Source organism: Mesoplodon bidens, assembly GCF_964165515.1.
Source record: "Mesoplodon bidens genome assembly, chromosome: 1".
NCBI classification, from domain to species: domain Eukaryota; kingdom Metazoa; phylum Chordata; class Mammalia; order Artiodactyla; family Ziphiidae; genus Mesoplodon; species Mesoplodon bidens.
Window position 1 is genome coordinate 179,675,143 of NC_138176.1, and position 63,779 is coordinate 179,738,921.

The 63,779-nt window shown below is 37.6% G+C and overlaps 1 protein-coding gene across 1 annotated transcript; it reads right to left on the reverse strand.

Moving 5' to 3' along the window:
* Positions 1-1,607: 1,607 nt before the first annotated feature.
* On the reverse strand, positions 1,608-38,363 carry GC (GC vitamin D binding protein). Its single transcript, XM_081234709.1, has 13 exons — positions 38,162-38,363; positions 24,331-24,400; positions 23,620-23,752; positions 21,097-21,308; positions 19,822-19,954; positions 19,427-19,521; positions 15,426-15,555; positions 14,144-14,346; positions 13,275-13,404; positions 12,743-12,840; positions 11,029-11,161; positions 6,141-6,192; positions 1,608-1,791 (listed from the first exon to the last, which is right to left on the reverse strand). The coding sequence occupies exons 1-12, from the start codon at positions 38,217-38,219 to the stop codon at positions 6,160-6,162; spliced, it is 1,428 nt and encodes a 475-aa protein (XP_081090835.1). The 5' UTR covers positions 38,220-38,363; the 3' UTR covers positions 1,608-1,791; positions 6,141-6,159.
* Between the last annotated feature and the right edge of the window lie 25,416 nt (positions 38,364-63,779).

Below are 63,779 nucleotides of genomic sequence, written 5' to 3' on the forward strand. Positions count from 1 at the left end.
GTGAAAGGTGTTCAGGGTTTGCTGGAAAATATATCCAGGGGAACCATGACAACACTACTTCAACCAATCATGTAATATTTATTGAATACTTAGTGATAAAAAAAACCCAGTTCTGCCTAGTCAGACGTAAAAATACTTGACCAAAATGGACCAGTTTGTAAGCACTTCATGAATAATTTGTAAATGTGACCTCTCAGATAAGAGCAGAGCAGAAGTTTTCAAAATTAATTTCGCAGAGCCATAATTCTGGGCCATATTGAAAGGAAATGAGATCACTGGTTAAACATAGACTGTAATAAATTGTATACCGTAAGTTGTAACTCTTCAAGGGACATACACTACATTGTGATTCCAAAACTAATTTGATCAGTGAGCACATTCTTCAAGTATGCCTATGAATCTTTCCTGGTGTGCTAGAAATGAAAGCTAAGTCTTTGTTTTTTACTAACTCTGCTACCTTGGGCCCTTCGCCCCCCTTTATGGAGTCTCATTCCTCTTATATCTTTTATCAATGCTGTTTACTTCTCAGAGTTGGTTTTGAAGCTTCAGCAAGTTAATTTTAGAAATGAAAAATAGACTTTAAAAGGTCTAAAATGCTGCCTACAAGTGAAGTGGGTAGGTTGCTGCTTTTTTACTTCATGGAATCATCTAAAGAACTACCCTGTTCGAGGTTAATTTTCCCTCTTGGAATCTTTGTGGGAGGATAGAACTGCATATTCTGCTGCAGAAGCTGCAAGGGGCAGGCATTGGCTTTCCCAGTTCTTGGCAGCTGAAGTCTTGAGCACCTGATCTTGGTTTAGTTAATGAAATGCAACCTGCTGGGACTTAGAATCTTGAGAGGGGACCAGGTATGATTTTGGTTAATATGACTCCAGTTATATTTGCTATAAAACATGCTTCGTCTCTACCATAAAACTCTACATCTACCACGAGATGAATTTCAATCCCTTGAAGCAGTTAACTATAAATATAGAAGGCTTTCCTTGGCTTGCATTGGTTTCAGAGGAATATTTATTCTGAAAACATAATCTTTCTTTCAAAGCAAAATCTGTTGAGTTAGAACACCTTCAGTTTCCATGGGCAAATCAAGCACATAGAAAGAATACCTTATAGTGTATATACGGTAAATTGAATTCAGCTGAAATCATTGTATTGACAACTTTGACCCAATAAATTGCTCTGAGGACTCGTCTTTAGCAACAATGAACTGGTTCAGGCTCCACAGATTTTCTTTTTGCCAGGCAGATACTACCTAATTAATGGCATACAACTTGCAGCTGGGAGCAAGAAGGTATCCTCAGGAGGTTGCTTTTTCTTTAATTAAAAACAAATTTTTTCTTTAAGAAGTGAGCTATTCCAGGCTATTTATAGTAGAAGGCTGTTAACTTTTTCTTAATGGTACATATTAAGCCTGAGAAGCGATCAAGGCATGGAGCTCCGTGTGCTGGGAAATGTAAAGTGGATGCTTATGCCATGAATCTTTTAGGACACAGCAAATCTAGAAAAAAGCAGGGGCTTGTGAGGCTGAGGCTGCCTCCTGTAGTGTCTTTGTGAAGGTCACAGGAATAGTGCTGGAGATCAACATGGTAGCATCATGCTCAGTAGCATTTATGGTTTGCATTATAGTTCAATTTATTTTGTTAACAGATCATCACACTTAACATTAACAATAGTACGAGGCTCTTGCAGCTGATAACAAGCAGGGAGTATCCTAGTTGTCTCCCTAGGAGCTCTGGTTTTGCTTAGGTTAGGCCGTCAGATGTCATTCCCAGAGTGGTTCCAGCTTTAGGTCTGTGGGAATAATGGAAATAAATGTTAGAAAACCAGAGCTAATGGGCGACAACCATCCTACAGTTCAACAGATGCATATAAGGTCAGGTTATTATGCATAAAGATAAACCTGTCTAGCGTGACCCGTGTATCCACTACAGCCCACCGGATGGGTCCAGAGTCAATGTAAGAAATTCCCAAGGCCTGAATATAAAGCCATCACTGTTAAGCTAAGGTACATCATACAGTTTTTTTTTCTTTGAACAAATGGTGTATGTAAGTTTCTGAGGTATGAGTATGAATAATCACTGCCAGAGCGAAAAAAACCAACCAATGCACATGAGGCCCCTCAGTCATGGGACTGAGATAATAGTTCAGTCGTTATTTTAGTAACTCACTGAGTGTAAGGTTTTAATCAAATCACCTTCTACTTTGTAATGAAGCAAATGTGTCTCCCCCTTGTTTATTTTCTTTTCCAAGACACCACAGCAGAGTTGTATCATAATTCTATTTGCACAGTGCAAGAAATTCCATCTTTCATTGACCTCAATGAGTTTATGCCTTGGAGTGAGGATGAGAAAGGAGACACCTCCAGGCTTCCCTCATTTGTTTCTCTCGTGGTGTCAGCACCTAGTTGTGCTGAGTGTGATTCTAGTAGTATTTTCCCTCTGACTCGATTCTGCAGCATGAGCTAACTCCTTTATCTATTGGCAACTCAAGGAACACTAATTGTTTCCAAAGCTGAAGGAAAAAGATAACTGGCTTTGTGTGATTTATTAAAAGACAGTAATTCCTTCTCCAATGGGGCATGCAAATATGGTCACAATCAACTTGGGGGTTAGAAGAAATTGATCAAGGGGCCCAATAACTGTCAAGATAAGTCAGTTTTATAAAAAGACTTTAGTTAAGAATGAAATAGCATCAAGCTGTTGAGTGAAAGACATGAATTGTGGGTGTACCTAAGGATGGGAACACCTTGAGACAAAGGCTTCAGCTTCTACAAGCTGTTCAAATCTCTAGAGTGGGGTAGGCTTTCAGTGAAAAATACATAGCCAGCCAAAGTTAGTTTAATGGATTTAGGAAATGCTTCATGCTAAATAATGTGCCACTTCTGTCATCAAGAGCATAATTGTTAGAGTAAGAAAAACCATAGAAGAACTTGGATATATTCTACAGCAATTTAAGATATGAAGAAAAGGCTGGTCTATGGGGAGAGGGAGGAGGGAAGACAAGTGCTCACTACTTAGTTTGGAATCAAAGTCAAGTGCTGGATTCAGAGTAGCTCACAGCTGCTGATAATTAAATGAATCCAGGATAGTCCTTCAGAGCTACAGAATTCTACCTGGAACCCAAGAATCATAATCTGCTGGCTGTGTTCTAGAAACCTAACAGAACTTTTAGGTTATGGCATCATTATTTCTAGACTTCAAGTGCCCCAGTCCCACAACCTTGTGAACAAGGTATAATTTGCTCTTTCAAAGCCACAATTGTTCCAAATATAACAACCCTTTATAATTGCAGATTGTGATTATAATAAACAGGCAGTGGGTAAGATAGAGCTTGAAACCTGTGGAAGGAATATGTGAGTGATTTTTAGGGCTTCCTTCTAGCGGATCAAAATGTGTTTGGGTGGCCAAACAATTGGGTGATGCAGAAATTGAAGGACTAATTAAAGGCCATAGAAAAATATTGACTAATGTGAGAGAAATGATAAAATATTTATAGAAGATAATGACTAGAACCAGAAGAATCAGTACATTAGAACCCTGCATTAATCTGTCACTGAAAAACACAGTTTACCTGTTGACTTAGCTAGCATTAAATATTTCAGAAAGTTGTTAGGTTAAAAAAAAAGTCTCTTAATCTATCAGATTAGTGTTACCTCTCCTTCAAATACCCTGTTTTTCAATTTGTGCTCCCAGGGACTGAAAGAATATGAATATACATGAGACACCAAAAAATGCACTGAGTTCTTAGAGAATAACATAATGTGGTGAAAACAAATTCAAAGGTGAAGTTATATGGCTTTCCAAACAACCCGAATTCTTATTAAGGCTAGGGATACCTCAAAGGGTGGGAGGTGAGATAACTGTTGTGTATTGGGATTTTAACTCTATATAGATTATATGTGGATTGAGATGAAGGGAGACTGAATTAATTTAAATGAGGGAAAATGATTAGTTTAGCAGCAACAGAGACCAGATACTATTTTTAACTCTAGAATAGTTATACTCAAGTAACTTCGCTTTTAATTTTTTTTTTTTTTTTTGCGGTACGCGGGCCTCTCACTGTTGTGGCCTCTCCCGTTGCAGAGCACAGGCTCCAGACGTGCAGGCTCAGCAGCCATGGCTCACAGGCCCAGCTGCTCCGCGGCATGTGGGATCCTCCCAGACCGGGGCATGAACCCGTGTCCCCTGCATCGGCAGGCGGACTCTCAACCACTGCGCCACCAGGGAAGCCCAACTTTTAATTTTTTAATTGAGGTATAAGTGACATAACATATTAGTTTCAGGTGTGGCCTTTAGCCTTTTTCTCCAGAAATAGTTCAGTGAACTTACTTTCCCTTTAAGACACAATATTCATATGCAAAACACAAGAATATATAGGCAGGGAAACTTGTTTAGTTTAGATTCATATTGCAGACAAAGAATGTTGCCTGCCATGCCAATAAACAATAAATGTTGCCTGCCATCAGACACTGCAGCTGTCCTGACAGTGTGCCCTGAGGGGAATTCAGGATGGAGAAAAACAGAAAACTTTCGGTGCTCTGGATTCTGGTCCTATGCATATCTAAAGCAATAATTTCAATGATCCCAGATTCTTGCACCTTCCCATATAATAGAAAAGAACTAAAATCATTAACTTGAGATGTCTGTTCTTTGTGATTAGCAATAATCTTTGATGTTCAACTTCATGTTTGTTTTTTCAGCAAAAAAACTCCTATATATCCTGGCTCCTCCCTTACCTCCTCAGAGCTATCTGAGAGGCTGTCTCCTGGGCTGTAGTCCTCAGTAAGGTCCCCAAATAAAACATAATTCACAACTTTCAGGTTGTATGTTTTTCTTTAGTCGACAGTTGTATCAGTAGTAGAAGCTGCAGCAGTAACAACTTTGCTAGTATTACTGCTATTTTCTAGGAATTTTATATGCATCATCATTTCACTTAATCATTACAACAATGCTGAGACGTAGATATTACAATTTTCTTCTTACAGAAAAGGGAACTGAGCTCTAGGCCGTACAATTTAAGTTTATAAAGATAGACGGAGAGGGGATTCTAATCCAGATTGGGTGACTCCAAAAATGAGTTTCCTTGATCATCTCCATTGCAGTGCCTCTCAGAATGTTAATTTTCTTTTGCTGTTTCTAATGATTCATATTGTTGATAGTTGGAAGCTTGAATTTCATTAGTCAAAGGCTTTTGCTTCCATATCATTTTAGGAAAAGGTATCAGTAAATCAGCAAAGTTAAAATTTTACATCATTGAAAAGCCTGGTTAAGATCTGAGATAAACCAAAACCACTTTTTTTTTTTTTTTTTTTTTTTTTTTTTCTGTACGCGGGCCTCTCACTGTTGTGGCCTTTCCCGTTGCGGAGCACAGGCTCTGGATGCGCAGGCTCAGCAGCCATGGCTCACGGGCCCAGCCGCTCCGCGGTGTGTGGGATCTTCCCGGACCAGGGCACGAACCTGTGTCCCCTGCCTCGGCAGGCATACTCTCAACCACTGCGCCACCAGGGAAACCCTAAAACCACTTTTTAAAATCATTTTTTTAAATTTCAGAAGCAATATCTTTAAAATGAATACAATTAAATCTAGAGAGGAAATATTTTTGTAGAAATGTGCACAGTTGAGGTCACCTTCAGTTTAAAGTATGGAGTTCTATTGAAATTATTTTATACTTTTAATATCTTTATCAGGCATTTTTTAATGGGTGAAAATATAATATCTGAAAGAAGCAAGTGGTACTATTTCAACAGTGTTGCTTTAATTTGAGGAATGCAGCTTTCCTTCTGAGAATCCTGCCATGTTATCTTCAAGACTTGATGGTCTCTGTCTTCAAACTCAGTTTTTTCTATTGAATGCATTAAAATCCCTGAAATGATCTCTATACTGTCATTATCTTAGATGTGAGGTTAAGATGGATATAGTACCAGGCTGGGGATCTGAATTCTAGTCCTAAATTTGTCAGAAGTTGGTCGTGTATACTTGCGTAAGCGCCTTGACTTTTCCATATGCTTAATATTCTCGTCTCATAAAATGACTTTAAATAATTGTTAGAATAATTTGGACAAATAGTCTCCTTCCCATTATGATTTTAAAGATACATTGTACAAAGCTGGGTTCTTTGCTGCCTTTAAAAACCATACTTACCTAAGACAATACACATACATCAGGACTGTAGGGTATTCATTTCAGCATCAATCTGAAATGAAAAAAATTATTTAAATCATGGAGTGTTTTGTTTGTAGACTGGTAGGTCATTTCAGAAGGTATAACAAATTTTTTTGAACCTTGTTTAGAGGAAAGGATTCTTGTCAAAATGCAGTTTTATATTGAACTTTTAATTGACCATCCTTCACATCCTTATTTAGTTTTACAGTGTCCCTGCTCTTGAAGAGTTTACAGTATTCCAGGAAAAAAGACAAGGAAGAAATGATAATAGTTAATAGGTGCTAATTATTGGGTGTGCACTGAATGTTAAAGCATAACAGCTTGGGTGCCAGGGAAGGATTCCCAGAGGAGGTGGTGTCTAAATTGAATCCAGAATCTTGATGAAAGATCGAGCCATGTTATAGGGTGGGAATAGGGCAATCTGGGATGAGTCATTAGGTGCAAAACCTTGAGGTAAGAGCAACTTTAATGTACTTGAAAAATTGCAAGTAGTTCAGGAGAACCAACACAAGAGGAGCAAGAAGTAATGATCAGTTTGGAGAGGAAACCAAGGGTCCAAATTCTTTGATTAAAAAAGAAAATTGGACTTCAATTTAGAAGCAACAGAGAGCAATTAGAATGTATTAACAATTTTGTGCTTTGCAAAGGTTATTTTGACCTCAGTATAGAGATGGAATTGGGTGTGAGGCACTGGAGGAAGACTGGAGATGGGAGACCAAGGGTGTAATCCTGGCAAAAGATTGCCTAAGAGTACTGACAATGTAGAAGAAGGTATCTACTGAGAGATATTGAAGAGTTAGAATTGATAGGATTTGGAGTTTAGTTGAATGTATATAGAAGTCAAGGATTCCATTTTAGACAATGTGTGAATGATGATAATATTTACACATTTAGGAAATAAGAGGGGGTTTTAAGGGAAAGACTTTGGGCATGTTGAGTTTGAATTTCTTGTGGGACAAGAGAAGCCCCCACAGGGAGTTGGATAAAAATGTTGGTGCTGAGGGGAGAGATTCTGGCTAGAGGTAGAGATTTGAAGATTGAAGGCATGTCCATGGATGAGAACACTCAGGGAAAATGTCATGTCATGAAAAATGAAAAAGATCAAGGAAAAACTCTGGAAAACATGGAAACTTAAGGGATAGGTAGAAGAGGAAGACAATACTAAAGAGAGTAAGAAAGTAAGAGTCAGAAGGAAAAAGGTAGAATATGATAATGCAGATGACAATTGTTTCAAGAAGAAAAATAATTGTGGGTATCAAGTGTTTTGCAGAGAAGGCTGGTAAGATAAGGACTGAAAAATGTTTATTAGATTTAGCAAGAAGATTTCAGTGTGACTTTGCCATTGGTGGTATGGTAGCATCAGAAGCCGTACTGCAAAGGGTAGAGGAATTAATAAGAGGTGTAAGGAATGAGAGTATATACTGTTCTTTCAAGAATCTTGGCTGTAAGGGAAGGAGAAAAGTAGCTAGGGAGTAGTGTCTAAAGTTCTTAGTTTTTTAAGATCAGGAGATAAGTAACTTTAAATTAGAATCATTAAAAAGGTATTGTTGAAACAAAAGAGTATAACTAATGAAAGAAGATTCCAAGGAAGTGGGATGAATGGAATTCAGAGTGATACTACTGACCTGGTATCATTTTTGCTATTTTAACAATAATTTTGGATTTTCAGTCAGTAATTAATAGTCTTCTGGTATCGGTAATTTGCCTTTGTCATTATTAGCTAAATTAGGGCTGAATTCTGACAATGACATGGAGTGACAGTAACAGACTCATGAAATAAACTTATGATTTTCCTTATATAATCTCTGTATATCTCACTCAACCCATGTGTAAAGGGGAATTATAATGTTACCTAACATTTAGAATTGTTTTAGATCATTCTATAAATACATGTAAAGCTATTAATATTCTGCCTAACAAATAGAAATGGTTTAATAATTGCTAACTATGACACTGAGGATTATAAAATCTACTTATACTGAGAGATGTAACAATTTTTCCTGAAGCATGAGAGAGAAGAAAAGGGGAGGGAGAGAAGGAGGTGAAGGGAATGAGAGAGGAAGAGTCAGTCTCCTCTTTGCCCAGCTTCTCTTGGCTATTTGCATTTGACTGTCTTCGAAATTTTAATGATCAACTCCAGCACATAACAGTGGCTTTCTGAAAACTTTGGGAAATCTGTTGGGACATCTTAGGGATAGCATAGTAATGAGTTTTCAGAAGAATGAACAGGGATGCCTTGCCTGAATGATGGAGAGAAATTAAAATCAAGTCTAATTTTGCAGCTGTAAGTTTTTCTACAGTCAGTGGGCCTCTATGGAATATAAAAATGGACCAGTTCTGAGTGCCATGGTAGAGCCAAAAGAAAATTACACTGATGGTTCTATTTCCTGATCATTTCAAGATCAGGGTGAGTGCAGGTAGGGGTAGATGACCACACAATGAAACACTGATTTAGTATGGTTCAGAGGCCCCTTCTGCCACTCTTCTAGCAACTGGGCCAAGTATATTTAGAATGGCAGACAGAAATGGATCCCTGGATATAAATGACTTGGAGTGAATGTAGTAGATGGGCACTACTTATAAGGAAAAGAAACTGTCAAGCATTTGGACAAGGAGATTAAATGATAAACTAATGATAAATTATAATCCAAATTATAGGGTAAATGGGACAAATATTTACACTAAGCATTGAGAATTAAAGTGAATGCTGTTCTAGCAGATTGAAGTCAGAAAGCAGAGGTGAGCACACCTACCTCACAATGAGATTAATGTAGAAAGACAATCAAAAAGGCTAACAAACACCAGAGGGTCTAATGTCCGAGGGCTCTAAATAATCAAATGTTCATGAGTATCTCAACTCCATTCCTCTCACTGTTCTTTAGCAATTACGGGAAGTCTGGCTACTCAGCAGCAGCACTGCTATAAATTTACTGGTTATAAAGCAAGAAAATAGAACATTACAAAACTGCCTTCTCATCATGGTTGTTGAAAATAAAGTTTTAAAATGGCAATGTGTTATAATGAAACATATAGTGAAAAGCAGATTAAAGAAATGAAAAGCAAGAGGCTTGAAGGAAGCATGTGCTTCGTGCATAAAGCTCAGTTTGTCTTGTATGAGGTCAAAAAGAAAAGTGTGTAGCTGGATGAACAGATGATGGGACTAGAGATGGGTTACAAAAGTGGTATTTTTGACAGAATATAAGAAAAGAATTTAGGCTTTTTTTTTTTTTTTTCTTGATGACTGCATGAGACTGTCAGAGCAAATTCTGCTGATAGAAAACACCTTTTAGGTAAGGTGACTTTTTTTTTTTTCCCTTCTGGAAAAGGCAGCCTAAGCAGCTATTTATATTACACAAAGCCAGTTGGTAGTCCAGGAAGGAATTGTTCGATTTAGTTGCCTTATCTAAATGTTTTAATGCCGATAATGACCAAAATATCCTAATACTCCAAGTGTTTCAGTTTTTTAGAATCTTACTTGTTTTGAATTTTAATGAAAGGTGAACATGAGATATTTCTCAGCAGAATTTACAGAACAGGCTTTTATTCTGTTGTACCCTTTTCATCTGGAATTCTGACTTTACAAATTATTACAAACAAGGTTGGCAAATAGGTTTGGGATTGGAGTGTATACATTGAAATTGGAGGAGAAATCAGAATCTTCAAGGGTATAGAGAAGAAAGACAAACAATATGATGTAGCTCGATTTGTTAATTTAAGGCTTTGTTTGGCAGTATACGGTGAAAAACAAAACTTCACTAAAACGTTAAGAGAATTGGTACGTATAACCCAAAACTTAAAAGAACAAAAACAAAGGCACAAACAGCTTTTCACAGTCTAACTTTCCAAAAACCACTTCAAATATAAAAGAGCCTCTACTGAGAAGAGAGAAAGACATTTTCTAGTTGGTAGAGAAAGCCAGACTAGACTCAGTAGAAATTATGAGGAGAATATCATGGTTTAGTTTATAGAAAAATGTTCTCATAAATGAAGCTACTGGGCAGTGAAATAGTCTACCTGTAGAAGAAAATAAATCGACTGTATTTAAATGGAAGCTGAATGACCTGTGGAAGGGATTAACAGTAAAAAATTACACTAAATGAGCTTCAAGGTTTTCTTCTGACACATAAACTTTTGTGATTTTTATTATTAAGTTTTTGGATATTATCAGATGTGCTGTGATAGAATAGAAATAGAATAGAAAAATAAGAGAATAATAAAATGAAACCAGGCTTTGTTGCTTTCATGGTTTAGATGAACAAAAATTCATGTAAGTTCTTGAAAAAATTCTTTAACTTATAGAAAGGGACTTCTGATTGGCATTAAATCACTGGCCTAAGTAGTATTAACTTTTACACTATAGTTAAATTATTTTTATGTAAAGGCAAAAATGATGGGTCCAAAATGGATCATATATGTTTCCTTCCCAATAGACAACAAAACCAACAATAGTTAAATCCGGCCAAAAGGGATACAACTTAATATCATGAACTTTAGAAAGAGGTGAGCAAAGGAAGATACTATTTTGGTATGGCATAGAGTTATTCTTAACCCTGCCTCTATATTGCAGAAATAGAATGGGTGAGACATCAAAATTCTTGGAATTGTCACTAATACCTCCAAATTCGCTGTAAAGTGAAATGGAGTGCACTCTTTATCTTTTTTGACTATTCTAATATAGCATCCTGAAATGACTGCTGGAGAATAATGGGTCAAATGGAGGATGTAAATAAATGGATTACTGCATCTGAAAAGGCCAACAAAACATTTCTCCATGAATAGGACAGGCAATCAATAACAAATGAGTAAATCTTACTATATAAGTTCTTAATACTATGCAGTGATTAAGTAGAGGGTTAAATTTTCTTACCTCTGAATTGCAGTAGAGAGGAGGTGAGTTTATAGAACAACACTTGGAGGCAAAGTCTGAGCGCTTGTCAACCAGCTCTTCGAGTTCTGTCTCTGTGGCATCAGGCAGTTTTCCTCTTAGCCTCTCTGCCAGTCTGAAAGGCCAATTTTATGTAAAGTTTTACTAGATGTGTGTTATAAACATGTCTAGTGCAAAATGATAGCCACTTCAGATCTTTAGCAACAAAAAAGGAAAATATAGTTGCCCTTCTTAAGAAAACTTAATATCTGTGGAATGATTTTTAGTGCCTCAATTTGAGATTAGAAAGTGAAACCTGTCTCTTGAGATCATGAAAGTAAACATACAAACTTGCTGAATTTGAATTCCCGCCTTTCCCCTTTCATTCGCTCGGTTGCATCAGTCAGCATGGATGACTTCCTCCTCTATTCTCCCTGACCTTTCATCTTCTCTCAAGTTCTAGATTTCAAACTCCTCAAAGAATACTTCCCTTACAGGACTTTGTCACCTTCATGTATACTCCCTCATTTTATGTAATTTTCCCTTCAGTTTGCCTACTTCTCAACTAGCTATACTAGAAAACACAAAAAAGGTTAAAAACTTAGGCTCTTGTGTTTAGCTCTACTATTAACTAACTCTCTATCTCCCTTTCAAGACGGTGCTAGGATCTGAATTCTCTTGATTCTCTCCCAGTTTGATTGGTCTATGATCTTGGTAACTCTCTACCCTCATAATGGTTTATGACTCCGCCTGGTTTACGACTTTCTCCAAGAAATACTTGCCAGCCCAGTCAGTAGTGGGATTGGGAAGTAGTAGAGACCCAAGTTTTTTTTTTTTTGTTTTGTTTTTACTCCAGTGGTGTGGATGGGTTTTTGGGCCCTGGGAAGAAATAGGTGGGTCCCCGCTAGACCCAAGTTTATCTGGAGTTGGGATTAGTAAGATGGATACAGGGAAAGGACAAGAGGGTAAGGAGGACTAGCTTGCTTATAAAAGCGTTATTGAAAAGAGTTTGTCCCAGCTGAGAGGGAAAGCAAGTCAGACCAGAAGGAACTCACAGGATAGGGAGAAAAAGGGCATGTATGGGATTGTAAATACCTAGACTCAATCTTCTCTACTTTCAAAACTCAAAATGTCAATTTTACTGCATTAACATTTTTAATGTATTGAGATTATATAAATTATCACTCAGTTGCCCCGTAATCCTGGAGTTCAAAACTGTTGGCAGAGAACTTAATCTTGCATTATCTGTAACATTCTATAACGCCTCCATAATCTATTAATTATGTAATTTCTTGATAACTGGGAAATAACCATTTTGAACTTAAGGATTTCACAGCTTTTTTTCTTTTAGAGCTTTGTTAAGGTAGACTTGATGGGGGTCACTGAAGAAGGTGTCATCCTTTTGGGATTCTTTATAAAGGTCTTTTTGTGGGGTTGTATTTGTGCTTGCTTGATCTGTGTTGTTTAAAATGATTTGAAATGAATCTAAGAAATTAATCAAGTTGAGAATGACATGATCTTCTCAACAGAGATTTTCCAGGAAGCCAGTAAAACTTTCATTATTATGGCCTATTATGTTAGTGTTAACACTTATTTATAAAGCAATGCCTTCCTTTTTGACTTAGCACATCTAAAGTCTTCAACTCTGCTTCAAATAGCAGTACTGGGCTACTATTATTGATAAATTTGGAGGAATCAGCCAGAACAAGTCCCTTACTTTTTCTTGTACTCAGTAAATGTGTTTTCTGAATAATCGGCACACAGTTCTTGTCCCTTTTCAATGAAAGAAGATAGTTCTCTCGTCAATTGAGGGCCCTGTAAGAAAACAATTATTTGTCTTGAAACACTGTCCAGGGAGATGTTAAATCAGAACTCCATGCAATGTATCAAGGTGAGTGTTTATTATCTATATCAGATATTGGCTAACATTTTCTACGTAAGACCAGATTGTAAATATTTTAAGTTTTGTAAGTCCTATACAGTCTCTGCTGTACCTACCCAACTGCCACCATGGCAAAAAAGCAGCCATAAACAATAAGTAGAGCTATATGCCAATGAGACTTTATGAACACTGATGTTGGAGTCTTATATAATTTTCATGTATAATGAAATATTATTATTTTTAGAGCATTTAAAAATGTAAGACCATTCTTAGATCACAGACACCAGGCCAGATTTGCCCTATGAGCTGCAGTTTGCCAATCCATGATCTATAGCAAAGTTGATAAAGAAAATGTAGCACATTGTACCTTAGCATTGAAACAGGCATTAGAGTCTTCAGAGTGGCAGCATTCATCAAGGCTTTGCAGGGTTGGCTTAAGTATTTTACTGAGGAATACTTCTGGGATATGAGTCTTCCTACTTAGGTCAAACGTATACCTAGCATGAAAGAGAAAAGAGATAACACTCTTTAACATGGGTAGATTTGTGTAGGCATGTCATGTTTTGAAATTTGACATCTATTAAGGCAGAATACCTGCGTTCTTAATTAAAAATAAGATTTAATTAAAATTGACTCCAAATCAACAGGTTTGAAGTTAAAATCAATATTCTCATTTAAATGCAAATTATTAACAGTTGCTTTGAAGCTATTGTAACTAGTTAATTTAACTCAAGTAAAATGCTGTATGTAGTACATATAAATTTGTTTATATATTTACATATAAACAGATCTACTTCAAATGCCTATGGAATTCTTTTATGCAACTATAATACAATGAACCCTATATAAAGCATCAAGTGAGTAACTTAGGTAGCTTTTCTGTGAAAGTAGTTTGTGTAAATTCTTCCATTGTCTCATCCCATTGTTTATGCATTTATAAAAACAATGAGTACTTAGACAAATGTAAATTAGTTTCAATCCAAATTCAGTCTAAATCCTGCTCTCTAATACTTGTAATTGGTTTTGGGGCCTGTTGACTTAATTGAGAAATATTTTTACACCTCAAGTATGCGCATACTCGTAGTTCATGCAACTCAGTATACGCAACCAATGGTTTATTTTAGTTCTTAGCTGGAGGAAAACAGATAAAGGCTTACTATTTTTTCCCATTTTAATTTCTTTGTCACTTAATGCTAGTGAATATCAATACTGTCAAATTAGATCAACCCTACTTACTGATCCAGGACTTTGGTGTTTCCTTTATCACACACATCTTTGTTTGTGGGCAACTTGACATCTAGCAGGTCGGGGTTTGGGGCAGCTGGCATGAAGTAAGTGCACACAAAAATGTCCATGGGTGTTTTTTCTTGACAACAGTCCTTAAACTTAGAATTCTTTGTGGATAAGTTGTCACAGATTTTTACTGTGTATTCAGGCAGCTACAAAAGCAATTGTGAGTTTGTGCATTGTTAGTTTTCTAGTTAATCTAATTAAAAATAAGGAAGGCTTACAAAATTCAGTGTGAATGCTCTTTCAAGGTACATTGGTAGGACATTTGCAGAGGGCAATTTGTCAATGTGTACTAAGAGCCTTAAAGTATACAATCTGATTTCCACGAATTTACTCTCAGAAAATAATTATGGGTGAAGGGAAGATTTAGCTATAAGGCTATTAAGGGCAGCATTGCTTAACATATTAAACTGAAACAACCTAAATCCAGTAAAAGGGGACTGGTTAAATAAAAAGATGGCATATCTAGGTAGATAAATGCAGCATATGCAATACATACATAGAGTCCCACTTAGCCATTATAAGTCAGGTTATAGAAAAACACCTATGGACACAGACAGGTATCCTTAATGAAAAAAGGCCAGGTAACAAAGTATCTATTGCTAAAGAGGTCCACAGACATGTAGTGACTTTTATTTAAGTAACAGTTCAAATTTTTATCTACTTGAAAGGATTATATAAATGAAAGGTGAGAAATTTGGATGACTATCAAATTTTAATAGACATAACAAAAACAGACACTTTTAATAATGGTTGTAGTGTTGTCTAATAGAACAGCATAACAAAAACAGTCACTTTTAATAATGGTTGTAGTGTTGTCTAATAGAACAGATGATGAATGATGAAATAAATAATTTCTATCTGTACTGTGCAATACTGAGCATTTGAAAAGTGGCTAGTGTTACCAAAGTTGAAGTTTAAACTTTAAGTTTAATTTAAACTTAACTATATATGACTAGTAGATCTGCACTGGGCTCTGTAGGTAGAGTAAGGTCTTGGGAATCAGAATCTTGTCCTTGTGTGTGGACTTTGCCACTTGCTAGTTGTATGACTTCAAATTATTAATCCTTGCTAATCTTCTGTTTCCTCATCTGTAAAATTGAGTTAACAATATATTTAAATTTCATAGGATACATATGTGGATTCATTGAGATGATGCATGTAAAAAGCAGCTTAGGAGAATGCCTGCCACTCAGTATGTGGCTCATGATGATGATGATTTTCTTACCTCCTTAGCCATGCAGTCCTCAGAGGCAGACTCACAGCACTTGGAGAGGATTGTGGTAACACCTTCAGCCAGGGGCAAAACATCCTCCAGATTTGCAGTAGGCACTTTTTGGGCAAATTTTATGAGATGGCTAAACAGTTAAAAATGAATTAGTAGTTTACCCATATTCTCAGTTTTTTTGGTTTCATTATGAACACAGAGTCGGGAGGAGTAGTAGCATAATTTTAATTCCTCAACAGCTGCATAGAGCACAACTGCTATGTGATGGATCCTTTGTGCAGCAGTCACTATTCAGAATTCAGTCATCCCCAGTGAATCTTTTCATATTTTCAGTACTGATATAGAGCTTCTCTTCTGGCTAGATCTACGTAGTTGAAGCATGCCTTTAAAATGTTAGATCTAACGTATAGCTGATTCACTTTGTTATACAGCAGAAACTAACACAACATTGTAAAGCAATTATACTCCAATAAAGATGTTTAAAAAATAGTTGTGATAAAAAAAATGTTAGATCTAGGGGGCTTCCCTGGTGGCGCAGTGGTTGAGAGTCCGCCTGCCGGTGCAGGGGATACGGGTTCGTGCCCCAGTCCGGGAAGATCCCACATGCCGTGGAGCGGCTGGGCCCGTGAGCCATGGCCGCTGAGCCTGCGCGTCCGGAGCCTGTGCTCCGCAACGGGAGAGGCCACAACAGTGAGAGGCCCGCGTACGGCCAAAAAAAAAAAAAAAAAAAAAAGTTAGATCTAAAATGGCAATAAAGAAAGCACTAATGTCTATTCATAAGGCCAGCGTTGTGTTTTTGTGACCCCTCATAGTGTTTAAAATTTTTCATTAGTTCATTTAGAAACTACAGATAAAAGAAATAATGAAGACCTATAGCCCTAGACCACAGAGTTAATAAATGTTGATGTTTTGGTGTATTACCCTGAAGTATTTTATAAGGCTTACAAGGTATTTTATAAGCGATTATGCTCTACTATACCATTCACCGATTTTCCTTTTTCACTTAATATATCAGGAATAGGTTCTATATCATTCTTTTTAAATTGTGGCAAAAAACATATAAAATTGGCCATCTTAACCATTTTTAAGTGTATAGTTCAGTAATGTTAAGTATATTTACTTTTATATAACAGATCTCTAGAAATTTATCTTGCAAAATTAAAACTAGATACCTGTATATACTGCCCCCTCCCCACTGATCCACCCTCAGCCTTTGGTGAGCTTCTACCTTTTTGCTTTCTTTTTCTATGGCTTTTATTACTTTATTCTATATGAGTGAAATCATACAGTATTTGTCCTTTTGTGACTGCTTATTTTGCTTAGCCTAATGTCCTCAATGCTCATCCATGTTGTAGCATGTGACAGGAATTTAAGACTATATAATATGTAATATAGGTATGTATTGTATATATGTGTCACACTTTATCCATTCATCTGTCAGTGGACATTTGGGTTGCTTCTACCTCTTGACTATTGTGAATAATGCTGCAATTAACATGGGTGTGCAAATATCTCCTTGAGGTTCTGCTTTGAATTTCCTTGGATATATATGCAGAAGTGAGATTGCTGGATCATATGATGACTCTATTTTTAAATTTTTGAGAAAACTTCATACTATCTTTCACAATGGCTGTACCATTTTGCATCCCCATCAGCAGTGCACAGGGATTCCAATTTCTCCATATCCTTGCCAACACTCATTTTCTGTTCTTTTGGTAGTGGCCATCCTAATAGGTGTGAGATGATATCTCATTGTGGCTTTGATTGGTATTTCTCTTATGATTAGTGATGTTGAATATCTTTCCACTTACATATCTCTTGTTGAATCATCTGTTCAATTATTTTTAATCAAGTTATTTTTTGTTGAGCTGTAGAAGTTCCTTATGCGTTCTAGATATTAAACCCTTACTAGATAGATGACTTGCAAATATTTTCTCCCATCCCATAGATTGCCTTTTCACTTGGTTTTTTCCTTTAAAGTGCAGTAGTTTAAGCTTGATGTAGTCCTATATATCTATTTTTGCTGTGACCTATGCTTTGTTGTCATTTCCAAGAAACTGCCAAATCCAATGTCCTGAAATTTTTTCCTGATGTTTTCTTTTAGGAGTTTTATAGATTTAGATCTTTAATCCATTTTGAATTAATTTTAATATATGGTGTAAGGTAAGGTTCAACTTCATTCTTTTGCAAGTGCAAATCCAATTTTTCTGCACCATTTGTTGAAGAGACTTTTTTCTCAATCGTGTAGTTTTGGCGCCCTTGTGGAAAATCATTTGGCCATATATATTAGGGTTTCTTTATGAGCTCTCTATTCTTTTCCACTGGCCTCTCTATATCTTGTTATGCCCATACCACAGTGTCTTTATTTTTATTTATTTATTTATTATTATTATTATTTTTTTGTGCGGTACGCAGGCCTCTCACTGTTGTGGCCTCTCCCGTTGCAGAGCACAGGCTCCGGACGTGCAGGCTCAGCAGCCATTGCTCACGGGCCCAGCCGCTCCGCGGCATGTGGGATCTTCCCGGACCGGGGCACAAACCCGTGTCCCCTGCATTGGCAGGCGGACTCTCAACCACTGCGCCACCAGGGAAGCCCCCACAGTGTCTTTATTACTGTTGCTTTGTAATATGTTTTGAAATCAAAGTGTGAGACCTCCTACTTTGTTGTCCTTTTTCCAGATTGTTTTGGCTATAAGGAGTCCCTTGATATTCCATATGAATTTTAGGGTGATTTTTTTTTTTCTGTTTCAGCAAAAAAGAAAAAAAAAATGCCATTGGGATATTGATAGAGATTACATTGAATCTGTAGATTGCTTTGGATAGTATGGATATTTTTACAACATTAATTCTTCCAATCCATAAGCATGAAATGTCTTTCTATTTGTAGTTTTGATTTCTTTTAACAATACTTTGTTTTCATTAAATATTCTTTTAAAATATAATTATAACAAACTGTATGGCATTCTCTCATAAATGGATATATCATGATTGATTTAAATATGCTCTATTAAGAAATATCTAAGTTTTTCATATTTAAAAAAAAATGTGGCAGCAATGTTTTTAGCTAAATCTTTGTCCACACTCAGTGATAGTTCCTTGGAGTAAATTCCTAGACATGAATGCAAGTATAAATTTATGATTAAGACTATATGTATATTGTTATAGGGGGTTTTATACTATGAATTCCTATGCTCTGCATGCCAAATACTCTAAATGCAAGGAAAACTAAAGGGAAGTTTTAGAGAAGATGCCATTTAGTATTTCAGTAGTTCTAATGGAAGATTATTTTTAAAGGACTCATGAAAGTAAGTTTCTATGCCCTTTGGGGGAACCTTAAGATCTGGTGCCAGCATGAATTCTTTCATTACCATTAAAGGAAAAAACTTGTGGATCAGAGTAAAAGGAATTAAAGAGACTCTAAATACTGAAGATATAAAGCTGGCAAATCTAGATGTCTGAGAAGTTGAGGGAAGTGTAAACATAGAAACTGTCAAAATTGTGAAATTAACAATAGCCATACAAAAATCAAATTGAAGCTTATAAAGAAAGTAAGTAATTAGAATAAATTCATGAAGCCTAAGAGGTATACACTATAGAGCACAAAGCTTCATATAACAAGAATTCAGAAAGTTTTTTCCCAAGAAAAACATGGGCAAAGCAAGTAACACGTGATGAATAAAAACGATTGTTTTTGCTTGTGTGTTTGTAATGCATGCTAATATGAATACTGAGGAGATAATATCTAGTGGTCTACCAGTCTTCCCATATAAGCATATGGAAAATGTTGATTAAAATCAAATTATGTTTTAGAAAAGTTTTGTTCCTTATTCATATTTTGTGTAGAGAAAAGAAAAAATAACTGGGCCCTATTTGAGGATTATTGGAGCATAACACTATGGTTTGTATCTTCTATTACAAACATTTTCTTAGAGAATCCTAATATTATGGATCAATAGTGCAGAAACTAACAGCTATACGTGCTGATGGTGCTAAATCTTTACCTGAGCCTTGATTTCTCCTTCCCATAAGCAGAGTATTGTGAACAGATTCTATTTGACATTGTGGTGAGAAGTGATAATTGTTTAAGCTGAAGTCTCTAGAAAATAAATGAGAGAATGTCATTAGATGGTCAGGATCCATTGAAAGCAGTGTACAGGAATGGCCAAAAAGAGACCATTTGGACTCCTTTTGATGACTAGAAAACTGAATTCTGACCAACGGAACGTTTTCCCCAGAGGTGGTTGTGTGTTTTTCCCAATTAACAAAATACGAAAGAGGCATTTTAAAAACGTTTACGGATTCCAGAATCGGAATCTTTCTAACATTATTTGAAAGGAGCGGCATTAATAGAAGAAGAAGAAAAAAGAACATAACTATGTAACAAAATGACACTTACCTCTTTCAAAAAGCATACTGTTGGGTTTGGTGAGGTACAGCATGACCCTACCATGGAGAGAGAACTCTTAGTGTAACTGACTAATAGTGTCAAAGGAGCTTGTCCATAATTAATGGAATATTCATACATAAATCTGTGGGAGGAAAAATAGGATTGGTCAAAACATTTGTGGCAAACAATCTTTTTCAGAAGTATTTTGATGGAAAAAGGGTGCATGTTAGTTGATATTTATAATATCTAAAAAGCACTAGGGATTTAGAGAAAGGGTTATAATACTAATCACTTTTAATCAGTATCTTCATTTTAAAAATCTTTTTTAAATTTCCATGTAGATTACTTGGGAGGGGTCATTTGTCCCTTTATTCCTTTAGCGTCTGCCATATGCGTGGCCTATGGTAGCTGCTGATTAATGTTGGTGGAAAAAATTGAAATGAAGGTAATGGAATTATCTTTCATTATCTCTTTATTCTAGACAATTGTTGTGTATAGGCTTGTTTGTTGTTGAAATTATTTTAATTTTTGTGAGCATAAACCACTAAGTGTCTAAAGAGACTGAGATCTTAGGCAAAATCCTCCCTGAATTTACAGGGATGGGCAAGCCAACCAACTTTTATGAAATCATGACCTTGATTTCATACTTCTAAAGCCAGTTTGAATGATGTTGCTTTTGACTTCTGTGTGTGTATATATATTTTTTCTATTATCATAATTTTTTCCCAACTTTATGATCTTCTGAGAGTAAAGAATCAATATATAATCGGCTCTTCATGAATGTTAAATAAGAAGGTAAAAGTAATATGTCCACTAATGTGGTACAACAAATGTCATGTTCACAAGTGTTTCTGGGAATGTACTGTAAGAATGAAAAAAGCTGTTTATTTCTTATGCTCTACTGGAAATTAAATACTTGTGCACAGCAATAAAATTCTGTCAGATGGAGTATGCAAGGATCCCTAACATAAGAGGAATAACAATAGCTGCTGTCAAATATTTGAACGTGTCATGTAGACAGGGGATCCAAGTGAGTCTGCTTCAGATACTAGAACTAGGATGAGAGAGGGTAGGCGTTTGGGAAAGTTGACTTCATCTCCATCTGAGAAAGCTATTTGTAATAGGCACTGACAGAGATGGGATGTTGTGGGTGACAGTCAAGTTTTTGTTATTGGTAATTGTCCGGGTTGCGGTATAAGAGGTGTTTATATAGAATAGGGGGTTAGATTAGACATGTATGTTATTTTATGCCCTGAAGTTTTACATATGATGAAAGCAGCTTACTGATCAGCAAACCCCTTGGGATCTTTCCTGAATGCCTCACAGATCTCATCATTTGTTGGCTCTACATAGGTAGGAAATTCTTGTGGCTGGTGCTTCAGGGCAGCCATACAGAGTTTCTTTTCAAGGCCCTCTTTGGTGCAGCACTCGGGAGTTCCTGGGTGCACTGGGAATGGAGAGTCACTTTCGCAGGACTTAGCAGACAATGCTGAAGTCTAGAGTGAGAAAAGAAAAGTAAACTCACATATGTGCAAGTTTCCAGGCTTATAGTTCTCCATTTAGTATAACAACTTAGTCTTAAAATTTAAAATTCTCATTAGTAACAAACTGGCCATGACAAGCTGCATTATTCTAGTTATAGGCTAGTACAGGGTCTTATGTGAAGACTCAGAGTAGGACCAAAAGAGAACCTTCATTAACAAGTTAACTGTACGTGATTGCAGCTGTTAGAGGTTTGATCCTCTAGTTCAGTGTTTATCCACAGGGATATTAACATCTCTAAGGATGAGGGAGGTCATTTGAAAAAGCTCCATTGATTCTGAAGTGATCTCCCATCTGTATTCTGTTCTAAATACTGCTAAGAATGGGGACCTCCCTCTTCCCTCCTCCCCTCCCTTTCTTAAATGAACAGGCTCTTAATCCTTGACTGCTTTCGTCTTCAACATTGATTTACATTCCCCTATTCAGTGGTTCTTTAGCCTGCTTTTGCATCAGTGTATAAAACTAAAAAATGCCAAAAAAAAAAAAAAGAAGAGAAATGCCTGGGCTGCATAACACAGAAATTCTGATCAGTACGTCAAAGATGAGGCCTGAGGGTCTGTTTTTTCCCCAAAGTCCCAAAGTTTATTCTCCTATGCATCATGGGTTGAAGCACTGGTACAACTTAATTTACTGCCTCAACAGTGGTACATAGATACGTGTGGGCAGACTAAGCCCATGGTAAGAGTACCACCAAAGCAGTTGTATCAACAAGATGTTCTTTTTGGAAAGAATTTTATATCTGGAATAAAAATGTGGAATAGAAATAGTCCCATGGAAATAGAAATAAGCCCATGGAAAAAATTGGAGATTTACATGGGAAAAAGATTTTGACATCTTTACACTTATTTTATAAGATATCTTTTTTTTTTTTTTTTTTTTTTTTTTGGCTGTATGTGGGCCTCTCACTGTTGTGGCCTCTCCCCTTGTGGAGCACAGGCTCCGGACGCCAGGCTCAGCGGCCATGGCTCACGGGCCCAGCTGCTCCACAGCATGTGGGATCTTCCCGAACCGGGGCACGAACCCGTGTCCCCTGCATCGGCAGGCGGACTCTCAACCACTGCGCCACCAGGGAAGCCCTATAAGATATCTTTTGAAGATAAAACTTCTAAAGATCTTTCCTATCGATGAAGGAAAGCAACGCAACATGATAAATCATTTATGTAAACCAAAAGTAAACAGTGAATCTTTTCCCATTTCTTTCCCTGGCAAGTTTCCTGTTTTTCCTTTTTTATTAGCTCCTTTCAAATAAAAAAACAAAGTTTACAAAGAAAGTAACATATTTGTAGAAAAAATTGCTTTGTAAAGGAGGAAAAAGGTGTTATCCAAGAAATGTCAATGCTATCTCTGTTCTTATGATCTGTCTCTAACAATCTTGGATGGGTTATGACCAAACATTTCTGGTCAAGGGATGGGTTAGCAAATATATAAAATAAAATGGAAATAAAAATGTGTCCTTTTTTTTTTATTGTAGTTCGTAGTTTGCTTGTTTATTTTAAGATAGTGCAGAAGGTTGTGTTGAAATGACATATTATTTGTGGAGTTGGTGGGAGAAAACGATAAAGTTCTTAGGATGTAGATAAGGGCCAGGTAAAGAAATTAATAGGTAAGAGTTATAGAATATATTCTAATCAGATCTTTGGAGCATTGTGTCTGTTGGCTAACTGCTGCAGTCTTGAGCAGGGAGACACTTGTCTGTAGAGGTCTTTATCAAGATGCAGCTAAATGTCATTTTTATTCATCCTGATGACAGTATCAGTAAATTGCTAGAAATACCTGTAGTTTCACATTTTTCAGCTGTTGTCTATATTTTGAAAACTGTCATTTCAGCATTTTTTATTTCTGCGTGTATACTCTGAGGTAGAAAACTCAGAACAGTGTGTGTATATACAGGGCAATTTTTGAACCCCCAAATAACTTGAAACCAACACTAAGTTATTCCAGGGCAGCTGGTACCAGTCTTGGCATGATACAGATATGGGTATTGGTAGGCTTCTAAGATACACAGACTATATTAGAATTATTTCGAGAGGTCCATGAATTAATAATACACACCCCAGTTTTCTCATTTGAACCTTGTAGGACTAATGGGCAGAATTGGTTTACTCTACCAGAATAAATTTGGGCTCTAGGATAATAGACTTTGTATCTCCCTCAAACTTGGAGTAGGTGGGTTGCTGTCTAAAATTTCCCCAAGATATGACATAAAGGCCTGTCTTGACCCCCTTCTATGGGCCAGCATGGACATGGCCAACCACACAATCCTACCCTGTTGTCATAACAGTCAGGGTCAGCCCCCTCAGCACAGCAGGCTTCTGTCAAGGAGACAACTTCATTCACAAGATGACTGATCTGTTCAAAGGTGCCACTGGGAAATTTTCTGCTGTATAGGACCATTGACCTGAGGAGAAATAGAAATCAATGTATGCAGAATTTTTTTTAATTTTCACATTTGCACATATTTTAATATGAAATCTATTCAAATTTTTAGTGGAATATTGCACACATGTTTTTGACTAATGAAAATATGACATTGGCTTTAAAAATAAGTTTATCTAGAACAAAAACGCATCTTGTAACAGTAGAACTTGGGTTTGAGAGCTCCATCAAACCAGCCTCATGTTCTTTCCTCTCTCAAGCCTCCCCAAATGAACCTGTCCTTTACCTTGCTGCCTTTGTTTGCCTGCGTCCTAGCATGTACTATTTGCCTTTTAATTCACCTTAGAAAACTATGCTTACTTGTTTTCTCAACTCATTAGTATACTTGTAACATTGTTAGACCATATTAACAATAGTTCAACTGGAATCTTTGGATGTCCTCCATTTGCCTGACATCTCTGCCCACTTTGACCCTGGGGCTCTATCCTCTTAATCTTAATGGAGATCAGTTCAGTCCCTGACGCAGAATTGAAGATACCTCACACTTAGCTTCATTCAAGGTCAGGTAACCAGGAGAGTGAGCGAGTACCTCATACTTACAAAGATGTGAAGTCATCTTTTCCCAGGCTGGTGAATTCCTTGCAGACTTTATCTTTCTCATAATCTCGACCTAGGAACCAGAAATACATATAAAAAAAGTATCTTTTTCCTTTTAAATGAATGTTGCATTAAATGTATATATACAAAGGGATCATCCACATGATTCATCAGTGGTGAAAGTAGCATTTTTCTCAATACTTATATGCAGTTTCACTTTTTGGTTCCTTTCTGTTTTATCACAATGGATCAAACTTTGATGGCATGCTATAAACTTTAATGAAAATTAAAGAAATAAATTAAGAAAAAGAATGAACTATAGAGGGCAGACAACAGAAGCAAGAACTACAATTCTGCAGCCTGTGGAAGGAAAACCACATTCACAGAAAGATAGACAAAATGAAAAGACAGTGGACTTTGTACCAGATGAAGGAACAAGATGAAACCCCAGAAAAGCAGCTAAATGAAGTGGAGATAGGCAACTTTCCAGAAAAGGAATTCAGAATAATGATAGTGAAGATGATCCAGGACCTCGGAAAAAGAAAGGAGACAAAGATCGAGAAGATGAAAGAAATGTTTAACAAACACCTAGAAGAATTAGAGAACAAACAGAGATGAACAATACAATAACTGAAATGAAAACTAGAAGGAATCAATAGCAGAATAACTGAGGGAGAAGAATGGATAAGTGACCTGAAAGATAAAATAGTGGAAATAACTACTACAGAGCAGAATAAAGAAAAGAGAATGAAAAGAATTGAGGACAGTCTCAGAGACCTCTGGGACAATATTAAATGCACCAACATTCACATTATAGGGGTCCCAGAAGGAGAAGAGAGAAAGGACCCAAGAAAATATTTGAAGAGATTATAGTTGAAAACTTCCCTAAAATGGGAAAGGAAATAGCCACCCAAGTCCAGAAAGCACAGAGAGTCCCAGGCAGGATAAACCCAAGGAGAAACATGCTGCGACACATAGTAATCAAATTAATAAAAATTATTGAAAGCAACAGGGAAAAATGACAACATACAAGGGAACTCCCATAAGGTTAACAGCTGATTTCTCAGCAGAAAATCTACAAGCCAGAAGGGAGTGTCATGGTATGTTTAAAGTGATGACAAGGAAGAACCTACAACCAAGATTACCCTACCCAGCAAGGATCTCATTCAAATTCGACAGAGAAATCAAAAGTTTTACGCACAAGCAAAAGTTAAGAGAAATCAACACCACCAAACCAGCACTACAGTGAATGCTAAAGGAACTTCTCTAAGTGGGAAACACAAGAGAAGAAAAGGACCTACAAAAACAAACCCATAACAATTAAGAAAAGGGTAATAGGAACATACATATTGATAATTACCATAAATGTGAATGGATTAGATGCTCCAACCAAAAGACACGGGCTTGCTGAATGGATACAAAAACAAGACCCATATATGTGCTGTCTACAAGAGACCCACTTCATACCTAGGGACACATACAGACTAAAAGTGAGGGGATAGAAAAAGATATTCCATGCAAATGGAAGTGAAAAGAAAGCTGGAGTAGCAATACTCACATCAGATAAAATAGGCTTTAAAATAAAGACTATTACAAGAGAAAAGGGAAGGACACTACATAATGATCAAGGGATCAATCCAAGAAGAAGATATAAGGATTATAAATATATATGCACCCAACATAGGAGCACCTCAATACATAAGGCAACTGCTAACAGTTATAAAAGGAAATTGACAGTAACACAGTAATAGTGGGGGACTTTAACACCTCACTTACCCCAATGGACAGATCATCCAGACAGAAAATTAATAAGGAAACACAAGCTTTAAATGACACAATAGACTGGATAGAGTTAATTGATATTTATAGGACATTCCATCCAAAAACAGCAGATTACAGTTCACAAGTGCACATGGAACATTCTCCAGGATAGATCACATCTTGGGTCACAAATAAAGCCTTAGTAAATTTAAGAAAATTGATATCATATCAAGCATCTTTTCTGACCACAATGCTATGAGACTAGAAATCAACTACAGGGAAAAAAACGTGAAAAACACAAATACATTGAGGCTAAGTAATACGTTACTAAATAACCAAGAGGTCCTGAAGAAATCAAAGAGGAAATCAAAAAATACCTAGAGACAAATTACAATGAAAACACAATGGTCCAAAACTCTTGGGATGCAGCAAAAGCAGTTCTAAGAGGGAAGTTTATAGCAATACAAGCCTACCTCAAGAAACAAGAAAAATTTCAAATAAACCATCTAACATTACACCTCAAAGAAATAGAGAAAGAAGAATAAACAAAACCCAAAATTAGCAGAAGGAAAGAAATCAAAAATCAGAGCAGAAATAAATGAAATAGAAACAAAGAAAACAATAGCAAAGATCAATAAAACTAAAAGCTGATCCTTTGAATGTAAACAAAATTGATAAACCTTTAGCCAGACTCATCAAGGAAAAGAGGGAGAAGACTCAAATCAATAAAATTAGAAATGAAAAAGGAGAAGTTACAGTGGATACCACAGAAATACAAAGCATCCTAAGAGACTGCTAAACGCAACTCTATGCCAATAAAATGGACAACCTGGAAGAAATGGACAAGTTCTTAGAAAGGTATAACCTTCCAAGACAGAACCAGGAAGAAATAGAAAATATGAACAGCCCATGAATATACATAAGGTAGAGTAGGAATTCTTTTTTTTAAATTGGAGTATAGTTGATTTAAAATGTTGTGTTTCAGGTGTACAGCAAAGTGATTCTGTTATACATATATCCACTCTTTAAGATTCTTTTTTCATATAGGCCATTACAGAGTACTGAGTAGAGTTTCTTGTGTTATACAGTAGGTCTTTATTAGTCGTCTATTTTATATCATATGATATTGCTTATATGTAGGAATTCTTGTTTTATGGTTTGGAGTGGAGGTGGTAGTGGTTGGATACTGGCTGGGGAAGATTTTGTTGTTGTTTTCTGTTTTGTTTGTTGTTGTTGTTTTTGCGATACACGGGCCTCTCACTGTTGTGGCCTCTCCTGTTGCGGAGCACAGGCTCCGGACACACAGGCTCAGCGGCCATGGCTCACAGGCCCAGCCACTCCGTGGCATGCGGGATCTTCCCAGACCAGGGCACGAACCCGTGTCCCCTGCATCGGCAGGCGGACTCTCAACCACTGCGCCACCAGGGAACCCCTTTTTTTCCTTTTAAAAAGATTCTCGGGACTTCCCTAGTGGCGCAGTGGTTAAGAATCCACCACCAATGCAGGGGACATGGGTTCGATCCCTGGTCCGGGAAGATCCCACATGCCGTGGAGCAACAAAACCTGTGTGCCACAACTACTGAGCCTGTGCTCTAGAGTGCCCGTGAGCCACAACTACTGAAGCCCACGTGCCTAGAGCCCGTGCTCCGCAGCAAGAGTAGCCACCACAGTGAGAAACCCGCACACCACAATGAAGCGTAGCCTCCTGCAACTAGAGAAAGTCTGCATGCAGCAAAGAAGACCCAACACAGCCAAAAAAAAATTAAAAATATAAAAAATAAAAAGATTCTCTTTGGGATTTGTTAGAGTTAATGTTAAAAATGCCTGATTTCAGTGAAAATTGCCTGTAGAGGAAGCTGTTGTACCCTACGTCTTTCAGGTGGACTGTTCAATGCACATAACTAAGGTGAGAAGTCAGAATTGAGGAACAAAGGCCTTCTTAAGTGGCATTTTGTAATAAGGGACCAACTCAAATACTATCAAAATCACAAAAAAGGTGGATAAACCTGCATCATCAAATCTCACATTATCTTGTAAACTAGACAAGACAGTAGGATTGATAGTGGCTTTTTATACTCTATTGACTGAGAACCTTCATATCTAGTACATTTTCTGTAATTTATTGACATGTTTACAAGGTTGGATATTGTCACAGTTTCAGAAGGTCAAAATAAGGCAGAAATTTTCTGTTAATCATTAATGGTATTCAGTGGGACTGAAGATTAGGGCCCAGATGGAAAAAATTTAGGGTAGAGCTGTCTTCCTACAAGTGAGAAGATGTAGTAGTAGGATGTCAGTGGAGTTTTTGTTGCTCCTGGGTAGAACTGGGGAAAATGGCTGGCAGTGGATTTTAGTTCAGAGTGAGAGAACTTTATAGCTGTGGCTAATTAATAGCTGAAATGATGAACAGCTTTTTTTTTTTTTTTTGCGGTACGCGGGCCTCTCACTGTTGTGGCCTCTCCCGTTGCGGAGCACAGGCTCTGTACGTGCAGGCTCAGCGGCCATGGCTCACTGGCCCAGCCGCTCCGCGGCATGTGGGATCTTTCCGGACCGGGGCACGAACCCGTGTCCCCTGCATCGGCAGGCGGACTCTCAACCACTGCGCCACCAGGGAAGCCCGAACAGCTTTTTGAAGTGAGTTTGTTTTGTCCTTAAAATATTCAAATGGAGTTTAAATAACGGTATGTATTAGATTCCTGAATTTAGTACACAATCGTATCCTCATGATCTTTGAGATCACTTCTAAAAGCTTACAAAATCACCCCTTTTAGAAACAGTAAGAAATTATACAGAATGTTTTTTCTCCCAAAGCTTATGGTTTCAAGCCACAAAAAATACTCAAATAACTCCTTTGTTCTTAATGCAAAGGAAATAGCTTTGCTTAATAAACTCTCCCTATAAAACTGCAGAGGTCACTTCTGTTTTATTGTGACCATGCAAAATGAGAGGCTGCATTCAATGGGGGCACCTCTGAACATTTAAAAAACTATTTTGTTCTAACTTTCCAGATTTCTCACTTCATTAAGAAAGTAGAGTTTCATTCAGTGTGTTGAGAACGTGAGTGCATGTGAATATGGTATAAGTGGAGACTACAGTTTATCTCCTGATTTAGTTAAAGCTATTTAAACAACTGAGATTGCACAGAAACACATTGGAATCCATGGGTGTTAGGTGCTGCTTTAGTTAGAATGCAATGACAGAAAACTGGGAAACTAGATCAACTACACAAGACTTTAAATGGTTTTGGAACCATTTTTGCTGGAATATTCAGTCTTGGGCAAAACAGAAGCAAGGGAAAAAGCCCAAATAGGCATTGAAGAAATTCAGAATTAAAATATGAGGGTAAAACTGCTCTTACAAAAGTAACCTGTAGAGGAAGCCGCTGCACCATGTATTTTTCAGGTAGATTACCTGAAATATTTCTGATTAAAAAAAATTCATCTAGGGCTTCCCTGGTGGCGCACTGGTTGAGAGTCCGCCTGCTGATGCAGGGGACACGGGTTCGTGCCCCGGTCCGGGAAGATCCCACATGCTGCGGAGCGGCTGGGCCTGTGAGCCATGGCCGCTGGGCCTGCACGTCCGGAGCCTGTGCTCCGCAACGGGAGAGGCCACAACAGTGAGAGGCCCGTGTACCGCAAAAAAGAAAAGAATAATAAAATTCATCTATTCATTTATTCAAAGAGAAGACCTGGAGCTGAACTGGTTAAGCGAGTATGTTAACCACTTTCTCATCTTTCAAACGTAACAAATACCGAACTTAATTTGCCATGAGATTGTTCTAAATCAATTCCCTATTCCATGGAGTACTGCTTAATGTTTTCACACCAGTTGAACTCACTTTCATTTATATAATTAAATCCTATATCAAATGAATTGTAAATGACATACTCTGTTCTTTAATGTGCCATGTGGTTATGAAGAGGGCAGTCTGGACTTTGATACAGCGCTAGTAAATATTGGCATAATCTTAGTGACACTGGCGAAATCATTTTCACATTGTGACCCCTAAACACTCAATGTTTACAAATGTCGTTAACAGAATTGTTGCTTTTTGCAACAGCATGTCCCTTTTCTGTCTGTATTGTGAAACATTCTGGTCAGTTGTGCCTAATTCTGGACTTTTGAAAACATTTGGTTTACTTTGGGGAAATCTTTACTGCTTCATGCATCTCTCCTCTCCTAACACAGCTGACAATACTCATTCATACATGCAACAGGCATGTCTTGAAGACTTACTCTATGCCAGGCATTGGGTTCAGTATTGAATATACAATAAAGAGCAAAATAGACACATCCTTGCCCTTATGGAACTTTTAATCTAGTGGGGATAGACAATAGGATACTCATTGTTATGGTACAAACTTTACTAAAAAGGGTATTTTGAATGCTTTAACTATTGTTATAATTATTGTCTAAAACCAGTTTGGTCCTCTAGAAAAGCTGTTTGTATACCGGGAGCAATGGTTGGACCCTATATATGTTGAGTTGAATAAAAACGCTTATACAGGATGCTAGGAACTGTCTTACATTGTTATTTTCCTATTCTGGAGAATCATGGGCTTTCAGAACTGTTGGGCATTTATATATGTATATATTTTTTTGCGGTACACGGGCCTCTCACTGTTGTGGCCTCTCCCATTGCAGAGCACAGGCTCCGGACGTGCAGGCCCAGCGGCCATGGCTCACAGGCCCAGCCGCTCCGCGGCACATGGGATCCCCCCAGACCGGGGCACGAACCCGTGTCCCCTGCATCGGCAGGCAGACTCTCAACCACTGCGCCACCAGGGAAGCCCTGGCATTTATATTTTTGAAATTTTATTTCTTTGACATTTTTATTTCCATTCTGCACTGACAGACTCATCTATGTCAGAAAAGGTCAGTGTATTAGTGCATTTTTTTTAAACTTAAAGAATATGGTTTGTAGTATTTGTTCAAACTAGGTGGGCTAGATATTCAGAGTAGTGGTTTTAGTTGAGAAATTAAATATTGTTGGGCTGGTTTAGGAAGTTGCCCTGATTATTGGAACTAAAGAAAACTGCTGATATGTCATTAAAAACATTGTCAACGAAGAAGTGGTATTCATATTAGTACTTTTATTTCATTTTTCAGGCTTTTTGTGTCTCATTTCCATTGACATTTTAAATCACTATTATATAAAGCATTGATCTGGTTTGATATTGATGTTTGCAAGCAGGGGTGCAATTTTGAGCTTACGTCAATGGAAAGTAAATCTAGAGTTCTGCATGACATCTGTAGATTAACTATCTAGAGGAAATTAACTGTACTTCTTAGGACGCCATCAGTGGAATATTTCAGATGTTGAAAATTCAAAACCAGTAGAAGATATAGGGGCAATGGGTCAGTTGTCCCGATACTAAAATTGCCATAGAGGATGGCCTCATAGACTCACTCAAATTTGATGCCTTTGGTTTCAACACGGGTGGTAGCCCATATAGATGCTACACTCACCAAAGTCCCAGAGGAGGCATTCTTCCTCCACACATCTCATTCCACCTTGCTTTTCCTTCACAAGTTGAGCACCTTGTCATCAACAAATGCTTTTGCAGAGGTGAAGATGAGGGAGCAAGTTTCCCTCTCCCACCTTTGGCATGAGTGAGGGTGGTGTCTTTGGTATCCTGAATTGGAAACTTAGAATGCATTACAGGGCTTAGTTTTTAAAACAATATAAGAATAAATAACATGATAAAGCACATACAAGAAACTTGAAAGCCACCAATATTTAAGGAACTGAGGTCTGACAGTAGAGATAAGAATAAGAATACAACACCAATAGCAGCAGTAGTGATCATTGCCATGGAAGAGATTGAAACAAAGCATATGAACCCATGGAATGGAAGAGAGCTTTTAGAAAACCTCATGAAAGGAACTATTACTTGAAGTGGACCACGAATGATGGGCAGGATTTTAACAGGGATAAGTGAATTGGGAGAGGAATTTTAAGTGGAGAGAACATGAAGAAATATCTGAAGTTAGAAAATCACCAGTCATATCTGGAGAATGAGTAATCCAATAAAACTGAAGCAGTGGAATTAAATACTAGAAAACTTGATCACCAAAGTTTTACTTATTTTTTAAGGTAATGGGGTATCTATTGAAATACATTCATGGAGAGGAATGACCAACTCAGAGCTGTACTCAAGAGTAATCTTGGGATCTAAGTGAAATAGTACCTTGTTATTAAGGCTGTTCTGTGAAATATGTTAGTCTATGTAAAAATACCTAGCACATCTCCTGCCTAACATGGTAAAAACACAATGTTAGCAACTCTTCTAATAGTACAATCCAGTGATGATACCTATATGCCCTTGTGATAAGGGTCCCATGTGACTTGCTCCAGTCCTTCTCTCAGACGGTAGGCTAAATTACTTTCTGGTCAGAAGGAAATGGAAGAGAAGATAAAAATAGAAAACTCCCAGGAAGCATGGAAATGAGTTAACATGTACCCCAGTTATCTCCTGGCCGATTCTCCCTGGATCTGACCAATGAGATTATAGTCTATCAACAGTGAGATGCTTTCACTCAATGATCCTTTCCTTGGGGAAGTCCCAGCCTGTCACAGAACCCAGAAACCTACAGTATTAGGTTTCTATTGCTACTGTAATTCAGTAATTCAAATTCGGTGGCTTAAACTTACTGCTTTACATTTCTACTGGGTAGATTGACACAGGTCTCTCTGGGCTAAAATCAAGGTGTCAGCAGGATTGTGTTCTTTCTGGATGCTCTGAGGGAGAATCCATTTCCTTGCCTACTCCAACTTCTAGAGGTGGCCTAGGATTCTAGGCTCAAGGCCTCCTTCCTCCATCTTCAAAGCTGGCAACTTCGTGTCTCTTTGTGTCTTTTCTCTTTAGCGACATCATCCTCTGACTGATTCTGTTTTGCTCCCTTTTTGTGATTACATTGGTCTCACTCAGATAATCCAGCATTGTTTTTCTACTTTAAGGTCTGCTGACTAGCAACCTTTATTCTGTCTGAAACCTTAATTCCCCTTTGTGATGTGAGCTAACCTCTTAGCAGGTTCCAGGCATTAGGATGTCAACATTTTTGGTTGTACCCACTGTCACATGACTCCAAACAGATACTAGAATTGGGGTGGGTTTGTATCAGACAGTCTGACAGCTAGAATCGCACCAGTCAGCTATACATGTTCACCCCTAGTATTTCATTTATCTCCCAAAAGTGATCCTAATTTTTATGTATTTCATTTTTGGACTCCACTTACCACGTTATGTCAAGTTTTGCATTGTATTTTAATATGAGTTGATTGGGGAAGGGATGGGAGGTAGAGATTTGGTTAGGGAAGCCATTACGATAGCTGGGTAAACGTTAATAAGGGCCTGCACAAGGACAGTATAAGAAGGTGGAGGGCTTCCCTGGTGGCGCAGTGGTTCAGCGTCCGCCTGCCGATGCAGGGGACACGGGTTCGTGCCCCGGCCCGGGAAGATCCCACATGCCGCGGAGCCTGCGCGTCCGGAGCCTGTGCTCCGCAACGGGAGAGGCCACAGCAGTGAGAAGCCCGCGTACCGCAAAAAAAAAAAAAAAAAAGTGGAAATGTAGTAGACAAAAGAGCCAGTGTTCCCAGGCTTTGAGAACTAGATCTATGCAGGGGGTAAAGGAGACAGACAGAAGGGAACACTGAGGAGGTTCGGTACAAGGCTGACATATTTTAGGGCTGAAATTTATAGAATATAGAAATGATTGGATACTGATAACAAAAATGAATAAAATAAAATCCACCAGTGCTCTACAGGATTGAACATAAATGATTTAGAGGTGATAGTGCCAGGAAAACAGGAAGTTAGAAGACAGAGCTGGTTTCATGGAATAGGGATGAACTGGGATTTGGATCAGTTATGGATGACCGTGGTGGACAGAATGAATTTCACTTACTTCCCCCTAAATTGGTATCAATGATTGGTTCTCTCTTACACTTATACTAAGATTAGTGAAAGTATTTCAGGTATGTGTCTCATGAGAGGCAGCAAAGCAGTGATTTTGAGTGACTGTCTTTGTAAACCCAGTGAATTGATGTAAAATTCTGATCCTGACACTTACTAGCTCAGTTACTTTGGATAAGTTACTTAACCCCTCTTTTCCTCAGTTTTCCCCATTTATAAAATGGGGATAATAGTACTGAGCTCATCACGGTGTTGAAAGGATGAAATAAATCTATCTGAAAGATTTTGAACATGTTAACATATTGTAAATAAACTATTAGCTATTTTATTCAGTGGATAAAATCTAGTGCCAATGCTTCACAGTGGATACTATATATAAAACTTATAATGAAAATAACAAAAGACTTAGTTTACTCCTTCCAGGATATATATTATGTGTCCTAGTTGATATTTAATTTTCCTTAAATACTCAAAACTACCTTATGAGGTAGGTACTCTAATAACCTTGGTTTTGTGATTTTACACACAAAAAACTACTACACATAATATATGGCAAGTAGTGTTCTAAAACTGAGAATTCCAGCAAGGAACAAAAAGTCCTTCAATTCATGGAGCTTACATTCTACATCTTACTTTCATTACAATAAACAAATGAACAGCTGGTAATAAGGTGATGAGTGCTAAAAATAAGAGCAAAATAAAACAAAACAAAAACAGGATAAGGGAATAGAGAAAAATGGAGTAGTAGGTGCTATTTGAGGTAGATTGGTCAGGGAAGTCTTCTCTGTATGTGAACTTGGAGCAGACAGAGGGAATCCATGTTCTAAGATGAGTGAGGAGCTAATGCAGATCCCTGGGGTGCAGAATACAGAGAGTGGGAGCTAGTGTGGAGGCCAGTGTGGCTGAAACAGAGTGAACTGGGGGGAAAATAGAGAGGAGGGTAGAGTGGGCAGAATAAAGAAGTTAAGTGACCATAGATACTAGGGGGAAGGTAATCAGTTCCTTTTAAGGATTTCTTCATCTTCTTTCATCATCTTCAAACTTGTGGCCTTTTAAAGTATGCCTACTCATCCCCATACCCCATATGTGATGGTGAATTCATACTGGCATTGCACCTCATAGCAATGAAGCATAATTTTGCTATTAGGTTAACATTACTCTTTTTTTTTTTTTTTTTGCTGTACGCGGGCCTCTCACTGTTGTGGCCTCTCCTGTTGTGGAGCACAGGCTCCAGACACGCAGGCTCAGTGGCCATGGCTCACGGGCCCAGCCGCTCTGCGGCATGTGGGATCTTCCCGGACCGGGGCACGAACCCATGTCCCCTGCACCGGCAGGGAGACTCTCAACCACTGCGCCACCAGGGAAGCCCTAACATTGCTTTTGATGATGAAGTTAGCTACCTCTTTGACTTCAGCTCTTCCTCCTTTCCTCCTTTCCCTTCTCAGCTAAGCCTCTTTAATGCTTTTACTCTGGGTGCTTTGTGAACTTGGATCAGGCCATATTTGTTCCTAGCTCAGGACATTTGCACCTGAGTTCCTCAGCTTGAAACATACTTCTAGATATTTGCATGGCTGTCTTCTTTCCATCATGTAGATCTCAAATCCTGTTGCCTCCTCAGTCACCTGAGGAAGTGACTAAGCACCAAAATAAGCATAAAATTATGCTTATTTTGCAGAGAGCATATACAGACCTATCTGGGAAAGTATCAATAGAATATCTTCTTATTCTAAATTACTTCTCTTTAGCATTCTGTACAGCTATGTTCCTGAATCAAACTGAGGACAATTTTGTTTTTCACATGGCTCCTGATGAAGGGGTGGCAACTTGTAGAAAAGAGAAACAGTGATTCAGTGGTGGTTTGGAAGATTGGGATGAACCACATTGTTTTAGGGCTGTTTCGACAGGTAAGTGGGAGAAGGAGAAATACAGCTTCCTCCCCACCTCAAGGGGAATTGACTTTCTTCTTGCTATTTGATACCATGTTTAATAAAATTTTGCCGAGAATGAAATGCTTAAAGCAAAAGGAAAATGTTCTTGCCAATAGCTCTTATAAACAGCAGTGCTTTGCTTCCTGTAGCATTATTTCTTTGGTAATTGTGTAGCAGTATCAGTAGCCTTCTTGTTTCTTGGGAAGAGGGAAAGATATGATTTAGATTAGTGCTTTATCCATTTCAGTTTTGAGTAAAGAAGCCAAGTGGAGGCAATTGGAAACATAACTTTCTTGCCTCTCACAGGGTAGCTAAAGTGGATATTATAATATCATTTAGATTTGGCATATTTGGTAAGCCCTTCTCTCTCAAGATGTACCCAAGGGCTTGTGAACTGAATCCCCAATGCCATTTGATAGAAGAGGATGAGCCTGACTGGAGCTAACGTTCATATTGTATCCACTTTAGAACTGAGGTTTTCCAAAGACTGCTTCCGTGGGATATAGGCATTTTAGGAAAGAGCCCATGTGTTTGGGAAACTTTATTGTATTGAATAAAGTTAAATTATCTTGTTTTGATTTCTCAGAACTCTTAGAACAACAAAAACATTGATTATGAACCAACCAAGAAACACTAATGTCTGGCTTATTTCTTAAATATGTTTGGCCCTAGAAACATCTTTCCAAAATGAGTCTTGAAGGAAATACACCTTGGAAAAGAGTCTCTAGACAAATGCTGTGGGTGGTTGGTCAGCTCTGTAGAACTAGGCAGAGAACTGCAACCCAAACCAATCCTCCAGCATCCAAAGTTCCTCTCAACTCTTTCAATCTGTACACTTCCTGCCAGGAGTGAGCACACCTAGCTTCCAGGTAAAACACTGACTTGGTATTTGGGTTATGCTCAGGTATTACAGAACAGAGGACTTATGGGTCAGGACTACTGTCCCCAAGTATTGGACATTTATTATGTAGGTAATTGTACTTTATGTCTCAGGAGTCATGATCTGACCTATGGCACATAGGTAATCTAGTTCATTGTGAAGTTCAGAACTTCAAGGGAGCTTACTTGAAGTCTTTAGCATCTGTTTCATCAGAGGCTGAGAGAATGCTAAAGGATGTTGAAATAGAGGTTGCAGAATACTGTTATTCTCCAAAGCACTGTAATTCTTTGAAGTGAAGCCAGTGTACATTTACTGAGTCAGTAGTTCAAAATGGCACATTATGGCATCCACATATAATCCCAGGACATAACCATTACTGGACTTTCTGTGTTTTGAAAATCCAGATCTGAACCTACTTCAGGAGGACTTTTCAGGTTCAGATCTGCCACAGGGAAACCATGGGTGAAGGAGTAAGCTTTCAGGGTTCCTTGGGACCTGGGCTATTCAGACGTCTTGTAAGGGACATGAATAAGACAAAATTTAAAATAATTTGAATGACAAAAATGAGGTATTTTTTAAAAAATGAATGTAAAAAAAATAAGGTCAGGAGTAAGGTTATTCTTGTCATCGTTAATAACTGTTGATTCCTGGGATACACGCATTTTATTCTACTGGTTAAATATTATTAATATGAGTATTAATGTATGACTTGGGTAAAGCAGTTAACTGGCAGCACTACATGAAAATTTTAATTTTTGAAGCCGGATGAATGCAGATTCCTTTTATAAGCATTAAAGAATCAGCCAGAAAGTAAATTGGAACTGATTATGAATTTCTCAGCTTGGGAACTTATAAAGTTGTATACTGCTCAAAGACGAAGACACCATTTGATGAATGAACTTAATGAAAAATATAGCTCAGAGACCTTGATAGTCATATTTCTTAGCTAATGAATTCTTTTGTGTGAGATATTTTAGAAACTATAATGCATTTTCAAATATTACATATAGAGGATTCCTTGAAGAAGATCAAAGAAATCTGTTGACTTCATCATTGATATGGTATATTGTACTCTCAATGGCAATGAATAATGGCAATGAATGAAGTCTGAAAAACAAAGCTCAGTGATGGATCACAGCCTCCATTTGCGTTCTCCTTTAACAAATAAAAATATTCTAATTTTGAACCATTTTTTTAGATCTTGGTTATCAAGAAAACAGGGAAAGATAAGTGACAAATTATATAGTTTTTCTTTCTTTCATGAGATTCTTATCATGACTTCTTGGCTATTCTAATTGAACACTCTATGTGGCATTTGAGCTCAGATTAATCCCCCTTTGATTCCTTACCTCTCTCTAGAGCATGCACAAATGCTACAGCAAGCAGGAAAACCAGGATCCTCTTCATTTTTCTGCCAGCAAGTCCTGTAGCACCCCCGTCTCCTGTATGTTACCCAGTTAAAAAAAATAGCATCCAAAAGTAACCAATTCCCTTTTACTAATAAGATTCCTGACTGTGAGCTAATCAATTATTAATCTCTACATGGAAGGAAGGGCAGTCATCCTTGGGCCACAAGAGATAAAATATCATCAATCAAGGCAAATAGACAACCTGGGGAAAAAGTAGTGGAAAATCTAGGAGATTTTAATCATTAACTTTGTCAAACTGCAAAAGAGTCAGGGTATATATAGATTTTCCCCCCCCACTTCTGCTTTTTGCTAAAGCTTATCTAACGTATTTATGGGCACATTTTCCCTCCCTCTTTCTGTGTTGTCTTTGGACATTCCCTACCCTTCTCATGTGTATAAATGGAAACTTGGAGGTGTCTCTTTGTTTAAACCTACTACAAATAAAGATTATCTTAAAATATCACAGACTAGATGTTTAATAAGGGCAAAAAAAGTGAGAACCCAATTTATCCCAATTGCTCAAATCCATAATTTTAATGCTATATATTTTATTGAAGATGATTGGGATAGTACTTTATATTTATGTGCTATATTACACATATATATTTCTAAAGCACTGACATACATATTAAAAATAACCCTTGAAATCACAAAAGTTAGTGGCAAATCTTGGACTCCCCATAGCTAATTTAAAGTTCTTTTTACTAGTACTATACAACTAGTATATTTTAGGATAATATAACTTGAGACTACACAGTTGGCCTTGTAGAATGCAGAATCCACCATCTTCATTTTACAGAAGGAGGAACTAAACCCCAGAGATTCTATGGCTTGCCCAGAAAGGCACAGGTAGTTGTCATTCATTCCATCATTGGAAACAGGTCAGCATCTCGTTCTTGCAGTAGTCATCTTTTCAGGAAACAGGGTCAGATAAGGGTTGGGTACACTAGCTCTGGAATCAAATCCCTACTCAGCTCTTATCGGCTATATAACCTTGGAAAATCATCTCTCTAAGCCTCATCTCTCTCCTATGCAAAATGATGATAACTTCTAATACTTTTGTTACAAGAGTGTTGTGAACTTAATTAAGATACTGTGCAAGGTTTACCATAATAACAAACACATGGTAGCATGCATTAATGTTAACTATTGCTCTTATTCTAGTTATTGCCCCCACTTTTCACTGGCTCTCCAAATTTATAATATCTGAGAAGGTTATTGAAACTAATGAGGCCTAGAACTCAGTGGAAAGTCTTGAAGCCAGCTTGTATTATGAGTTTAGGGCCATCACAGATAAGTGGTAAAGAATTCTGATATCAATTTAGTAGCTAAGGATTAACTGCATAGTCAGATTCCATCAAAATCTCAAATTGCATAAGCAGTTACATTTTTAGTAAGATTCTCCACCTATATTGAAAATTGTTGAGTGTTCAGAAAATACAGTCCAGGTAGTTGGAAAAGGATAACTAAGCAAGATTAAAGCAGATATCTCTATAAAGCCAATGGAAATTCACATGCTAGTGGAGACTAAAATATACTCTAAATATTGCTAGGGGCAATATGGGAAGATAGCCTTACTGTTCAAGGACCAACTATATGCTGTTCAAAGATGAACTTTTGGTGGGGAGGGTGGGAGGGAGGGAGATGCATGAGGGAAGGGATGTGGGAACAGATGTATATGTATGACTGGTTCACTTTGTTATAAAGCAGAAACTAATAAAAAAAAAAAAAGAAAACTGAGGTAAAGGGAGGAAAAGACTAGTACCCAAAGGCATACAGGTGGTTAAAGAATAAAGCTGAAATTCCAACCCAAAAAAAAGATGAACTTTTGGGCCTCCCTTGTGGCGCAGTGGTTGAGAGTCCGCCTGCCGATGCAGGGGATACGGGTTCGTGCCCCGGTCCGGGAAGATCCCACATGCCGCAAAGCCATGGCCACTGAGCCTGCGCGTCCGGAGCCTGTACTCCGCAACAGGAGAGGCCAAAACAGTGAGAGGCCCCCATACCAGAAAAAAAAAAAAAAAAAGATGAACTTCCTTCCTACTACAAGTCTTCTAAACTTTTCCTTTGGCTAAACTCTTAGTTTACTTTGCAAGTTAATTTAAAAGTGTGTTTTAATCTTAGTATAGATTATTTGGAAGTGCCAAATAATCAAGTGGAACTAATAATCAAGTGTTATCTTAAGTGCCAAAACACTTAAAAATAACTAAGAAGCCCAGAACTCAGAAACATTATTAACACATTATAGTTTCCATTTTAAAGATAATACACATATCCATTTTTATAGAGTTTTGTATTTAACAGTATTTCATCTTCTGATGATTAGTTCATTCAAAGATATACTGGATTGTTTCCCATTAATTTTGTTACAGTTTAAGATGAGCCTGTTCTTTCATTTAAAAAACAATTATAACTTTATCTCTGATTTTGCAATAACATCTACCACTTTTGTTTAATGATAAACTACATGTAGCAAGAGTTGCAACATCTCATTTAGGTCCTCCTGAGAAATCTCTACACAAGCTGCCAAATGCATTCTCTTGGCTGAGTTTACCTTTTTCCAACTGAAAATCAGCACTCATGTGCTAATAGCTAAATACATGAACCTTCTCTCAGTCTTATTTATATAACTCTCCTTTAATTCTTTTACAAGTTGATAGCTCACTGTCATTATGTTGGAAAGAAATAATTGGCTTAATTGAGACATCTCATCTTGCCATGACTACTCTAGTAAGTCCAATGGGGGGGAAAAAGATATAAAAGACCAAGTGAAATCTTCTGCCACAGTTACAGCAGTCGTGACAGCAACTCAGAAATTTATAATGGAAATAGTTATTTTAGAAGAATTATTTATTAAGTAAGCAGTAGAATTTCACAGGAATTTTTTGCCCATAAAGAATCAAATAGCATATACAGAAGTCGAAATAAGTTGTTGTACACATGAAATTGATATAATATTGTAAACCAGTTAAAAAGCTGATTAGAAGTAATCTCCTACCTCTTTATCTTGCCATTGGCTTCAGAAGAAATGTAAGTTTTTCCCTAAACAGGGCTAGTTCTAGGCAAAATTGTGAGATAAAGCCCATCTTTAGATTTTGGCTATCACATTCTCTTCTTGTAGTAACTCTTAGATCTTACACCCATTACTAAAGGAGTATTTTTAACATTTTTATGCTGCAACGGGCTGCTTAAAACTCTCCTATTATAGTAGTCCAGTAGAAATGACCTTCAAATCGATTTCATTTGCCAGAGTGTTTTCATTCAGATTCTCTTTATGTTGTTAAAATGCATTATCAGCATCTTCCCCTGATAAATGACCTGGTGAAATGGATATTAGTAGCATAAAGTGATAACCTTAAAGTTGATGTGCAGAGCAGGAATGGAGGACAGTCTAGATTGCAGGGTACTCTCATAACCCAATCACTTTGCTTTTCTGGACTCCCATGAGAAATTCCAATATCCTAATAAGTCTCCCTTTTTACTTAAGCCTATTCAAGCTGCATTTATTTGCAATTAAAAGCATCCTAACTAATGTATTTTAGACCAGTGTTCTCTCTGTTGCTGTCACTATTTTTCTGAAATGTGAACAGGACCATGTTATTGCTTCCCTACTTATAACCCTTCAGTTAAATGCCTGTGCTTAAAGTTTGTGACTTCATGCTACCTACCTCTGTAGGGTACTCTTGGCATATTAAAATTTAGTACAGCTGAACTGCTTGTGGTTCACTGAGCACATTGTGCTGCTGGGCCTCCAAAGGTCTTTGTTCACACTCTTTTCTTTGAAAGAGACCCCCTTTGGTATTTTGTGTGATTGCTTTTATCTTTTACTAGAAGAAGGCTTTCACTTATTCATTTAACATATATTTAATTGACACCACTTTACACCAGCTGTCATACAAATAGTTGGTATTATAACGGTGTACATAACTACCTCATGGATCTTCTAATCCAGCTAGGAAAGCAGATAATGAAAACAACAAATGTGTTGAGTGGTGAGTGTGTGGAGGACGGAAGCAGAAGCAGAGGCGGTAAAAGTAGATGCAGAGAGACCAGTCTGAAGGCTGCTTTGAAGTCCAAGCAAGGGATGACAGTGGCTCAGCCTGCGATACTGGCAATGGGATGAAGAGACTCTACCTAGAAGACAGAATTACGGGGGTGATAATTGACTAGATGTTGGGAGGGAGTAGGAGTCAGAGGTGATTCCCTAGGTTTCTGGCCTAAGCAAGTGAGTGAGTATTAATGCCATTTTCTGGGATAGAATAAACTGGAGGAGACACATAGTTTGGGGGAAGATGTGTTAGGGAGAATTTTGATTAGGTACATGGATATACAGTTGGCTCTCAATAGCTGCAGATTCCACATCCTTGGATTCAACCAATCTCGAATTGAAAATATTTTTAAAATTCTAGAAAATTCCAGAAAACAAAACTTGAATTTGCTGACCATGGCAACTATTTACGTAGCATTTATGTTGTATTTACAGCTATTTACATAGCATTATATTGTGTTTACAACTATTTACATAACATTTACATTGCATTAGATATAAGTAACCTAGAGATGATTTGAAGTATACCAGAGAATGTGTGTAGCTTATATGCAAATACTGCACCATTTTATATAAGGGGCTTGAGTATCCTTGGATTTTGATATCTGTGGGGATTGTGGAAGCCATCCACCCAGGAGAGATCAAGGGTTGATTACCACCCTGGAGTGCAGAAGAGATCTGAATTTCCAGGCTGCACTGTGTCTTCCTTCTCTGAGCTGTGCTCTCCCACAGTGCTCTTAGTCTAGCTAAAATTTGTTCATCTAGGTATTCCCAACAGCTAGCACAGAAACTCAACATGGTAAATCCTGAGAAACAATCAGTTTAATGGAGGAATTTAAATATCTAGTGAGTTTGTCAATCCTCTGTTTAAAATGAAGGACTGGGGCCTCCCTGGTGGCGCAGTGGTTGGGAGTCCGCCTGCCGATGCAGGAGATACGGGTTCGTGCCCCGGTCTGGGAGGATCCCATATGCCGCGGAGCGGCTGGGCCCGTGAGCCATGGCCTCTGGGCCTGCGCGTCCGGAGCCTGTGCTCCGCGGCGGGAGAGGCCGCAACAGTGAGAGGCCCGCATACCGCAAAAAGAAAAAAAAAAAAAAAAAAAAAAAAAATGAAGGACTATGATAGAAGTCTATAATTTGATTTTGCTCATTGAAATCCAGGTACAATTTGAACACATCACTGTTTTGATGAACAAGCTAATTCATTTAGAATTTTACTTGAATTTTTATGCAAATCCGTGAATGATTCCTTTGTATTTAAAACAAAAGAGGCTATTATATAAATATTTTCAACAGAGGGCAGAAGTTAGAAAAATCTCACAAACACAAATGGTTTATTAAGCAACATGGCTTCATTTATTTTAAAAGGAAACTTTGAACTAAAATTAGAGAAAATTGTCTTCTACCATGGCTCCATCTACCAAGATTGCAGTAGTTTAAGAAGTTTTATATGATAAACTGGCAAATCATCAATTTCCCAAGAACACTTCCATAAAGAAACACACATTGCTAAAGAGAATCATAGATATTTAAGAGAAATGCTTATTCAGACTAGAAAACAATTTTATATTCTGCCTGGAAAGACAAAGAAAGAAAGAAAAAGAAAATAAAGGAATCCAGGAACAAGGTTCATCTGAGCTTTCCTCAATAACCTTGGACAAACAGCTACATATTTCTGTCTCTGTTTGATGGAATGAAGAACTCCATAGTCGCCACTGTTACAAGCATAGTCATAACTAGTAAACTGTCAACTAAGTATTCTTAGTACTATTGGGAAAAAAAGATGTCTAGGTTCAGTTAAAAAGAAATCACTTTATAGCAATTTCTTGCTCAGCTATTTTCCAACACTGAAGGCAACTAATTGGTGAAAACAGGTCTGCCTATTAAAACTGCAATTATTTTCTAGAGCACTGCCAATGGTGGTATATTTTTTGTATCATTCATAGAGAAAGAGGCAGAGGTTGATAAAAGAGAAAATGAGAGAATGGGGGAAAAATAAAAGATAAAAGAAAATAAGAATGAGAAAATGAGTCTACTTATGGTAAAATATCTGTTGTGAGTAGTACAGATTGTGCCCAAAATGTACATATTTCTCTTCCAAATTTTAAAATACTTTCTCAGAATAGGGTCTATAAAGATAGACTGTGTTAATATTCATAGCCTGTGTTAAACTTCATTAAGAGTTTCTAATAATGCTGTTTCCTATATATTCTGTAATAAGCAGGTCTCTATAGAAGAAAGTCTGACAATTTGAATAAAAAGTGATACTTAAATTGGATTATATGGGTTTGAAGTTTTCAGGAGCATATTTTGACACTAGTTAATATTAGATAATCTAATAAATTCTATTTGGGGGAAATGTATTACCTTGGTTTTCATGAATTTCTTTTTAGGTGGGTCTGGAAAGTTAAGAAATAGGAAATTTTATGAAACTAATTGTGATAGGCAGAATAATCCCCCACAGACCTCTCTGACGCCCATCCCCCCAACTCTCCCCCCCCCCCAAATGCCCACATCCTAATGCCTGGAACTTGTGAATGTTATGCTACATAGCAAGGGGGAATTAAGTTGCTGATTGGATTGCTATAAAATAAGCAACTTTTCCTGGATTATCCTTGTAGTCCCAATATAATCATAAAGGTCCCTTAAATGTGGAAGAATAAGGCAGAAAATAAGAGAGAAAGCTGTGAGGATAAAAGCAGAGATTGGAGTAATGTGATTGCTGGCTTTGAAGATGGAAAGGGACCATGAGCCAAGAAATGTGGGCAGCCTCTAGAAGTTGGAAAGGGCAGGAAAACAGGGATGTTAAAATTTCCAGTTCTTGAGGATTTTTTCCATTTTTTCTTATATTCCTCTACTGTTGTAGAGTCTTGAATTTTGAAGCTCTGTTATTATATACATACAGACTTATAACTGTTATCTTTCTGATACATATCCCCTTTTATTGGTGTGTCCTTTATGTAATACTTTGTCTTGGTCTCTTTTGTTTACTATTAATATAGCCATGACAGCTTTGTTATACTTTTACATGGTATATCTTTTCCCATGTTTTTACTTTGAAGCTATTTTTGTCTTTGTAAAGTGACTCTCTTGAAAAAGGAGTATAATTGCATCATTTTTTTTAAGACTTATCTCCACCTTTTGATTGGAGTGTTTAGTTCATTTATGTTTAATGTTATTATTGATATAATTGAATCTATCATCTTGTTGTTTTATGTACTTGAATGTTTTCCATTTTTCTCTTCTGTATTTTGTTCCTTTGTTCTTGCTGAATGTTTTATTAATTTTTTGCAGCTTCTTTTTTATTTTTCAGTGGTTGCTCTAGGACTAACAATACTCATCTTTAATCAAAGTTTATTGGTTTTATATCTGGCACTTTCTATTTCACACTTCTCATTTCACATCTGATAGTTTTTATTTCCTACTTTCCACTTCATATTTCATTCCCATTTCACATATTTTAAAAGCTTACACAGCATAATACCATTTATCCATCCCATCCTTTGTACTTTGTCATACTTTGTATTTCTTTGTTTTATAAACCTTTCTTTCAAAGCTATTCTTTTTGCCTTATATTTTATTTAGCCCTTTAAACATGTTTTCCTATTAACTTCTGACAAGTAGTTAGTGGTCATTGTTATTATTGCTGTTCTGTATGTGGTATGTCTTTTTTTTTTTCTCCAGTTGCTTTCAAGATTAGCACTTTACCTTCGGTTTTCAGTAGTTATTATCTGATGTGCATGGTGTGGTTTTTTCCCTATCTATATTGATAAGGGTTCGTAGAGCTTCTTGTTTCTGTAAGTCAGTGTTTTTCATCAAATTTGTGAAAGGTTCAGACATTATTTTTGAAGGACTTTTCTGCTTCATTCTCATCCTCTTCAGGATAATAATTACACATGCTGCCAGTGGTGTATTAGACTATTTGATATTATCTCACATCCCTGAGGTTCTACTCGGCTTCTTTAACCTTTGTTCTCTCTGCTCGTCAGTTTGGATAATTACTGTTCATTAGTCTCAAGTTCATTACTCTTGTATCTCCAATCTCATTCAATGAATGTAGCATTCTTCAGTTTTTGAATTTCTATTTGATTTTCTTAGTTTCTGTTTTGCTGCTGAGTTTCTGTTTACTCAAGACCGTATTTGCTTTAAATGCTTTAAACATTATCTTTTAAATCTTTCTCCATATTAATAAAAGCTGCTTTGTTTGTAGTCTTTGTCTACTAAATACTATGTTTGGGCCATCTCAGAGTTGGTTTCTATTGATTTTCTTTTAAAATCTGGATTATCAGTGATATTTGCTTCAAGTGTAGAAATTTTTTCACTATACACTGTACTTTATTGAAGATATGTTATAATAACTCTGTATTCCATTATATTCCTGTAAAGATTTGAATTTTGTTTCAGTTGGCACTTCTGTTACTGGCCCAATCATCTTAAACTCGTGTGAGCTTAATATTCTCTTTTCTTAGGGTGGATGTGTGGAGAGCACAAAGCGTTTCCCAAGCCCCTGTAACTTGGACAGGCTTAACCCTTCTAAAACGTTATTACTCTTGTAAGGATGTAGATTTTAGGCTCTGTACAGGTGAGTCTGGAGTAGGCCTTACTCTACAGTGAGGTCTCTACTTCCAAGGTGTAGTCTTTCTAGTGTCTTAGCTGGGTGCTTTGGTGTTTAAAAAGGTGATAATGAGGTTTTCCCACTATCAAGGTGGGGCCTCCAAAGTCTTCTAGCACTGCTTGACCTCTAGTCTCTTTTCCTTTCTCAACACCTTACTAGCCACTTTTTGGTAAGCCATATATATAATTATATGTATAATTTTATATATAATTACATAATTTTTATATAAAACTATATATATAATTTTCTTAAAGTAAAATTACTGAGATATAATTTAAATTCCATAATGTTTACCTATTTATCGTATAAAATTGAGTGGGTTTTGGTATATTCAGAGTTGGACAGCCAGCACCCTATCTAATTTTAGAATATTTTCATTACCCCAAGGAGAAGCCCTATAGTTCTCCTTTTGGCATGATAGTATGAGGAGCTCCATGGACTTGCTCCCCAAAGAAACTGGTGAAAATCTATGGAAACGATTCTAAGGGCATGTAGCAAATGAAAAGCTTAAGAAAATCGACTAAACTTGGTAAGAAAAGTGACAGTCTGTGGAATCTGAGCCAAGACCTACTCACTCACTCCTAGCTCCAGCTCAGCAAGACAAGTATAACTAAGTACTCAGGGATCCCTTTCACCCCATCTCCCAGTTAGAAGGCTATTTTCTTGAGAGGGGCAGGATGCCAGCATTTCTCCTCATACATTTACCTACCTGTTGCTTGGGCTAAGTTTCAGGTGAGTGTGGCCTAAAAGTTGGTGCCCTTTTTCCTCCCAGCCCCACTTGTGGGATGTAGACTCCACCTTGGGCCTGGCATGACTAATTGCCCTTGCTTCGGCTTGTAGGCAGAAGCCCCAGGACAAGAGAGACAAGCCAAGGAGATTTGGGGTTGATGCCTGCTCCCTCCGCTGAGTGCTCAGCTCAGCTGACACTCTATACTTTCTATTTTCCTATTAATGTCCTAGAAAAAGGTATGGGGATAATTTTCAGGATCTTAAATTTGGCAATGGATTCTTATATATGACACTAGAAGGATGAACAACAAAAGAAAACACAGATAAAATTAGTATCCTTTTGAAGTGCAAAATTTTTTTTTTTATCAAGAAAGTGAAAAGACAACCCACAGAGTAGGAAAAAATATATTCGCAAATCATTTCTGATAAGGGTCTTGTATCCAGGGAATTCCCTGGTGGTCCAGTGGTTAGGACTTGGCACTTTCACTGCTGAGGGCCTGGGTTCAATCCCTGGCTGGGGAGCTAAGATCCCACAAGCTGTGCAGTGCAGCCAAAAGGAAGAAAAAAGTCTTTGTATCCAAAATACATAAAGAACTCTTACAATTCAACAACAACAATCCAATTAAAACTGGTAAAGGATCTGAATAGACATTTCTCCAAGGGAGGTATACAAATGGCTAATAAGCACACGAAAGATGCTTGACCTCAAGTCATCAGGAAAATATAAACCAAAACGGCAATGAGGCACCACTTCATACCCACTAGAATGACTATACTCTCAGTCAGATAATAATGTTCTTGGGGATGTAGAGAAATTTGAACCCTCATAAACTGCTTGTGGGGATGTGAAATGGTGCAGTCACTTTGAAAAATCATCTGTAAGTTCCTCAAATGGTTAAACTTACCATATGGCCCAGCAATTCTACTCCTAGATTTCTACCCAAGAGAAATGAAGCCATATGTCCACATGAAAATTTAAATGTTTATAGCAGCACTATTCATATTAGCCAAATGGTAGAAAATCCTCAACTGTCCATCAATCTGAATGGGTAAACAAAATGTGGTATATCCTTACAGAATACTGGGACTGAAATATGGATACATGCTTAACATGGATTAACCTTGAGACCATTATGCTAAGTGAAAGAAGCAAGTCATGAAAGACCACACATCACATGATTCTGTTCATGTGACATATTCAGAATCGGCAAATCTATGGAGACAAAGTAGATTAGTGGTTGCCTAGGTTTGGGGGAATGGGGGATCCGTGTGGTGATAACTAAAGGCTATAGCATTTCTTTTGGAGGTGATGAAAAATTTTTTAAACTGACATTGGTGAGGGTTGCATGTATCTGTGAATATACTAACACTTTAAATGGATGAATTACATAATATGTGAATTATTTCAATAAAGCAGATATTATTTAAAAAAAAAAACCTTACCCATTAGCAAGCCTCATATGTCTTTTCTCTGTGCACACACAGCCCAGACTTCTGTGTGGGACCTATGGGGAAGCTATGCCCCCTGAGTATATTTCCTGCCTGCACACAGATTTTTCCCCTCTGGTAGCCTACTCTGAAAATTCCACTGTTTAAGCTGCCCTAAATTCTAATCTCTGCCTCCTCAGCTCAGTGGGATCACTGTGCTCCACTTTTGGATTTCAGTTTGATACAGCAAGGTCAGGACATTTTACACAAATAGAGAATCAAGGTAACCTTGGAACTCACCTTTGTCCTTACCCAGAGGGATCTCAAACTTATCTGTTGTCCAGTCCTGAAAACAGGTACTTCGTTAATGCTTTCTTACAGCCTGAACTCTAGTATGGTACTTGACTTTCCTGCTATTCCTTTATACCCAGAAGGGAAAATACTCTAAATGTATAAACACAATTACAAATACCTAAAATATAAAAAAAGTTGCCTATAAATGTTAACAATAATAAATAATTACTCAAGAATTTTACTGGCATATTCTAAAATTTTTAAATGACTAGATTTTAATTTTTTTTACAACTTTATTGGAGTATAATTGCTTCACAATGGTGTATTAGTTTCTGCTTTATAACAAAGTGAATCAGTTATACATATACATCTGTTCCCATATCTCTTCCCTCTGTGTCTCCCACCCTCCCTATCCCTCCCCTCCAGTCAGTCACAAAGCACCAAGCTGATCTCCCTGTGTTATACAGCTGCTTCCCACTAGCTATCTACCTTACGTTTGGTAGTGTATATATGTCCATGCCTCTCTCTTGCTTTGTCACAGCTTACCCTTCCCCCTCCCCATATCCTCAAGTCCATTCTCAAGTAGGTCTGTGTCTTTATTCCTGTTTTACCCCTAGGTTTTTCATGACATTTTTTCCCTTAAATTCCATATATATGTGTTAGCATACGGTATTTGTGTTTCTCTTTCTGACTTCACTCTGTATGACAGACTCTAGGTCCATCCACCTCACTACAAATAACTCAATTTCGTTTCTTTTTATGGTGGAGTAATATTCCATTGTATATATGTGCTACATCTTCTTTATCCATTCATCTGTCAGTGGACACTTAGGTTGTTTCCATCTCCTGGCTATTGTAAATAGAGCTGCAATGAACATTTTGGTACGTGACTCTTTTTGAATTATGGTTTTCTCAGAGTATATTCCCAGTAGTGGGATTGCTGGGTTATATGGTAGTTCTATTTGTAGTTTTTTAAGGAACCTCCATACTGTTCTCCATAGTGGCTGTACAATTCACATTCCCACCAGCAGTGCAAGAGTGTTCCCTTTTCTCCACACCCTCTCCAGCATTTAGTGTTTCTAGATTTTTTATTATGGCCATTCTGACTGGTGTGAGATGATACCTCATGGCAGTTTTAATTTGCATTTCTCTAATGATTAATGATGTTGAGCATTCTTTCATGTGTTTGTTGGCAGTCTGTATATCTTCTTTGGAGAAATGTCTATTTAGGTCTTCAGCCCATTTTTGGATTGGGTTATTTGTTTTTTTGTTATTGAGCTGCTTATAAATTTTGGAGATTAATCCTTGTCAGTTGCTTCATTTGCAAATATTTTCTCCCATTCTGAGGGTTGTCTTTTGGTCTTCTTTATGGTTTCCTTTACTGTGCAAAAGATTTTAAGTTTCATTAGGTCCCATTTGTTTATTTTTGTTTTTATTTCCATTTCTCTAGGAGGTGGGTCTAAAAGGATCTTGCTGTGATTTATGTCATAGAGTGTTTTGCCTATGTTTTCCTCTAAGAGTTTGATAGTATCTGGCCTTACATTTAGGTCTTTAATCCATTTTGAGTTTATTTTTGTGTATGGTGTTAGGGAGTGATCTAATCTCATACTTTTACATGTACCTGTCCAGTTTTCCCAGCACCACTTATTGAAGAGGCTGTCCTTTCTCCACTGTATATTCCTGCCTCCTTTATCAAAGATAAGTTGACCATATGTGCGTGGGTTTATCTCTGGGCTTTCTATCCTGTTCCATTGATCTATCTTTCTGTTTTTGTGCCAGTACCATACTGTCTTGATTACGGTAGCTTTGTAGTATAGTCTGAAGTCAGGGAGCCTGATTCCTCCAGCTCCGTTTTTCGTTCTCAAGATTGCTTTGGCTATTCGGGGTCTTTTGTGATTCCATACAAATTGTGAAATTTTTTGTTCTAGTTCTGTGAAAAATGCCAGTGGTAGTTTGATAGGGATTGCACTGAATCTGTAGATTGCTTTGGGTAGTAGAGTCATTTTCACAATGTTGATTCTTCCAATCCAGGAACAAGGTATATCTCTCCATCTATTTGTATCATCTTTAATTTCTTTCATCAGTGTCTTATAGTTTTCTGCATACAGGTCTTTTGTCTCCTTAGGTAGGTTTATTCCTAGATATTTTATTCTTTTTGTTGCAGTGGTAAATGGGAGTGTTTTCTTGATTTCACTTTCAGATTTTTCATCATGAGTGTACAGGACTGCCAGAGATTTCTGTGCATTAATTTTGTATCCTGCTACTTTACCAAATTCATTGATTAGCTCTAGTAGTTTTCTGGTAGCATCTTTAGGATTCTCTATGTATAGTATCATGTCATCTGCAAACAGTGACAGCTTTACTTCTTCTTTTCCAATTTGGATTCCTTTTATTTCCTTTTCTTCTCTGATTGCTGTGGTTAAAACTTCCAAACTATGTTGAATAAGAGTGGTGAGAGTGGGCAGCCTTGTCTTGTTCCTGATCTTAGTGGGAATGTTTTCAGTTTTTCACCATTGAGGACGATGTTGGCTGTGGGTTTATCATATATGGCCTTTATTATGTTGAGGAAAGTTCCCTCTATGCCTACTTTCTTCAGGGTTTTTATCATAAATGGGTGTTGAATTTTGTAAAAAGCTTTTTCTGCCTCTATTGAGATTATCATATGGTTTTTATTCTTTGATTTGTTAATATGGTGTATCACTTTGATTGATTTGCATATATTGAAGAATTCTTGCATCCCTGGGATAAATCCCACTTGATCATGGTGTATGATCCTTTTAATGTGCTCTTGAATTCTGTTTGCTAGTATTTTGTTGAGGATTTTTGCATCTATATTCATCAGTGATACTGGTCTCTAATTTTCTTTTTTTGTAGTATCTTTGTCTGGTTTTGGTATCTGGGTGATGGTGGCCTCATAGAATGAGTTTGGGAGTGTTCCGTCCTCTGCAATTTTTTGGAAGAATTTGAGAAGGATTGGTGTTAGCTCTTCTCTAAATGTTTGATAGAATTCGCCTGTGAAGCCATCTGCTCCTGGGCTTTTGTTTGTTGGAAGATTTTTAATCACAGTTTCAATTTCATTACTTGTGATTGATCTGTTGATATTTTCTATTTCTTCCTGGTTCAGTCTTAGAAGGTTATACCTTTCTAAGAATTTGTCCATTTCTTCCATGTTATCCATTTTATTGGCATAGAGTTGCTTGTAGTAGTCTCTTAGGATGCTTTGTATTTCTGCAGTGTCTGTTGTAACCTCCTTTTTCATTTCTAAATTTATTGATTTGAGTCCTCTCCCTCTTTTTCTTGATGAGGCTGGCTAATGGTTTATCAAGTTTGTTTATCTTCTCAAGGAACCAGGTTTTAGTTTTATTGATCTTTGCTATTGTTTTCTTTGTTTCTATTTCATTTAATTCTGCTCTGATCTTTATGATTTGTTTCCTTCTGCTAACTTTGGGTTTTGTTTGTTCTTCTTTCCCTAGTTTCTTTATGTGTAAGGTTAAATTGTTTGTTTGAGATTTTTCTTGTTTCTTGAGGTAGGCTTGTATAGCTATAAACTTCCCTCTTAGAACTGCTTTTGCTGCATCCTATAGGTTTTGGATCATCGTGTTTTCATTATCATTTGTCTTTAGGTATTTTTTGATTTCCTCTTTGATTTCCTCAGTGATCTCTTGGTTATTTAGTAACGTATTGTTTAGCCTCCATGTGTTTGTGTTTTTTACGTTTTTTTCCCTGTAATTGATTTCTAATCTCATAGCATTGTGGTCAGAAGAGATACTTGATATGATTTCAATTTTCTTAAATTTATTGAGGCTTGACTTGTGAACCAAGTTGTGATCTATGCTTGAGAGTGTTCCGTGTGCACTTGAGAAGAAAGTGTAATCTGCTGTTTTTGGATGGAATGTCCTATAAATATCCATTGAATCTGTCTGGTCTATTGTGTCATTTAAAGCTTCTGTTTCCTTATTTATTTTCATTTTGGATGATATGTCCATTGGTGTGAGGTGTTAAGTTCCCCCATTATTATTGTGTTACTTCCGATTTCCTCTTTTATAGCTGTTAGCAGTTGCCTTATGTATTGAGGTGCTCCTATGTTGTTGCATATATATTTGTAATTGTTATATCTTCTTCTTGAATTGATCCTTTGTTCATTATGTAGTGTCCGTCCTTGTCTCTTGTAACATTCTTTATTTTAAAGTCTATTTTATCTGATATGAGTATTGCTACTCCAGCTTTCTTTTGATTTCCATTTGCATGGAATATCTTTTTCTATCCCCTCACTTTCAGTCCGAATGTGTCCCTAGGTCTGAAGTGGGTCTCTTTTAGACAGCATATTTATGGGTCTTGTTTTTGTATCCATTCAGCAAGCCTGTGTCTTTTGCTTGGAGCATTTAATCCATTCACATTTAAGGTAATTATTGATATTTATGTTCCTGTTACCATTTTGTAAATTGTTTTGGGTTTGTTTTTGTAGGTCCTTTTCTTCTCACTTAGAGAAGTTCCATTGGCATTTGTTGTAGAGCTGGTTTGGTGGTGCTGAATTCTCTTAGCTTTTGCTTGTCTGTAAAGCTTTTGATTTCTCCATCGAATCTGAATGAGATCCTTGCTTGGTAGAGTAATCTTGGTTGTACAGTTCTTCCCTTTCATCGCTTTAAGTATATCATGCCACTCTTCTGGATTGTAGAGTTTCTGCTGAGAAATCAGCTGTTAACCTTATTGGAGTTCCTTTGTATGTTATTTGTCATTTTTCCCTTGCTTCTTTCAATAATTTTTCTTTGTCTTTAATTTTTGCCAGTTTACTGTGTGTCTCAGCGTGTTTCTCCTTCAGTTTATCCTGTATGGGACTCTCTGCATTTCCTGGGCTTGGGTGGCTATTTCCTTTCCTATGTTAGGGAACTTTTCGACTAGAATCTCTTCATATATTTTCTTGGGTCCTTTCTCTCTCGCTTCTCCTTCTGAGACCCCCTATAATTCGAATGTTGTTGTGTTTAATGTTGTCCCAGAAGTCTCTTAGGCTGTCTTTATTTCTTTTCATTCTTTTTTCTTTAGTCTGTTCCACAGCAGTGAATTCCACCATTCTTTCTTCCAGGTCACTTTTCCATTCTTCTGCCTAAGTTATTCTGTTATTGATTCCTTGTAGTGCAGTTTTCATTTCAGTTATTGTATTGTTCATCTCTGTTTGTTTGTTCTTTAATTCTTCTAGATCTTGTTAAACATTTCTTGCATCTTCTCGATCTTTGCCTCCATTCTTTTTCTGAGGTCCTGGATCATCTTCACTATCATCATTGTGAATTCTTTTTCTGGGAGGTTGCTTATCTCCACTTCATTTAGTTGTTTTTCTGGGGTTTTATCTTGTTCCTTCATCTGGTACATAGCCCTCTGCCTTTTCATCTTGTCTATCTTTCTGTGAATGTGGTTTTTGTGCCACAGGCTGCAGGACTGTAGTTCTTCTTGCTTCTGCTCTCTGCCTTCTGGTGAATGCAGCTATCTAAGAGGCTTGTGCAAATTTCCTGATGGGAGGTGGTGGGTAGAGCTGGCTGTTGCTTCGGTGGGCAGAGCTCAGTAAAACTTTAATCCACTTGTCTGCTGATAGGTGGGGCTGGGTTTCCTCCTGTTGGTTGTTTGGCCTGAGGTGACCCAACACTGGAGGCTATGCAGGCTCATTGGTGGGGCTAATGGTGGAATCTGGGAGGGCTCATGCCAAGGAGTACTTCCCAGAACTTCTACTGCCAATGTCCTTGTCCTCACGGTGAGACATAGTCACACCCTGCTTCCACAGGAGACCCTCCAACACTAGCAGGTTGGTCTGGTTCAGTCTCCTATGGGCTCACTGCTCCTTCCCCTGGGTCCTGATGTGCACACTACTTTGTGTGTGCCCTCCAAGAGTGGAGTCTCTGTTTCCACCATTCCTATTGAAGTCCTACAATCAAATCCCACTAGCCTTCAAAGTCTGATTCTCTAGGAATTCCTCCTCCTGTTACTAGACCCCCAGATTGGGAAGCCTGACATGGGGCTTAGAACTTTCACTCCAGTGGGTGGACATCTGTGTTATAAGTGCTCTCTAGTTTGTGAGTCACCCATCCAGCAGTTATAAGATTTGATTTTATTGTGTTTGTGCCCTTCCTACCGTCTCATTTAAAGGCTTCTCCTTTGTCTTTGGGTGTGGGATATCTTTTTTGGTGAATTCCAGTGTCTTCCTGTCAATGATTGTTCAGCAGTTAGTTGTGATTCTGGTGTTCTTGAAGGAGGCAGTGAGAGCACGTCCTTCTACTCCACCATCTTGAACCAATCCTCCTTGTCTGTTTTCTTAATACCACCATTTGATAATTTATACATTCATATGTATATTTTTAATAATCTGTTTTCTCTACTATAGGTAAGCTGTGTGAGAGAAAGGACTTTTTTGTTTATTGAGGTTTAGCAAATACTTAGAATTGGGTCCTCTACATAGTAGATGCTCACGAAATGAGTGCATATGAATATTTGGGGCCCAAGTGCCTGTCTGGCCTTTGGCCTATAGAGGGAGCTCAGTGAGCTCTGTGAGAAGTGTCAGGTCCATCTATTCCCACCCACAGATGTTTGATTAAATTTAAAATTTAATGTTCTAACCAAAGACACTAGTGTAAAAAACATGGAAACTTGTGCAGAGGTGTACTCAGAACTCGGTGCACTGACCCGTTGTTCATCCCCTACAAAAGGGAGGTGGAAAGGGTGTGCTGTTTCACATCACAGGAAGAATAAAGCTGAAAATATGATTTCCTGGAATTGCATCTCAACCTATTTTTAGGATTCCTCTGTTGTCAGGAAGTCAAGATTGTTTTAACCTTTTCTTGAGAATTCCAAGACAGTACCTGCTTTCAAAACAAATTAAACTTTTATATAGGACAAGGTTACACAGAAATTGCTCAAGTATTTTGTGAACTTCTTACAGTAAGAACACCTTGCTTTTATTTCTCCTAGTCACATACATCGGAAAATGATTGTAAAAGTGTTGCTATGGTCTGAAAGTTTGTGACCCCCCCACCCCCAAATTCAAGTGGAAATCCTAACTCCATTGTGATGGTATTAGAGGAGGGTCCTTTGGGAGATTTTTAGGCTGTCAGGATGGACCCTCATGAATGGGATTAATAATCTTGTAAAAGAGACCCTACAGAGACCCCTAGCCCTTTCAACCACATAAGGATAAAGTCTGCAACAAAAGAGTGCCCTCTCTTGACCATGCTGGCACCTGGTCTCAGACTTCCAGCCTCCAGAACTGTGAGAAATAAATAATTGTTGTTTATTACTGGGCAGCTCCCCAGTCTGTCGTATTTTTGTTATAGCAGCAAGAACAGACTAAGACAAGTGTCTAGGGTTCTCTGATATAGTACATGGTGACACCTCACAACCACATAAAAGTGACATACTGGTATGGATTTACAATTAATTGTTTTCTCCAAGTAACAATTAATTTCAGACTATTTCTTGAGTCTCATTTCATCCTGTTCTCAATTATGTTAACTATGGATATTGCCATGTGGTCTTTCATTTTTACTTTTTCTTCACCCTTCAGAGTTTGAAGGCATTGTCTTTCAAAAAGAGCCATGAAGCTTTCCTACTCTAGCCTAAACACTGCTTCAGGCAGCCTTTAGGACTCTCCCACTCCAGGGTTGCCAGATTGCAATGTTCCCTAGCACCTGTGAGCAGACCTACACATTCAAGATTCCTTTACTTAGAGCACAGTACTAAATGCAGTTTATTTCATACACTATCTACTTACTCTTGATATTTTTTTCCAGCTTTTACAGTGCCTACATTCCAGCTACTTTTTAGTAGCTTCTAAATAGTAAATGTCCTTTGTTCTTTTATTAGAAGGTATCACCAGTCATTTTCACCCACTGGGCCCTAGAGCCAGTAGTGACTGACCTACAGTTTTATTGTCATTCAGAGTATCATGAGTTTCCGGATTTTTGTTTCTGTGGGACTCAAAATGCTCCACCTCTGCCCGCAACCCTCCTCACCTCCCCTAACCTAATTCTTTCAACCAGTACACAAAATGTAGCTTCATGTTGAATGTAGGGATAGAGTATATTCTTACCACCAAGGCCAGAATGGTTACCTTCTGTCTTAGTCTGTTCAGGCTGCTATAACAAAAATAAAATATACTGGGTAGCTTACACAGCAAACATTTATTTCTCAGTTCTGGAGGCTGGGGAATCCAAGATTAAGATGCCAGCTGATTTGGTATCTTGTGAGGGTCCATTTCCTGCTTCATAGAAGGCTGTCGTCTTTCTGTGTCTTTACATGGTAGAAGGGAGCTCTACCCTTGTGAACTAATCACCTTCCAAAAGCCCCACCTCCTAATGCCATCACATTGTGGGTTAGGATTTCAATATAAGAATTTTTAGGTAACAGAAATATTCAGCCCGTAACACTTTAATTTCTAAAATTCCTGACCAGTAATATAATGAGAGACAGAATAGAATAGTGGTTCAGAGTGCATATCCCCAGAACCAGACTACCCAGTTCAAGTACTGGCCACTAACTAGTTATTTGACCTTGGTCTAGTTACTTAGCACTTCTATGTGTCAGTTTCTTCATTTTAAAATTATAAGATCTACTACATACAATGTTTAAGGATTAAATGATTTAATACGTAGAGAACACCCTGAAAGACATCTGGACACTCAATAGGTGTTAGTTATTTGTATTGCTTGTCATTATATTTTGTATTTCTGATCCAGTTTCAATTTTTCAGTATATACTCTAAATAGCTATCTAACCAGTTATTACACCTACTACATACTGGTCATCTTTGCTGTAAATACAAAAAGAATTTTAACTAATTTTCATTGACACCCTAAGGATCTTAGACAAAATTTAAAAAAGAGAATGTCAATTCTCCCAATAATTCAAGTCATTTATTATGTTCTAATAATTAATGCTTAAAATTGATTATATTCAAATAAAATTTTTGTAGTAGTCTAGGTTTTTTTTGGTAATTATAGATGTTTTATACCCAGCAATTTGAAAATCGGTGTCTGACTATGCTTTTATGATGCTACTCTAAATTTCTTTTCTTTTCTTTGTTTTTTTGGAGACACCGAGCAGCATGTGGGATCTTAGTTCCCCGACCAGGGGTCGAACCTGTGCCCCCTGCAGTAGAAGCACAGAGTGCTAACTACTGGACCACCAGGAAATTCCTGCTACTTTAAATTTCTTGACCAACCAACATATAACAATTTTCAGTTAGTTTTCAACCAGACTATTTGTTAGTTAATCACACAGAATATAATATTTTACATGATTGTTGCAGCCTACAAAACTTGCATAATTGAAATTGTGCAAAATTTGAGATTAATCATAAGGAAGAATAATCAATATTTGCGTTTTTCAGTTAAGTTGGCACTGCCATGTGTTGAGCATAAACACAGCTGGGAATTGAAATTCATGATTTCATTTGAGGGAATTTGCATTATCTCAAATCTTGTGTATAAAACAAACTTGTATTAATATTTTCAGAGCATACTATTGATATGTCAAATTTTTAAAATTAATATAAGTATAAAATGCAAATGCTATTTTGTTTTAAATTTTATTATCACCTAAATTATTTGTCTTATGTTCTTTTGTTAATCCTCGAAAGCTATCAAAACAGTTTCTAGTTTTGTTTACTTGTGCAATAGTTCCAAGTAGGGCAACTTTTGACTGGAACCTAGGTATTCCTTTGTATTGGTAGTTGTATCAGAAATCCAACTTGACATTGGTAAAAGGAAAATTTGCTGCATGTATATGGGAGTATCTCACTAACAGAAGCCATTGGGGTTGGTAGGTTCCAAAGACAACTAGAAATAAGCACTTGAACCTCCTCAAGACCCGCTGTCTCTTTGGCATTTGTTCATACATTATTCTGTGTGCACTTTATTCTTTTGTGCTCTAGATTGCCTCTTTTAGTAGGCTGGTAGGAAACAGAGTCACTAATAACTCCCCAGACTTCTATTTCATAGCCACAAAAGTTTGGTTGGCACTGATTCTTATCACTAACTTGATTTAAAACAAAGAAGGAATAGTTGTAATTGGATTGACTTTCATCAGGTGCTCATCTTTGCATCATTTAGCTTGGCCAGGAGAGGAGATTACTCTTATTAGAAGTACAGTGTGTCCTTGGACATAGAGAAAAGAGAGAAATGGCTCTTTTTTAGGGTCTATTGTGTATCAGATATTGTATCCAACAAACTTTTGGATATATTACAAGTGAAGGTGTTGATTTATTGAAGTCAGGTGATTAGCCCAAGGGACTATGGCTTTCCCATATTTTGATGACATTGATGGCCCCAAATGAAAGGCTATCTTATACCCATACCTGTTGCCCTATAATTTTGCAGTCCCTACCTTCTCTTTACTCTGCAATGGTCTTGTGACTCTCTTTGTCCAACAGAATATGGCAGAGGTGGCATGTGCTAGTTCTGAGTCTTTGTGCACTTCTGCTTGCTCTGTGACTCAGGTGGACTTGCTTGCTGTTGTACCTCAGCCTTGCTATAATAACATGCCTAATCTAGCCTGCTTGAGGTCTGTGAGGGACATAGGAGTCCAGTCCATGGCCTGGACCTAACTGTGTCCCCAAATTGAATCATGTGTATCAATTCCAGTATAAGCTATGACTGATGTTGGGCTCAGGGGAACACCTCTGTGACCACTGGTTGTGGGTCTCAACCAGACATTGAGTCTTCATTCAGGAAATGAGTGTTCAGGGAAAGAGTGACACTCTGTGTATTATATGGGCTCTTTGGTTGGTCACTCATGGAGGAGAGTGGTTACTCTATGGCACACGGACGTCCACACTCCTAAGCAGATGGCTCACTAGGACCCTACAGAGTACTTCTGCTGCTGTTACTGCCTATGCCTCTTTTGCCAAAAAAAAATCTAATCCTCAGGGTTACAGGGAAAAATGCCCTTGTACTCATGGTACACCCATGGCTCAGCCAAGAGGTTAATTTAAGCCTGATGTAAGTCTGAGATCTTTAAAACTACCAAAGCCACCATTGCCATGGGAGACCCCTAATCCTGATGATAATAATTTGAGATTCTTTGGAAGAAGAAACTTATAAATATAAGCAGGGTGGAGAGTACCTCCTCCCTCACCTCAGGTCTAATCAGCAACTACTAAAGACAAAATAAACAATAAAACAGAAAACCAAACAATAAAACTCAACCCAGATATTGGGAGATGAAACAGAAACTGAAAAAGAGGTTTAAAGCTTAACCCAATTGGAAAGCCAAAATTTGCTAAATGAATTCATACAACAAAAATATAAAAGGGTGCAAAATGGTCTTTCACTGCTAGCCTATATATTCTGCATCAACTTTAAGATCTACTGAAATGTACCCATTAGCAAACTTTCATTGATACTGGTACTCAAATTACAGTTATAACTTGGGATCCCACTAAATTTAAACAAGATACTCCCTATGGTTTTAGGGGAGTTAAACATAAAAGAGTTAAGGTGAGGTATACCTATTTGTTCTCCATCAGAACTCTTGCTTTGCCTAATTTACCCACAGTCATAGCATTTGTTGCCTTAAAATATCTCATAGCAGACACTGAATCTCTGACACAATGAAGTAAAAATTACTTTAAATCTTTGATGCTTAAAATTGGCTGACAAATAGGACTCCATGGATCTTCCTCACCAGTTAATTTAATACAGCTCAATATAAGTTAAAACAAGGCTTTCAAGCCTTGTTAAAGCCCATTATATAGAACCTATTGAGAGAAGGGGTGACTATCCCCAGTGATTCCCATTTGATAGTCCAACTTGGCCTGCTCTTAACCTAAAAACCAATGAATGGCACCTCACAGTAGATTACCACAATCTTAATGATGTGGTCCCACCTGTTAAGGTCCCCATACCCAATATTATTGAAATTACTGATTCTGTATAATCCACAACCAGTAAATACCTTTCAGTCACAGATTTTGGCTGATATGATGCAGTATTTCAACAGCCCCTCAGCTGCAGTTTACCTTGGCCTTAGAAGGAATACAATATACCTTCACCTGGCTATTCATGGGGAATCTCAACAGCCCACACATCAACATCACATGCAGTCTTTGTAGGAAGGATTTTAACCTTGTTCAACTCTCTCCAGGAGCACAGTTATGGCATCACACGGCTAGCATCCTCCTCCAAGGACATTCATTTGACATACTCTTTGATACATATAAACATTCACAAAGGAGCTGACAAAAAGGAATGGACCATTGCCACACACAAAGTACAAGGTCATTGCTACCGCAATAAAATTTCTGGGCATTATTTGATTAGTAAGGGTCTCTTCAGTCCTGGTGCTGTCAAAACAAAACAAACAAACAAACACTATTGACCTTCTCAGCACCAGCACTGTTAAAAAAAATCCTAACATCTTTTAGGCCTTTCGGATTCTGAAGGCAACCTAATTCTCATTTATAAATTCTGTTCAAGCACTTTATGTTGTTACTTGCAAATTTGCCAACCTTGAATGGGGTTCCCTACAACAAAAGGGAATCTAGAATCTGACAAAATCACAATCTAGCCATAGTGCCATCAAAAAACTCATGCATTGTATACTCCCATTGTATGCCTCCTGGGGTTTCTGGACCATCCATGATAGCCAAAATTTGTCCCTGAGCTTCCAGTGAAAGAAACTGTCCTCCTTAACTGAATTCTGTAAGCCAGCAGAGTTGAAATTGTTATCTGTACACTGAGCTTTCCTGAAAACAACTCTCACAGGTCCTGAGTCCACGACCCACTCACTGTACCAGGTTGCCCATTAGGCCCTGGGTCATGGAAACAGCACCTTTCAAGCTAAGAATGGTTGCTAGGCCTCTAAACTAAAACAGAAATGTTACCTGCAGGACAGAACTAAACCTGGGCCCTCTGCCTTATGTCATCTGCAGGAGGGGTGGTCTCCCTAGTCCTCAGTCCCTTGCCAGATGCTATGGTTTTGGAGGAGGTCACCCCTCTTCCAGATCACTTTGGCTACATGGGGTGCCTCTTGAGGTCAACTAAGTGAACAGCAAAGGGTGTTTGTACACTTTACCAGTGGCGTAGCTTCTATCACATGTGAAGGAACTCACTGGAGTTCTGCTGCTTTTCATCCCTAATAAAGGATGGGCCCCAAGGATTAGCACAGCTGGCTAAACTTCTTGCAGTGACCTTAGCACTGGATGTCCTGGCTAACAACCGGCCCCATCTGCACAGTTTTACAAACTCTTGAGTCACTGACTATGGTCTCCTTAGGCAGAAGGTCTGGCCAGTAGTAGCAATGATTCCTTATCCAAGGTAGTCTCCTTTAGGGTTAAGAATTCTGGAAATTTCTTGCCTCACAGATACCCAAAATATAAATCAAGGTCATACATGTCTGTAAACAACTAAAGCCACAATATAAGATCTTACCAAAGCACTCCTTGTACCTCTCAGTTCCAGACATTATTGATAATGACCAAGGCATTCATTTCACTTCTGAAAATATACAATGCTGGGATCTTGGACAAATCATCTCACCACCCTTACTGGCCTCAGGCTACAGGTCTCATAGAGTACCATAATGGTTTACTTCAGTTCAAATTCAATGAAGTTAAACATGGCACATTTCGGTCATCATTAATCAAGGGTGAATTGTAATACAGAGTCTAACTTCATTTTTGATGATTGTCTGCTGACAGTTTTTAAGCCTCACTATTCCCCCTTCTTTTGGCCCATACCTGGACAAGCTGATAAGAAATCTGGAGTATTTCCCTCATTTAATGTTGGCAGCAAGTTCAAACCACATTTGTAGTAACTCAAATCCCCTCCCCACCTTCTAACCATCACAAAATCCAAGCCCAAGCCAGCCTCCTCTCCCTGATCTCTTAAGCCATTTTTTGGACAGGCTTGGGGAGTCCTCCCCAGAAAGTCTCATTTATGTGAGTAATAAACCTTTAATACCCTCTTGGTATATGTATGGTGTTGTTAGTCTCAATACCCAAACCAGATTTGTGTTCGAATCTATCCATCTTCTGCTTGGTGACAACATATACATATTTAAGTAATTTCTGCCTAGGATATAAAATATTTTCTCAGTTTCCTCGGTTATTTTTTAAATTAATATATTCATTCTTTTAACTGAGACATCCCTAATAAAGAATGGGCCCTAAGCATTAGCACAATTTGCTGAACTTCATATATAGTCATCTTAGCACTGAGCACCCTGACTATTGTCTAAAATTTTATATCTTAGGGTATTTCATTTATAGAGGAATATACTGGCTGATTCTCATATATTTCTTTCTCGGAAGTGTCAGATTTTGTTTCAAAGCCTGTCAACTGTTTACTTCACCTTTTGTGGATATAGCATGTTCTCATTCAAGTAAGGCAATCATAGACATTACTGAAAATACTAATATCACTCATGACAGATGAAATATAGTAGCTTAGGTGAAACTTGCATGAATAAATGTG

Coding starts and splice junctions, on each gene's coding strand:
- GC (XM_081234709.1), bottom strand. CDS start 38,219: ATGAAGAGGATCCTGGTTTTCCTGCTTGCTGTAGCATTTGTGCATGCT. Junction 23,753..24,330: donor AAAGATGACTTCACATCTTT/GTAAGTATGAGG, acceptor ATTTCTCCTCAG/GTCAATGGTCCTATACAGCA. Junction 19,955..21,096: donor CCCAAGGGGTTTGCTGATCA/GTAAGCTGCTTT, acceptor TTCCTCCCACAG/ATTTATGTATGAATATTCCA.